The 72,089-nt window shown below is 38.8% G+C and overlaps 2 long non-coding RNA genes across 3 annotated transcripts; one reads left to right on the top strand and one right to left on the bottom strand.

The window, feature by feature from the left end:
• Positions 1-14,995: 14,995 nt before the first annotated feature.
• On the bottom strand, positions 14,996-19,244 carry LOC125754046 (uncharacterized). The gene is made up of 3 exons (XR_007407302.1): positions 19,060-19,244; positions 15,760-15,876; positions 14,996-15,167 (listed from the first exon to the last, which is right to left on the bottom strand). It is a non-coding gene; the product is annotated as an uncharacterized LOC125754046 (long non-coding RNA).
• LOC112675910 (uncharacterized) lies at positions 19,226-67,816 on the top strand. 2 transcript variants are annotated; one of them, XR_004810818.2, is made up of 8 exons: positions 19,226-19,397; positions 22,105-22,250; positions 24,490-24,571; positions 35,639-35,744; positions 46,341-46,513; positions 49,494-49,617; positions 57,224-57,370; positions 66,957-67,816. It is a non-coding gene; the product is annotated as an uncharacterized LOC112675910 (long non-coding RNA). The 2 variants fall into 2 exon arrangements; XR_003146154.3 differs by lacking the exon at positions 24,490-24,571 and having other exon boundaries at positions 19,232-19,397; positions 66,957-67,812.
• Positions 67,817-72,089: the final 4,273 nt, after the last annotated feature.

Below are 72,089 nucleotides of genomic sequence, written 5' to 3'. Positions count from 1 at the left end.
GGTCCTTGGCACAGAGTAGGTGGTGTTCATCGTGCAGGGGGATGTGGGGAGTAGGCAGGCTGCCAGTTAGTAAGCTACTGGCTCTCATCACCCAACCTCCTCTACCCACCTTTGTTTGTGTCCCTATGGGTGGAAGGTGTGCAGTATGTATTTCTGCTTCACCAGTGGCTCCTTGTTAGGTGTGTCGGTAGCCGGTGCCAGGGGGAGGTTGCAAGGCTGTTGTGGGGAGAAGGCACTGGTCCTTCCATCCTGTGGGTTTCCTCCTCTTGGCAGTGGCACCTCAGCCTCATTTCTTCACCCCAGTAAGTTTAGAGTAGTAGCAGCTGAATCCTGTTAGCAGTCATTTTCCTACACTTGAAAAGCCAACACATGACATCTTTCAAACTCCCCAGCTTCAGCTGAGCAGCCACCCCCTCCTCTGAGGTCTGACTCTCAGCAACACAGGGCTCCAAGCTTCTCAGCTGGAATCATTGTAGCCTCTTCCTTGGTTCCCTGGCCCAAAGGGCTTGAAGCTGCTTTTTGCAGTTGCTACCTTTGTAATACCCCAGAGTTCTACTGCCTTTCCAGTTCTTCAAAACCTAATTAACAAATCTTTATATTAAATTCTCCCTGTTAAAATAGCTTGTGCGGCTTCTGCCTCTTGCCTGGAGCCTGAGTGAAGCTGCAGTATGTCCAACCCTCAGCATATCTACACCTGATTCTGCTGTGGCCTTAGATGGGATTTCTTCTCACTCCTGGCTACACAAATAAGTCCTGGGGTAATTAATTCCTCAGGTTCTGCACTACCTGCACAAAATTCTCCATGTATTTTATAGGCTCATGGTGTCACTCTCTGGGTCTCAGCAAAGAGGACCAGACTTCAGCAGTTTCAAGCATGGCTTTTCTTCTCTGCCTGTTGCTATTTTGCTCCATTTCCTATCTCAAAGGACCCATACCCATTTTGTTTTAATTCAAGTGTCCAAAGTACCCTCTGTCTTTGCCCATTTTATCTGTTTCCTTTCCTATGTTCTACAAAATCTTTGTAGTATTTGAAAATTTTCTCTCATATTTAACAAGCAGAGCAGAGGGACAATAGTGATATTAACTAGCATTTATTAATCTTTTATCATAAGAACCATGAAGGTGAGAGATCCTCCTTTAATCCTCAAAGCAGTCTTATTTTTAAGATGAGGAAGCAGAGACACAGAGAGGTATAATCATTTGCTCAGGGTAGTGGACAAAACCAAGATTTGGCCCCAGGCAGACTGCCCTATTGTATCCTTAATAACCATCAGAGTAATATTAACTAAGGAACATTTCAGTTGGTTTTCAAAAGACAATGGGGCTATGAGGTCTTTAGTAGAGTTACATTGTTGTATGTGTGCATGTAGAGTGTATAAAATCTAGATTTTTGAGGGGCATAAATATTTGGAATTTAAGAAAGAAAAAAATCATCATCTGCAGCGTTGTAAAACCAGAGGTCAAGAATGGGGGAAGGGAGGCACTGTCAAAGAAACAAATATATATAACTGCCCATTTCTCTTGGCAGTACTTGGATGATTGCTAGCTCCTTGGCATTAATCACCTGTCAGAAATTACCTTCCCCACACCTGACACCCCTACCTTGACAATTTTTGCCTCCTTGCTCATGAGTGATGGGGTGATGGTTAGGCCCTATCCATCATGCATTTTGATCAGACTGTCATCTCCGGGTGACTCACATCTCCTGGCGGGGAGTAGGCCCCAAAGATGTCAGCCCCAAAAGTGATATCTTGTGATGGTTGGGTAGATGGTTCTTGGAGCAGATTGATGGCAATCAGGGTTTGCTGTATGTCAGCACTAGGTTGCCTGCCATGACACATGAGCTGTGTGCTCTTATAAAAGTACAGCTCGAAGATGATGCTGGCCTGGGCTTACCTCTTTAGCATAAGGATGAGTCTAATTGGACAGGTGCTCAGCTGTGCCTCATCTGGGGTCAAGGAAGGGTCAGAGAAGGACAGAATTCTAAACTAGTAGGAAGGTAGAGTTTCTATGTTGTATAAACAAATGACTCAGAACGCCTATTGATGCACACCTCGGAAATGCAAGAATTGAAAGCTTAAGAGAAGGTTTATAGGACCCTAAAGACCAAAAAACCCAAAGTAAAAATATTGGGAAAGTGAAATCATGAAGATCCAAGAACGGACCCTGCTTTCAGAGGAAATCAGTTTGTAGTTAGTATTATACTCTCTGGGTAATTAATTCCATGAGTCAAAGTCAGTGGAATCTTTCTCCAATGGGGAAGCCCAAAAGTTTATTATTATTATTATTATTATTATTATTATTATTATTATTTAACCATTTTACTGTCCCTGATCTGTTACCAGCATTAAGTACCACTGCTCCCTTTCCTTCTTGAAATGTTTTTTTCCTCCTCCTCATCACGTTGTTTAATAATCTAGACCCACCTAAAATTCTTTCTCTAGTCCTGAAACCTTATTGAGCCATTCTTATCCAAATTTATTTTGTACTTTTGCTCTTATTATATAATTCTGTACTATATTTTCATAGTATGCCTTCCTGGGTATGCCTTAGTGGAACAGAAGTTTTTATAAACCTGTCATCTGAATGTACATTTGTGTTCATGCCATTTCCTCCAGTTGATTGGGAGGTTGAGATTAGGGATTATATCTTGTCCACTTAGCATTAGTATATGCTTTGGGAATGTGTATTGACTGATGATATTTATATTTTTTTGTCCTCTAATAACACCTAACACAGGGCTAGGTACCCAGAAGCTAAGTAAATGCCTATGGACAAGTTCAGGTAGAGACTGATGTCTTGTTTGGAACTGTGTCAGAAAGCCTTCTGCAGGACACATTCTGCACCTCTTTCTAGATACACAGATGCCATTTCTATTCTTGAGGTCACAGAATCCAGTAAATTGAAAACATTTCTTGGGTCTTACTCAGTAAACTCCTTGCAGTTGAAATGGTATCTGTTTCAAATGCCACTTACAGGAGCCAATAATAATACAAGAGCTTGATCTTGACAGCAGAGAAATGTGTTAACTTTCTCAATGCGTCCTATTTACTGTAATCTTGAGTAAATTTCACTCTTTTTTTTCCTTTACTACCTCTACTTCAAACTCTCTCATTTGGAGAGTAATTTCTTTGGAATACTGCCCAGGTTAACAGGGGACCTCTTTTTGCTGTCTTGACTCCTAATGTCGTCCTTAAACTGGATGCATAATTTCTTCTTACTTTTCTAATGCTTACTACCAACTCTTATTCATTCTGTTCACCCCATCACTCATTCACTCACACATTCTTTCAAAATTTATTACATACCAGCTGTTGCCACTTACACTCCTAATTTTACTCTTTACTAGCTATGTGAGTTTGGCTTTCTCTATGACTCAGCACATCCGTAAAATAGAATTAATAACAGCTCTGCCTTATAGTATTATTATGAATACTAAAGAGTGTGTGTGTGTGTGTGTGTGTGCTGTGTTTATCTGAGTATGCAGCAGTTAGAATAATACATGACACATTCTAAGGATCTGCTATTTTTATCTTCAGAGAGAATTGCATCAAATGCATTAGAAAGGAAATTTTAAGCCTCTAGAGCATTATACTCCTCTCAATCTAAAATATATGCCAGCAACAGATTAATACTGCCCAAATACAACTTTTATCACACTGCTCTTCTCACAAAGAGAATTCACAGAGAGAATATTATGGCAGAGGACTGAGTAATATGAAAAATCCAGAGAACTCAGCATAAATTCAGTTTCCATGGAACACTTGTTCATTCACTGATCTGCTAAATTGTCCATATCAGATAATTTACAAGTAGTTTCTGTCTGTGATCATGATTTCCCTGCTAGGCTGAGATGCAGAAAAATGTAAAGTGAGCAAATTAATTTTTTTTAATGAGTAGGTATTGAGCCTGCATCCTAAACTGAGTCCTGAGGAATTCTTGAAATATTATATAAAGAAGAGCCCTATAGTCAAAATATCTGAAAAACTTTAAATTGAGCAGGATAGCATTCCCTACAGTTCACACCCTATTCCAGATTTTGAATCATCTCATGGATTACTCCCATAATCAATTGCTTGGTCTCTCTGCCTCACATTCTTTTGCCTTCTAGTCCAACTCTTCTACTCTTGACAGAAGAATCTTTCTAAGACAGACCTGGTCATACCAATTCCTTGTTTGAAACCATTAGTAGCTCCTCATGACCTGATAGAATCCAAATTTCTTAGCATGGTGCACAAACCCTTTGGGCCACAGACTGTGTCTCCATCTCCTCTCCAATCTTCCTCTTCAAACACCCCAGTACTCTTTTCACAGAGGTTTCCTTTTCCTTGACATTTCATGGACACTCATTGTCTTTGTTGATACTATTTTCTCTGCATGGAATAACATTTTTATGTTCTTATGCACAAATTCAGGAAGTGAATAATCGCTGTGAGGACAGCAACATTATAGGATATATACTATTATCATCCCATTTAACAGTTGAGTAAAACTGAGGTGAAGAATTGTTAAGTAATTTGGCAGAGGTTACATAGTCATAAAGTAATCGGTTTGGTCCCAGGCAATCTAGCTCTGGAGCCAATGCCTTTAAGCCTTAGGCTTCCCTGCATTTGGGAAGCTAAGAGAGAGAGGCAGATAAACTACTGATCCAGTTCAAGTGAAGCTCCTTTTGAACCAAATATCCATTCTAGTCGTCCCTCCAGAAGAAAACATAAATTATTTTATTATGTCTTCTTTTACCATGTGCAAACACATAATGTTATAGGCACAATATTATAGCTTCTTAGCATCCCCAACTGCAATGCCTGTTGAGTTGTTTGCCCCATAAGACCATGAGTTCCTTATGAATAGAAATCTCTTACAAATATTCTGATATCCATTTCTATCTTAACAGCCAGGCACAACACCTTAATTAGGCACTTAAAATCTTTATGGAAGTGAATTAAAATGAATCTGCTTTAAGGTAATAGGAGGCCATGGTGACAGCTTGGTTATGATTTCTCCCCAACAGTTCCCAGACACACAACTGATAAATGCAAACCCCTTGTCAAAAATGACAGTGTCTGGTAAGTATGTCATGCAAGCATTTCTGACCTGTAATTGTTGCAGCAGGGTTTAGAAATGGAACTCGAAGTACTTTTGAGAAAGTCCACCTTAGTCAAGAACTCTTTCCCCTGAAATGGCCTTGGAAAATCAATTTGGCTTCCTGTCTGAGATATCTTGGTTGCTTCTAACACATGTAGGTGTCCTTGGTATGCAGACACTCTTCCACAATCCTTTCAATAACAGACTCAATCCCAGGCCCCTAGATCTGGCTCCCACTCAGTGTTGCATGTCACGTGAAGAGCTCTCCAACAATCTAGAAGGCATGAATCACATACACATTTGACATCTACTGAGCACCTCTTATGCACTGGGTCCTGTTCTCAGGCCAAAGTTATGGAAATGAACAAGAACTAACCATTGTCCTAAAAAAAAAAAAAAAAAAACAGTTCACATTCTTTTTTTTTTAAAAGGTTTTATTTATTTATTAATGAGAGAGAGGGGTTGGGGGTAGAGACACAGGCAGAGGGAGAAGCAGGCTCCACGCAGGGAGCCCAACATGGGACTCCATCCCGGGTCTCCAGGATCAGGCCCTGGGCCGAAGGCGGCGCTAAACTGCTGAGCCACCTGGGCCACCCAACAGTTCACATTCTTATAAAGAGTAGGCAAGGAAGTCAACATTATGGTATGTCACATTGTGGAACCATGTGACAGGCTGCTTAGAGAACAAGAGGGAGTCTCTAACCCTGTAGGATTGAGGGGCTTTCAAGGGAGCTTAGCTTTGTAGGGGATGCAAGCTTTGGGACTTTAAGGCAATAGAAATTAGAAAAGAAGAAAATTCAACTGCATTGCTAACTCTTCCTCCACATATCTCTTGAATGCATCTATCATCTCTTTTTTGGTCTTCCAGAATAGTCTCAGTAACTGTTCTACCCACATTCTCTATTGTTTTTCTTTAATTCATTCATCGCAAAGTCAGAGCAGTCTTTTAAAAACATAAATTGAGCCATGTTACAAATTTGTGTAAATCGAACCAATAGCTTCTAATTGTATTTGGAATAAAATTCCTTGCTATGAGCTGTAAGACCCTGCTTGATCTGACATCCAGCGACCTCTTCATCTTCACTTTATGTTATGTTCCCCATGTCATACATCAGCCACATTGGCCTTTGTTCATTTTTTAAAAAGATTTATTTATATATTTGAAAGAAAGAGTAGACGAAGGGGCAAAGGGAGAGAATATCCCAGCAGACTCCCACTGAGCTCCATGGTGGGCCCAATGCAGGGCTAGACCTCACAACCCATGAGATCAGGACCTGAGCCAAAACTAAGAGTCAGACACTGAACCAACTGATCCACCCAGGTGCCTGAGCCTTTATTCAATTCTTGAACCTGAGAAAGTTTTACATACTTAGAACTTGTGTATGTTGCTTTCTCTGTCTGCTAGTCTTGGTCCAGGTCTTCACCTGGCACATGCTGAATGTCACCACCTCATCCCCCTCAACCTCTTTTGTCTCTATGTCAACATTCTGTGTTTTTTTTCCCCTTCCTACACAATTTTATTTATGTTTATTTACTTATTTCTGGCAAAGGCATGTTATGTTTCTTTGTTATCCCCACTACACCATAAATTACATGAGGCCTTGGATCATGATGTCTTGTTTGCCATTTATTCTTAGCCCTTGGCACAATGTCTAGCACACAATATATACCTCCCAGATATTTATTGAATAAGTAAAGAAAGGCATGGGGAGTTGCAGACATAGTCCACTTAGGGCCTACAATAATTAATTGTCCCACATCTGTGGTGATGGGCGGATGTGTGGGTGTTAGGATATGAGACTGAAGAGGTGGGCAAGGGTTAGGTTGTGAAGAATCTTGTATGCCATTCAGAGTGATGACAATGTCGTCCTCAACTGATGGGGAACTGCTGAGGAATGGTAAAGCAGTGAGTGTCTTGACACATAATGAAGTTGTAGTGTTTTGTCCAAGGTCACCCATGTAAGAAAATATGACCTTGGGGACACAGAATGCTCAGCAATTGCCTACTCTCTTTCTCTGTGTACCTCTGCAGGATTTTGAAAGAAAATGCTTTATTCTACCATTGGCCTAAACACAGCAATTACTTCCTGTTCCTTGCTAATTGCTAACTATATTATTGCTTTTTTTCTTCTTCCAATGAGGGACAACTTTGGGAAAAAGCAGAAAATAGGGCACTTTCTGATCTTATTTGTTAAATGGTACAAACATTTTATCAAAAGTATGACCATTGAATACCATTCTTTGCCTCTATTCCCACTTGAAACATAAGAACAAATTTATATGTAATCATTTGTCATTTTCACACTCTGACAAATTGTTCCCATATTTTTATTACCAAAACACTGTAAAGTGTACTAAATGCACATGATATAGTGAAGATTTTATGTTGCTTTCCAAACCGACTCTATTGCAAAAGGACCAACCTGGCTGTCTCTCAAGATATATCTGTACAAGGGTTGGGATAACATGCAGTATATTCTAGATTCTCCCTCTGCCCAACCCCCAATTATCTGAACAAAATATCCTTTTGATTAATTTGTACAAGTTTCAGCTTTACTTAGAAAAAAGCATCTGCTTTGAGTATTTTCTAGGAAAGCAACACGTTGAGTCTGAAAAAAATTTCACTTGGACAATATTTATCAAAAAGTAAATTATAAGAGAGTCATATATTAATGACCTAAACTGAGTCCTGTTATATCCTTGAAATGTATCTGGTGTAATTGAGCAGTGCTATCTAAGAACTTGCTTATTTAGACTCAGACCACAAGATAACAAATTTTCTACCACCCTTTTATCTAATTCCTGGCAATTACTCTTTTTTTCTTTCCAGGTTTTACTCCAAAATTTTTAGAAATTGTACTAGTAGTTTTTTATTTAAGATTTTATTTATTCATGAGACACACAGAGAGACAGAGGCAGAGGGAGAAGTAGGCTCCATGCAGGGAGCCCGACATGGGACTCTATCCTGGATCTCCAAGATCACGCCCTGGGCTGAAGGTGGCGCTAAACCGCTGGGCCACCCGGGCTGCCCTAATAGTTTTTTGTTTGTTTGTTTTTTTAATATAGTTTTCTTTTCTACCAAATTTAAACAGAAATGAGGGTGCCTGGGAGGCTCAGTTGGTTAAGCATCTGCCTTCAGCCCAGGTCATGATCCTGGAGCCCCAGGGTCAAGCCCTTCCTCTGGCTCCCTGATCAGCAGGGAATCTGCTTCTCCCTCTCCCTCAGTCCCTCCCCTTGCTGATGTGGTCTCTCTCTCTCTCTCTCTCTCTCTCTCTCTCTTGCTTTCTCTCTCAAGTAAATAAATAAAATCTAAAAAAAAAAAAAAAAAAAAAAAACTAAGCAGAAATGAACTCCAAAGTATTAAACAGAAGATTTTATATTTAGCTTTTATTAGCAATAGTTTTTATATCTGAGACAGTTCTAATACCTCTTGCATCCTCAGCAGAATCTAAACAGCCCCAAAGAGTACTACAAATAAACCACCTTCTTCCAACCTGGTCTCCAAAGCAGAGGACCTATGGTAATTCTTTGGGGACAATTTCTTTTCAGGACACCATCTGGATCTATTTGGTGGGGCAGCACAACACACCTTTGCTCTTCTTGATTATTTTATCAGCTCCTCCAGTTGGATTCATGACAAAGAAAACCTTCCTATATGCAAAACTAGAGAAATTTAGGATCAAAATATGGGACTCCATCAGGACCTTTTTTTTTTTTTCCATCAGGACCTTTTGCATATATTTTATTTGAGTCCAAATTCCTGTTAAATTTTACAGGAGATTATATATCTGAACCTACTAGGCTATGCAAAGCTTTTGCTTTTAATGCTATGAATTTCTCCACAAGATTTCATACATTTCTGCTACAGTAAACAATTGGCTGCGCTGAAGTAGTTCCCACAAGGTAGCTCACTATATTTCCACCATTGAGCATGCTCTTCACTCTGGAAGAAGCTGAAAGTCTCTGGCATGGTAAGTGGGAGTGGGGGGTATCCAGACTTCACTTTTCACTTTCATTTTTCAAGAGCAAACCTGTTATTGTCAAGTAACTCTGAAATTCCACTTTGAGATGAAACTGAAATTGAGCTCTGAAAACCTCCATTGAAAAGCACCAAATTACAGATGAATTTATGTTTAAATACCAGACTCACTAGCTTTCTGATAATTCCTTATGGGTGAAGAGAGGAAAATGTGTGCGTGGAATCTGGGATGGCCATTTAGCCCATCCCCCTTTCTCCAGTCATAACCTTATTGATTTCCCCAACATCATAGTATTTTATATGCCACAAGAAGAGTGTGTATCTTCTATTGGCAAGCTGTTGCAGGTCCTACAACAAATAGTAATGTTTAAATGACCTTCCTTACATTTAACCTAGCTAACAAAATTGAATATTTCACTTATCTAAACATGATGATGTTTTATTGAATATGGATATTTAGAATGAAATAAGAAGGTATATCACAGATTTCACATCAAAGACAGTACCAGATGGCTTTGGAAGAAAGAGACAAGAAGCCATGGCTATCTTGAGAGAAAGAGTCATTTGAATTCCAATAAAGCATTTTTGGAAGTGTGAGATTTTTTATAAATCTCCTACTATAAAATCCTTTCTTAAGGGAACCCAATTATTTGGCTGACACTGAAATATATATTGTTAAATACCTAGTTCTCATAATCAGAAGATAGAACATTTCTTTTAAAACAATGACTACTTTTCATCTTATTTTAAGCCATATTTAAGTCTTAGTCAACTAAATGGGCTTTGCTAACAGGTACATTCCAGGCTACAAAGACAGCAGATAAGAAATGGCTACCTAGGTGTGTACTATGAGAGAGGACAGTGCTGAACATTTTCTGCTGACCTCTCCATGTCCATGATGAGCTCCTGTGTATCCTACTCTGTGCCCTATAAGGCTGATCCATGTAGCGAGCACTGACGGGTGCCCTTGACTGGGCTTCCAGTTAGTTCTGCCAATAAGAGGCACTACTAGTAGGGGACAGGGTATGAGAAAATAAGAATGAGGGAGGTCATGGTGGGATGGGTTGGTCTCTCTAGCAGAGATTTATTCCACACAGTAGCCTCAATGGGTTTTGAAACTGTTCTTTCCTGTTGCTTTTTTCAGGGTGATAACTGTGCCCACTACTATTACACTCTGGGCTCTGTACAATTTATTTTCCTGAGCCCCATCCTAGCTTTGAAAATCTCTGTACTACACTCAACTCAGTTATGAAATTTGACTGTGCCATTTTTTTCTTGTTGATAAAAGGACCAGAAGAGCTCATGAATGAGCAGTACAATCACATTCTCAGAAATGTGGCAGGTTCAAGGTCTTTTTTGCACAAACTGTTACTTTTTTTTATTATTATAGACTATGTTTTATAAAAGTTTTAAGTTCATGGCACAATTGAGAGGAAGGTACAAAGATTTTCCATATATCCTCTGCTCCCACCCATGCATAGCCTCCCCTATCATGAACATCCCACACCAGAGTGATACTATGCATTCTATGAAAATAAAAATTATAACAAGAGAGTGCCAGGGACAATGCTCTGTGGACTCTAAAGGTCAGTGCAGACAAACATGTTCCATGAAAGGGGACTGTCCCCAGAGCGAGGACAGCTACAACGGTATATTTATGGATGTGGTCATGGGAGAAGCTCTCTTTTTATTTGATGATATTGCTGACCATACCTAGTCCACGTCCTGAGAGATATTTGTTTTCCTCTAAGTTTACATATACACTAAAAACCTGGTAATGGGGTCAAGATTATTCCACATAATCTTGGGACTTTTTTTTTGCCTTTTAAATGGCCCATTCACATGCAAGAAGAAGCTTGATCATTGGTAAGAAACTAAACCAGAAAAAAATAGTTAAATGTCTAAACTTTCATTTATTTGTAGAGAAACCACCTAAAAGTAAAGTAAGAGAAACCAATCTTCTATTCTTGAGCTAGAGAGATGCATATGGTAATAATCTGGCTACTCTATCAACTGAGTTTACAACCACCCAGAAGGGTCATTTTAAAAACAGGCCTCTTTGTGGGAAGAGGAAGGAATGGAGAGGCATCTTCTTAAGTGTGTTGAATATTAGCACTAGTGCCACATGCTCTTTGAGTCCACCTGGACACAAATTGACAGTGCAGAGCTTTCTAGAAGACATGGGGGAGTATTTGTACCAAGGAGCAGCTCATTGAAACCTTCTCTACTAACTTCTCAATCTGTTTATGAATAACAAGGTTTTTTTTTTTCTTTTTTTAATGTGAGTTTCTGAATTTGATATTTTCTATCTAACTGGGTAAAGAGATCAATGGACTCAGACTAATCTCGATTGATATTTGACAGTTTTCAAGCAAAACTGAACCACATCTTGAGTGCTAAAAGCATTCAGAATGATGCCTGAGTGCTGCCTAGAGTTTTAGTAGTAGCCCAGAAGACCAGAAGATGGTTTCTGCTGTTGTAGTCACAACGGAATTACCACATCAGTTAGACCAGGTTTAAATCAAATGAGCTTATGTTAATTGTCTAGAGAAAAAGAAAAGTTACAGCCATAGTTCCTTTCCTTTCTACACTATCTCATATGATTCTCTGTAGACTTCGTAAGATTTTTGGTATATGAATTACCATCCCAGTCTAGATATGTGTAATCTTAGTTCCAAAGGTATTTGACAGTTGCTAAAGCTCACATGGGGTCTATAATAAATAGGTTTTCAAAAAGTTTTGTTTGAATGATTGAATGAACATATGAATGATTAAATGAGCAGTTAGCAATAGGCACAGGTAGGGCTTGAGGCTTCCCTGACTGGACTCCCAAGTGTCTTTTTCATTATACCACCATTGTTTGAATTTAAAGAATTATATAAGCCATTTGCCAGGAAGGAAATTCCATTGGAACTAAACATTTGATAATGTTATAATGGATAGTATGGCTCTCATATTAACTTTCTAACTTTCGGGATCCCTGGGTGGCGCAGCGGTTTGGCGCCTGCCTTTGGCCCAGGGCGCGATCCTGGAGACTCCGGATCGAATCCCACATCGGGCTCCCGGTGCATGGAGCCTGCTTCTCCCTCTGCCTGTGTCTTTGCCTCTCTCTCTCTCTGTGACTATCATGAATAAATAAATAAAAAAAATCTTAAAAAAAAAAAAAACTTTCTAACTTTCTTCAGTAAGAACTTTGTAAGACCATTGCATATTTTCTTTTGTCATTAATGTTTTACATTGTCTGCTTGTTCTGTGTTCTTTGATTTTGCTTCATGCCATTCTGCACTTCACTTACAGCTTCCTCTTGTTATTGGCTTTTCAGAGCAATTGCAGAGAATTCACAGCCTTCCTTCAGCAATTGTGCCTGGTTCAAATTTTAAATTGATTTTTAGCTATTCACACTCTGACTGCTGGTGTTTCTACCTCCACAATTCATGATACTAGAACAGAGGGACAGGTTCTTTAAAATACCAACTTCAATAACCTTATTTCTGTGTTTGTTCAATGCTACAATCCCATTTTACATCTTTGTATTTTGTGATCCACATAACTGTAGATGTGCTACCCTGTGGAGTGGGGTGTGGAAAACCACACTCTGCTCCTCTAGTAGGGAACACTTAGAACAGGTCTCAGAATAATATAGACCCTTCCTTGAAGCATCTGATACATGATTCCCTTTTTCCTTTTGTCCATAGCAGGGGATGTGGGCATCCCCCTATTTTAGTACTTTTTTATGTAGTTGATGTTGCCATTTCAGATTAAGATGAAATTTGGGGTGTCAGCTCTGAACTGCCTCAATGACTGTGATCAGTTAGCTCTCAGTTTACCAATTTGTGTTCCACTGAGTTGAACAGTAAAAATCCTTGGTAGTTTACCTGAAAGGCCATGAAGATGACTTATGGGCCACAGCACACAATATTTCTTTTCTGTACTTTATCTAGACAAATAAGTGCTTATAACTCTGGATTCAGGAAAGACTGTTTATTCTTCAGAACTGACATCCCATTAAAAAGAAAATAAAGTAAGCATCAGGATTAGTCCCCTAAGCTTCCATCAACAATTTTGCCATGAGTGTCTGTGTGTTTTTCCCCTGTCAGCTCCTGACACCCAAAATGCATTTTTCTATAGAAAATATCATGTTACTCTTTCCTCTACATTTGCCAGTCTTCCCTGACCTCTTACAAAAATCAAGACTTGGATCTTAAAAATAATAATAAAAGAATAAGAATGAAAGCTCTTGTGGAGTAAGAGTGATGGCAACACCTTTAGCAAAGAACTGCCCCCTCTCTCCCAAGAACCATTCATCCATTGCTGTTGGAAAAGAGGAACCTGGTGCAGTCAGGCTGAGCACAATGACTTTAAGGAACCAAGGTGAGACAAGAGTTGAGGGAAACACAAAGCACTATTTCATAGTGCTAAATAAATTTTACTGGAATGGCCAGCTTCTTCCTCACTCTTACTAATCAAATCAGCCTTTTAGTTACCACTTATGTGAAATGAAGTCAAAGAAACAAGAATGTATTTTAGTCAAATAAATATAATGCAATGTGTCTAAGTCCTAGATTGCAGGAGAAAAGAGAATTCGGAAAACCAAAAGGCTTGTTATGGAAGGTAGCTCATCAGCCAGGAACTGGGAGATAGAATGGCTGTTACAGATCTGGATTTCATCTGGAGATTTAATAGCAAATCACCTAAATTTGTTCCTTCCACTGAGCAAGATGAGATTGATGACAAAGTCATTGCCCTTTATAGGCTGCCCCCAGTGCTTGTTTTTAACTAACAGCGATTGTATAAAAATATTTGAAATGGGAGCTTTGCCATCCCCATTTCTGGTCCATAATCCTAAGGAATGGTCCTTATTAGATCCCATCAGGTGATCATAAAGAGAGAAACTGTCTTGTCTTTGACTCCAAGAAGAACTAAGAAAAATAGATGGTAAAACCCTCCTTTTGTTCAGAATGAAGAAACAGATAAAGAAGATATGGAATGTATGTGCAATGGAATTTTACTCAGCCATGAAAAAAGAGTGAAATCTAGCCATTTGTGACAACATGGACAGACCCAGAAAATATTATGTTAAGTGAAATAAGTCAGAGAAAAACAAATACCATATGATTTCACTTACATGTGGAATCTAAAAAACAAAACAAATAAACAGAAAAAATAGGAACAGACTCATAAATACAGAGAACTGGTGGTTGCCAGAGTAGGGGGGATAGGAGATTGGTGAAATAGGTGAAGGAGATTAACAAATACAAACTTCCAGTTATAAAATAATATGTCACAGAAATGAAAAGTATAGCGTAGAGAATGTAGTCAACAATATTATAATACTGTAAGGTGATAGATGGTGATTATACTTAACATGGTGAGCAATGAGTAATGCATAGATTTTTTTAATTACTGTGTTGTAGACCTGAAACTAACATGCCAACTATACTTAAGTAATAATAAAAAATTGAAAAAAAAAAGCCAGATACAGATTTTATTATAGCACAGGATGCTGCAAGAACAGAGGCAGATGTTCTAAGTGAACTGGTATCAAGTGATTTACATGTATTTGTTGTTCCTTTTTTTTTAAAAAAAATTATTTATTAGAGATAGGGTAAGAGCAAGAGACAGAGAGAGCATGTGCAGGGGTGGAGGGGTAGGAAAGAAAGAGAGAGCAGCAGGCTCCTCACTGAGCAGAGAGCCTAATGTGGGGCTCAACTCCAGGACCCTGGGATCATGACCTGAGCCAAAGGCAGATGCTCAATCAACTGAGCTGCCCAGGTGCCCCCCACCCTGCCCTGCCTTTTTAAATGTATTTGTTGTTCCTATTGATCATTTGTACTCCCTAATTCTTATACAGTAAACATGCATTCTTTACATTATTAAAAGGAAGCAAATTTATTTATTTATTTTTAAGATTTTATTTATTTATTTGACAGAGAGAGAAAGCATACACAAGCACGGGGAGCAGCAGAGGGAAAGGGAGAAGTAGGCCTCCTGCTGAATGAGGAACCACGTACAGGGCTCAATCCCAGGGTCCTGGGATCATGATCTGAGCTCATGACCTAAGCTGCAGGCAGACGCTTAACTGACTGAGCCACCCAGGTGCCCCCTGCAAAGAGAAAATTTAAATAGATATTGCAGAATGTGTTTATAATGCTGCAATACTAGTGCCCAATAAAGTAAAATAATTCTGTATGATGATTACCACAATGTCATAAGTCATTCTTACTGCTGAAACAGCAAAAAAATCTTTGAGATTGGCTACGACTCTTTAGGAATTTCACAAACACTGAGCATCTACTACATGGCAGATATTTGAGTGAGTCCTCGATGTATGATGAGCATAGGTAGGTATAGCCTTCAGTGAACTTATGGAGGGTAAAACTAGCATGCATCATTCAGTTAGTTTCCTTTCTTGTAACATGGAAATAACTACATCTTAGTAGGTCATTGTGAAGATTAAATTATTTAACATATGTGAATTCTCCAAGTGCAGAGAAACTATTCAATTAAATGAAGGATCTGAGAGTGTCTGAAAGCAAAGATGAGCTATTAGAGTTTCAGGAGACAAATATTAGCTCACTAATAATAGACATCTGGTATCAAACCCATGTATCTATGTTACTTATTATGAGTTTAAGAGAAAACACATTAACTTGTTCAAATATAAGCTGTTGAATTTAGCTCTCACTTTGATTTACCTTTCCTCTGGACCTGTTGGTACGCAAGATCCAAGTGATAAAATGCCGTTAATGTTCACTTCTTGTCACCTGAGGGGCAAATCAGTTTCTAGGTATCCCAACCTTGCATGGCTCTGTCTTAAAGATCAGATAGATGGCATGGAAAGATTAATAAATCATTCACCAATACATTCTCGTGATTTTAGCCATAGACCCCTCTTTCATGACACTTTACAGAAGTTTGTTACAGCCATTTCAAACATATTTTCCTCAGCACTTATATAGAGTCATGCTAATAGCAGACCACATAGAAATGAATAAAAATTGAAGGCATTTAAAAAAACAAGTCCATGAAAGATGGCTATAAAGAAAGGAGGTTCAGATTTCCCTGTGTAGAAAACACATTTTCATTTCCCCAAATCACTAAGTAATTCTACCCTGGGAAATGCTCTACCATTTTTCCCTCTGAAAATTCTTTTAAAACAAAACAAAACAAACAAAAACTTTAAAAAATCATTTTTCTTGAGTTGATTCAGATAAATTTACCATCCAAACTCTCTTTCTCTGCATCTCCTCTCCAGACTAGGTTTCTGGGGCAGAAAGTTGTTTCCCAGTATCAGGAAGCTCTGCCAGGGGGATAACCACCATGGGGCCACCCTGGGACCTCCGGGCACAGGAGAAGCCTCTTGTGCAGAGTCAGAGCTTCCTTTCCAGAAGTCATAGAGCCTTTAGGAACTCATTAGACACTGAGTCTGAGGTGTGGAAGCAGTCCATAGTGTGGTACAGAGAAAGTGGACCAGGGGTTTTAGGTCAGGAGCCACCAACAGATGTAGGTGTGGTTAAAAAACTTTAAATTCTTGCAACTGCATTTTCCACAATCTGTAAAATAGGGAGAATATTGCCCACTTCCTAGAGCTATGAATAGGACTAAATGAGAAAACACATGTAAGTAGTAAGCCTGGACAAATACTAGATGATTTTTAAAATCTTAATGCTACCTGGTACTATGGACAGAATTATGTCCTTCCCTCAATTCAAATGAGAAAGCTCTAACCACCAATGTGATTATATTTGGAGATTTACTTTTAGGAGTAACTGAGGCTAAATAAGACCCCATAAAGGTAGAATCCTACTCCTATAGGATCGGGAGCCATATAAGAAGAGGAAAGAAACATTTAACACAAGGTCTGTTCTCTTAGCAACTTTTACGCATACAATACGGTATTGTTAACTACAGGCACTACACTGACAGTAGATCTCTAGGACTTACTCATCTTGCATAACTGAAACTTAGTCCCTTTTGACTAACATCTCCTTATTTCCCCCTCCTCCTAGATTCTGACAACTACCATTCTACTCTTTGCTTCTACATTTGACTGTTTTAGTTAAGTGTTCTTATTAAACACACATAATAATAATAACACTAGTCATAAATGGAACAGAAGGAATTTTTGAACGTGATGAATATATTGATGGTACAGATTGTGGTAGTAATTCAATGGATGCACACTTATTTCTAAACCAATCAAGTTGTACACATTTATTGTGTATATGCAGATCTCTTTGTAGGCAATCACACCAAAACAGAGTGGTTAAAAAAAGAAAGAAGAAGAGAGAAATTGCTCTCTCCATGTATAAGCACAAAGGAAAGGGCATGTGAAGACACAGCAAGAAGGTGGTTATCTGTAAGCCAAGAAGAGACCTCTCACCAGAATCTGACCATATTAGCACCCTGATCTCAGGCTTCCAGCCTGCAGAACTGTGAGAAATAAATGTCTGTTATTTAAACCACCTCATTCATCTGTGGTAGTTCGTTATGGTATAATCTTGCAATTACTGACTCCTCACCAGCCCCTCTTGCCAAACATACCATTGAAATTCTCCTCCTTCAGCTCTTGCAACTAGTATAATGAAGTTGTTAAAAGCAACTTTAGACATTTACTAGCTGTGTGACCTTGGGCAATTATGTTTAACTTCCCTGTGCCTCAATTTCCCATCTTAAAAGCAGGTTAATAATAGTAGCAACCTCATGGGGTTGTTGTAGAGATTAATTTAGTTGATGAGCATTGAGACCAAAGGCATATAATAGCAGATTTTCTTCCCTAGAATGTAAATCCTGTAATGGCAGCAATGTTCACGATTTTTCCCCCGATGTATCTCAAGCACTTGGAATGGTGTTTGGCCCAAATAGTCATACTCAGTAAAGATTTCTGGAATGATTGAATAAATGGTCCTCCCACCTTTCTGACTGGCTTTCCAAACTCTCTATAATTTGACCAGACTTAATCTTTCCAGTCTTATTTTGCCTCTATAACCAGCTCAGAAATGTACAGCCATGCTGACTGGATATTTTTTTGTCTAAGTCCAACATTTTCATATTTCATTTTCCTTGCTCCAGCTATTCCTTCTACTTGCAATGTCTGCCTCAGCCTTCTAAGTCCCACCCAGCTTCAAGAGCATCTCACACTCCATGTCAGTAAATGTTTATTAGATTTGATAGACCATCCAAACTTCCAGAGGATTCGTCAGCTCCCCTTTATATACTCAATCTCTTACAAAGGTGAATGTGCAACCCCTCCACTCTCTGCTGCATACACACAGACACACATAGTCACAAACATGCCATCCCAAAGGCTCCTTGCAAGACAGGGAGTGGGATTCTCAGCATCTTATCTCCTAAGACCCTAAGAGCTATCTTTGCTTTCAAATGGAAGCATCTTACGAGCCTGGTTTGAATATCCTGAGCATCCCTTCATAACTGTCCCCAAGGAGTACTACTACCTTACCAAGAGAAAGTAGAAATATCTAGAGAGGGTTACTACTACACATTAGAATTCACCTCTTCAATTTGGAGAGGACTTTTCCAATACATTTTGAAATGACCTTAGGAGAGACCCAGAGTGTTATACGGTTAGAACTGATCCTCAGTGCATCAGAGACCATGCTCACAGATGACGAGGATGCTCCCAACACCTTCCTTCCTTATTCTGCACTCCCCTGCACAAACAAGTTCATGACTTCCTACTGCTTCCCTGGAAAATGAATAGGGCCCTTTCTATTCCCAAAGTCATCAGAGATTATATTGAACTCTAATGAGGAAGGGCAAGAGAACAGAGAACAGACATATCTAAAAGGCTATGATTCCTGCAGCAGCTTGGCCTCCATGGAATTTGGATGGAAAGCCCTATATAAGTTTGATATATTTTTATCTTTAACTCTTGCCTAATTCTTTTGCTCCCTAGTCCCATCCCTGAGATACACCACCCCCCACCTTGCCCTGTCAAAAGTAGGTTTGTTTGATCAAATCCTGAACCTGCTTACACAAACAGAAGTTGGAGGTTAAGCATAGCTGTTTGTTCTTCTGGGGAGACCAGAGGCTCTTCCCTGCCAGTGCCCCACAAGGACAGCAATGACATCATCTCTCAGTTCTTAGAGCCTTTTTAGCTCCTCCCATTTGTGAATGGATGCATTCTGAGGGCACAATTGCTACCTACTGCCGTTACACATGCCTTTTCACCATAGCAAATGGATTGGAATACAGCCTCATAATGTGCAGAGACCTGAGGCTGTGGCTACAAAGTCATCCCAATATCCTCTCTAGGTCTGCCTCTGTTTTACCCTTTTACTTTTGAACTAATTATTGCCTTGCCAGGAGTTTGGTGAGTATCCTAATTAAAGTATCTAAACTTATTTTTCCTGTCCAAATATTCAAATTGACATTCTATTAACTCCCAGAGAAGGCAGACGTCACACATAATTAGAAGCATTACAATAATGCCAACCTACATTGATCTCATATATTCTAGTGTACAGGACACTTTCACACCTATTACTGCAGATTATACTCATAATAACCAACCCCATGAGGAAAGACTAGAGACTATAATTAGTCCTTTTACCAAGAAAGATTCTTAGACAGGTTGGCTAAGTGATTTTGTCTTATAAATGGCAGAAGCAAATCCTCTGTTGAATTAATGGAGGGAAAGATGTTAAAAGGGGAGTAGGAAAATGTAAATAGGCCCCACAGAAGAATTATATGGGGTGTCAGACAAAAAAACAGGATTTGATTTACCTTGTAAGTATCAGATTGATTTTATTTTGGCTAATAAATTTTGATAACCTCACTTTTATCTTTAGAACTAGACAAAGATACTTCATGAGAACAACACTCACTTAAAAGTATTTTTCCAGGGCAGCCCGGATGGCTCAGTGGTTCAGCGCCGCCTTCAGCCCAGGGCCTGATCTTGGAGACCCCAGATCGAGTCCCACATCGGGCTCCCTGCATGGAGCCTACTTCTCCCTCTGCCTGTGTCTCTGCTGCGTTCTCTCTCGCTCTCTGTGTCTCTCATCAATAAATAAATAAAATCTTTTAAAAAAATTTTTAAAAAGTATTTTTCCATGAAAAATAGATACAGATGACAGATTGGTGATTGCCAGAGGCAGGGGGTATGGGTGGGAAAAATAAGTGAAGGGGGATAAAAATGTACAAACTTCCAAGTTTAAAATAAATAACCATGAGATGTACACCATAGTGACTACAGTTAACAATACTGTATTACACTCTTGCAAGTTGCTAGCAGAATAGATCTTAAAATTTCTCACCATAAGAAAAATACATTTTGTAATTATGTATGGTGATAGATGTTAACTTAGGCTTATTGTGATCATTTTGATATATATACAAATATTGTCTCATGTATATTAATATAATTATAAACTAATATAATGTTCTATGCCAGTTATACTCCTCCTAAAAAAGTTACTAGTCATTGCCCCGTACATACATCTCTTAGCAGCAGAATCACTCCCACTGAGAACCACTGCTCTAAAGATAACCAGTCATGCCATTTTCCAGGCCTTCTTCTTCTTCTTTTATTTTTTCAGGAGTAGAATTTAGTGATTCATCACTTACATATAACACCCAATGCTCATCATAGAAGGGCCATCCTTAATATCCATCACTCATTTAACCTATCCCCCCACCCTCCCTCCAATCAACTCTCAGTTTGTTCTCTATCATTAAGAGTCTCTTCTAGTTTGCTTTCCTCTCTCTTTCCCCCCCTTCCTATATGTTCACCTGTTTTGTTTCCTAAATTCCACATATGTGTGAAGTCATATGGTATTTGTCTTTCTCCCATTGACTTATTTTGCTTAGCATAATACATTCTAGCTCCATCCACATTATTGTAAATGGCAAAATTTCATTATTTTTGAATCCTGAGTAATATTCCATTGTGCATAAATGCTACGTCTCCTTTATCCATTCATCAGTCCATGGACACTTGGGCTCTTTTCATAGTTTGGTTCTGTTGATATTGCTGCCATAAACATTGGGGTGCATGTATGTACCCTTTCAAATCCATATGTTTGTATCCTTTGGGTAAACACCTAGTAGTGCATCTGCTGAATCATAGGATAGTTCTATTTTTAACTTTTTGAGGAGCCTCCATACTGTTTTCCAAAGTGGCTGCACCAGTGTGCATTTCCCATCAACAGTGTTAGAAGGTTCCCCTTTTCTGTATCTTTGTCAACATCTTTTGTTTCCTGAGCTGTTAATTTTAGCCATTCTGACAGGTGTGAGGTGATATCTCATCATGGTTTTGATTTATATTTGCTTGATAAGTGATGTGGAGCATCTTTTCATGTGTCTATTAGCCATCTGGCTATCTTCTTTGGAATAATGTCTATTTGTGTCTTCTGCTCATTTCTTAACTGGATTATTTGTTTTGGGGGTATTGAATTTGATAAGTCCTTTACAGATTTTGGATACTAACTTTTCAACAAATATGTCATTTGCAAATATCTTCTCCCATTTTGTAAGCTGCTTTTTAGTTTTGTTGATTGTTTCCTTTATCATGCAGAAGGTTTTCATCCTGATGAAGTCCCAATAGTTCATTTTTGCTTTTGTTTCTCTTGCTTCCAGCAACGTGTCTAGTAAGAAGTTGCTACAGCCATGGTAAAAGAGGTTGCTGCCTGTGTTCTTTTCTTGGATTTTGATGGTTTCCTGTCTCACATTTAGGTCTTTCATCCATTTTGAATTTATTTTTGTGTATGTGTAAGGAAATGGTCCAGTTTCATTCTTCCACATATTGCTGTCCGGTTTTCCTAACACCATTTGTTGACGAGACAGTATCAGATTGATTTAATCAATGTGTAAAGATTTCTAAATGAAATAACCTCTACCAGTCACCTTTCTGGTCCCTTTCTGTCTATTGATAGCTTGCCTGCCCTTCTGTTCTTGCCACCACCAACCTGCTGCAGGCAGAGAAATCCAACCTAATAGTGTTATGTCACGTCATGTCATCTCATATCATATCCTATCATTTCTCGTGTGTAAAACCCTTCAATGCTTTCCATTGCTCTTAGGATAAAACCCAAGCCTTGACACGGCCTTAATGAGTGCCTGCATGATCGTGTGCCTAAAGGTCTGTTTCTGGCCTATCTTACCTCAGTCCATTCTCATTCTTCCCAATCCAGCCATCTCCTCAGCCCCTCAATCAACGCTTCCTCAGGTAAGCATTCCCTGCCTTCTTGACTAGGACAAACAATACTATTATGGGTTTGCATAGTCCCATGTTCCTCTCCTTGGAGGGCTTAGTAATCTTATGTTTATTTGTGTGATTAATTAATTAATGTCTTGTTCTTCACCTATATGGAGAGGTAGAAATGTCTGGTTTGGTTCACTATTGTATCTCCAGTACCTACTACCACACCTGGCATAAGTTGGCACTCAGTAATTAATAGTGACTGATTGTATGAACAAATGGAAAATGAAGGTGATCCTTCAGATGAACTCACCTTCGTTAAACTGATAGTTCAATAGAAAGCTACGTCCCTCTTGGTAAGAGTCCCAGAGATGAGCAGTGAATAGACATGGCCTATTTGTGTTTTGTTGCAAAATTTTATATATAAGATTTTAGTCTTGAAGGACTACTAAGGAATTCTTATATAAATGCCTCCTCTTTTTTCATTTTCATTGGGAATTTTCCTGGTACTTTTCCTCTCCCATCTCTCTCCCCAGGAAGTAATAGCATCATCTTTTTTAAATCGCAGTGAAGTACTGGTGGTGAGTAATTCTCCAGCAGGTAGCACTTGAGGGTCAGAAACAATGCTTAAGTACCTACCTGCATTTGGCTTTAGAATCACACATTCTAATACCTGGCAGTCCCCACTGCAGGCCTCAGTGGGTTGGATGTTGAGCCTCTGTCCGAGGAAATGACCACCTTCTTCTTTCAACTGCCAAGCTCTTTGCTAAGAATCCTACCTTGAACTTATTTATATCGAGAAAAGTTTTTTTTTTGCAGCAGATACATGCCTGTTCCTAAACATCCTGAGGGTGAGCTGTGGGGTTTCCTGATGAAAGGGTTTGTTCATGCAGAGCTCAGTGAGTCTGACTCAGAAAGAAAAATGAGTAAAGGAACTTTAGTAAAAAAAAAAAAAAAACCAAAAACTCTCCAAAGGAACATACTGATAGAAGATAGTTTTAAGGCAAAATATGCAAAGCAAATAAGAAGGAATCATCAAGAAACCACAATGAACAGAGTTCTATTTCCTAAAGTGGAAATGAATATATGTTTTCTTTTCTATCAGGCTGCTTCAGAGAGAGAACTGTAGCTCAGCAGATTAAACTGGCATTTGCACAATGGTCTTTAAGTCACTAATTCTTGGTAAGGGGAGGGAGGCAGTGGAAAAGATTTGAAATTGGTTAATTTGGGACCATTGTTGGTTAACGCCAATATATTTGTGTCAGGAGTCAGGAAAGGATTTAGCTTTCCACTTGATCTGTGGATGTGCCTGAGGGGCAGTGAAGTTTTGAAGGAAACAAACCATTGGAGGATTTGTGTTTCGCTCCATCAGTTTGGACCTAAGAATCTAAGAAGACGCTTGTAGCACTGTCTTTCCTCTTAGCAGATTTTTTGCTCTGAATCATCGCAACATGTAAAGCCCTGACACCTAGGATATCCTAAGGGGGAAAGCAAGAGAGAAGGATGTAATTGTGCCAATTCATCTGGCCAGGAGACTGAGGGCACAATGTCCTTTGGGCAGAATAAATTGTTATTTTGGGACCCTGTGTTGATCATTTTGGCAGTAGTATCCTGGAGGGACAAATCCAGAGTTGCAGAAAGACGTTTGGGTGCCTGGGGCAGGAAGTCAATTAGTTATAAAGCTCTCCTTTTTCCCCACCCATATTTATACAGGGTGAATATCTATTTAATGAACTGGTATCTGATTTATATTCTACAGCCTAACTTAAAAAGCTTAGGATGTTTTTTATTTCATTAATTTGTTATGCATGAAAATAAAATGAATAATTACCTTTTACATCTTGTAGCATTTCATTCTCAGCAAAATGCTGAAATAAAAAATATGCATATGCCTGCTCTGTAGAAGCCCAATGTCTCATGATATTCAAGTCCTGGTTCTCTTGATCCCCAGTTCCCCTTCCCATGTTTGATAAAAATCTTCACCTACTGTGTTTTAGGAAGAAACATTTTGTTGATGTTGTTGTTTTATTTCTATAAGGCCATATGAGCCTTATTTCCAATTACCCTTGTGATGCAACCTTGAATTTCTAGCTGCCGTTTGCCATCACTGTAGAGCTAATACAGTTCTCAGATTTAAGAACTAAGAAATTCACAATGTAAGCACTTTCAACTCTGAAAACAAAGAAACAAATGTTCTACCAATAAAATCTACTTTAGGAAATTTTCTTTTCTGGAAAGTGTTATTTTATTGTTCTAAATCTTTCAGAGCACCACAGCTATATACCTTACTCTCCAGTCCAGCCCACACTAGTACTGTCTGAGCTCTGGCCCTCATACATGGCCCACAGGTAAGAGATGGTAGAGACAGCAGCAATGTGCAAGGTACAAACTGAACAGCAGGGTCATGAACCATTCAAGTTCACCAAGAGGAGGGTGTCTTTGTGTGTAGAGATTGAGGTGTTGGGGCTGTGTGACTCTTCCAACTAGTGATCTTTTTTCTTTATGATTATTGTCTCCCAGCTTATGCTTCTGTTTTCCTCCTCCTCCCCTTCCTCTTATTTTCTAGACCATCTCTCTAATTAATAGAATAAAGGTCCACCACAATAGAAGTGGCTCTAGAGGCCACTGAATAAGCTCTAATCAGAGGCAAAGTGCCCAGGAGACAGGAGAAAGAGAATGATAAATGAAGTTTCTGTCCCCCAAAAATCTGGACAAATGCCACTACAGATAATAAAAGGGAGAATAGAGTTAACCATAGGAAGATGGGGATATTTCTTTTTTGTGTTCTTCAATACATACCTTTTATATGTAATCAACTGATGTTGATTTTCCATTTATAACAGTTAAAATCAACTGATTTTCCATTCATAAGTTTTTTTTTTCTTTACATGTATAAAATGTGTGTCCTTCCTGGTTGGCATAACCTACCTAATGCAATCTCTTTTATCTGTGTTGATATTGACCTTTCACCTGAGATACATTCCTCCTGGTGTGACCCATTCCACATGTCATTAGAGCATCTCAATAGTTAAAATTTTACATGATGGAGAATGTATCATTGAAGAGTAAACATTTTTGAGATTTTTTTGGATCTGTTTTAAAACTGCAGCTTGGATATTATCAGATTCATATGTTTACACACCACTGTGTCCCACGCAACTTGTAAATATTTGATAAATGTTACCTTTTAATTCCTGATAACATTATGAAAGTGTTAAGAAATGTTGTGGCTGATAACCTCTTTCTGAGCCTAAGATTCACATTTACCATGTAGTTATTGATTGACTAGAGCAAAATGATTTTGTTTTCAAGGAAACAGAGTCTCTCAGAGGCCACATTCAAACTTTCCCTTCATTTAATTGTACGTTTTCCAAGGACAGAGATAAGATTTTTCCCCCTTCTGATTCTCAAGCAGGTCAACTTGGGTCTACTAAGACCAAATATTTATGGACATATGTGAGTATGCAGTTCCCTAATGACAAATGTGTGATAATATGTCAGAATGAAAGATTTTTGAGACAGTAATGTTGACTGTCTGAGTTGAGCATTTACTTAAGCTGTGTTGCTGGGAAGCGAGTACCTGGCTCTCCATCAAATAAAGCTTTTTCTAATGAATGAGTTCACATTCTGAAATGTAACCTCCAGGATCAGAACATTCAGATACAAAGACATCATCCTGGGCAGAAAGAGTTGGTGATTCTTATGTAAGCCTGAGAATATTTTATTCCATGCCTATACAGTGAGTCAAACTTTCCTGGTTTTGTTTAATGAAGAAAGCATCAAATAATAAATTGATGTTCAATGGGAAAATGCTCTCAACTTTTCTACTTACATGAGGTACACAGATACAAAAATATATTTCATGCTATTAGGATATAAGATACCAGTTACCCTGAGGGCAGTGACTAGAAAGGACATGATGGGAGGGCTTGAGAGGGTTGGTAGGGTTCTGTTTCTCAATCAGCATATTGTTTACATCAGTGTGTCCACTTTGTGAAAGTTCACTGAGCTTTAGACTTATGATATGTGTGTGTATATACTTGAAAAAATTTTTCATTTTCAATTTTTATATATATTCAACAGAAATTTTCCATACGCATTAAAGTCTGCATATGTCTTGGTAGCTTTTATTTCCAGGTTTTCTCTCTAGAGCCAGCCCTGGTCAGTGGTAGTGGTTGCCTAGAGTTCTGTACTGTAGTGGGCTGTGAAGCACTACAGAGTCCCACTGGAAAGAAGGCTGGGATAAATTAGTCATGCTGCTACACTTTCCTTCTTCCAATCTCAAAGGATCTTTTGAGAAACTTGTACTCTCGTTGAAGTTGGCATATGTACTCAAACATATTTCTTGAAAGAATCTTATTATATCCAACTTACCTTTTGTGTAACTGTTCATATAAGGGAAATTTTATTCTCTCCACATATCACCAGGCTCAGAATTCCCCCAAGGCAGGGGCATGTCCTGTTTATACACTTGGAGCCAGGTGCATGGTAGGCAATCAGTAATTATTGAATCAGAATAAAAAATCAGGTAGAGCAGGATCCCTAATATTCCCCAACTCTGTACCTTCAGTCTCTTTCTGCTTGATAGTTCATAACACTGAGTACAAAAGGGAGTTAAAGCATAACCATCTCTGTTGTGACTAGGTCACATGATCTTCGAGGATCCAGCCTCAAACCAGGAGATATTGCACAAGGGCCAGGAAGCACCCAAGGACGAGAACTGAGTAACTTCATCAGAGTTGGGTAAACAGCAGCTAGCACAATGGTCCCACTAAACAGGACAGGCTCAAAGTGCAGTGTCATGGCCAGATGGCTCCTTTCACTGGAATGCGCATAGGTGCCCCTTAGAGACCTGCCTTGCAGGAATGATTACAAGGAATATTTACTAAGTGATTTATGGCTTATGTGCTTTTGTCTTATTTAATCTCACAGTAGCTTTGTGATATAGGTAATGTTATTCCTGTTTTATAAATAAGGAGATAGATGCTTGGAAGTTCAGCATTATCTCTAGACTCCAAGTAAATGACAGAATTGTAACTCAAACCTAGGTCTGGCTGACTTCAAATTCCATAAACTGATGGCATTACATTTTTAAAAAGGAACAAAAAAATTTGTGAAAACCCCAAAATATTCTGATTAAGCTCAGAAATCAGAAAACAAAAAAGATGGGATATTGGAGTCTCCTCAATCATTATTTTTGATTTCTGGATGACTTTGCAATTAGAAAGAGAAGTTTAAAAATGCATTTTTCCTGCTTTGTTTTCAAGATACTTAATGTCTATTCAGGTCTTATGTTGTATTTCATTTTAACCCTCACAGCAAGTCTGGAAAGAAGGCATTATCATTACCTCTATTTAATAATGATATGATTGAGGATCTTCAAGGTTAAATAACTTGCCCAGGGCCACTCAGCCAATAAGTACCACTTCCAGGGCCGGAAACTAAGTCTCTTCCACTCCATCGTCAACGATGTCAAGTAGGTTTTCTCTCTAGAGCCAGCCCTAGTCAGTGGTAGTGGCTGCCTGGAGTTCTGTACTGAAGTGGGTTGTGAGGCACTACAAGTCCCACTGGAAAGAAGGCTGGGATAGATTAGTCATGCTGCTTATTTGCCATCCCTGTGCTATATGGTTCTCAGAACCCACTTCCTTTTTTCACTTAGGGATCCACAGGCCTTCTTATGCTTCTTAACCTGTAAGGCACAGACATGGAAGCTACATCCTAATGAGCAATCTTTATATTTGCATGTTCAAAAGACACTACATCCATTCCATAAACAAGTAGCAGATACAGAAGCTGGTAATGTTTCTATTTAGGCTTTTATTTTGAGCAAGGGGACATTCAAATTAGTAAAGATAAGCTAAAATTAATATAATGTCAGTTCACTTAAATAAAAAGTATAAAAAATAAAATACCTATACTTTTTTCAGAAAATCAGAAGCAGACTAGGACAACAAAAAAGGAACTACATCTTAGACTCAAATTCCAACTTAACCTTCACTGGTTCTGCAGCCCTTGACTGGTCATTCAAATGCATGGATTATGGAGTCAGACCTGGGTTTGAATTCTGGCCCTGAATTTATAAGTGCTATGACTATAGGCAGTTTGTTATTTTTCCTAAAACTTTGTTTTTCATTTTTAAAATGTGAATAAGAACAACTAACTCATTGGGTTGTGAAATCCATGAAAATGTTGCATGTTCATTGTTTAGCACAGTCCTTGCAACACTGATGTCCTTAATAATTGCTAGCTGTCATCATCATTCCTTATCACTCAGTTTCTTCATCTATAAAGCTTGCCTATAAATATAAATCTTTCTATCTTTCACAGAATCCATTGACAAGTTCAGGCTCTATAGATTTTAAGATTTTTTTTAAATTTTTTTTTATTTTTTTATTTATTTATGATAGTCATAGAGAGAGATAGAGAGAGAGAGAGAGAGAGGCAGAGACACAGGCAGAGGGAAAAGCAGGCTCCATGCACCGGGAACCCGACGTGGGATTCGATCCCGGGTGTCCAGGATCACGCCCTGGGCCAAAGGCAGGCGCCAAACCGCTGCACCACCCAGGGATCCCAGATTTTAAGATTTTATAGATTACATATTGCTCACACCTCAAAAAATGGTCAACCTATTAAGGAAACAGGATGTCCCCCCAAAAGTTAAGAGATAATAAATAACACATAATAGACATTTGCAAAAGCAAATGAGGAATAATACATGGGAATGGGAAATATCTTGGAATAAATGAAATAATTATAACTGAAAAGTTAGTTAAAATGTATATTTTGAAGGAAGAAAAAGGCATGCTTTGTTACTGAGCACAGAAAATGGGGTTAAGTTTCATTCTGCTGGGAAGAATATTCTACTCAGATTCAGAACACTTGATATCAAGTTCTGAGATTCCTTAACTTTTAACTTTTGTGAAACTAAAATATGTGTAGCCTCATGGAATGGGGAAAATAATTTCATCAGCCTTTCTAGGGGCTGAAAGAATAAAATTAGACTATGCATGTGAATTAGCTTCAAAGACCTAAAAACTGGTAAAGAAATAAAAATTGGTATTTTTAGGTGATCACACAAGGCAAAGCCAGAACTACAATAAGACAAGTGAACTGTCTAGGATACAAAATTTAAGAAAGCTGAGTACAACTCTGAGATCTTGCCCTTATAGATTTTGCACCCTTGCCTCCTCACTTGCCTTCCCCTAATCCCGGGCCAGTGACAGAGACAGCAAGCACAGAGTGACGGTGGAAGATAAATAATGAGACATGAGGGCACAGTGATAAATCCAACTAATAACAGTCTGTAAAGCACAAAGCAATGAGTCTGCACCCAATGAGCCAGTGGAGCAACAACAGGTTTTGAAAAAGGGACATGATCCTATTTTCATAGCATGAGCATATAATGCAGCAGTTCAGCTGGATTCTGGATAACATAACAGCTAATCTATAGAAGGGCTCAATATTGCTCTTTTCTATGGGTTTGGAAAGAAAATAAAATTATGTCTAACTCTGAATGTCAGCTATTAAAATTATGAATTAATGTATATAATCCTGCACTTATAAGAATTAATAATGCCTGCCTTCCTACTACAGTACATAAGATAGTAATGGTAGAAATTGCCAAGTAACTGAAGCCAGACAAAGAAACACTAGCTATCTGCCATTGGTACAAACTGGCTTCTAAAAAGGGAAACAGAATTTGGATAAGCTGGTGCTTTTAGCACAGTAGTTCTTGAAACATAGTACCACTTATATGTAACTTTGGAGCAAAGTTGATTTGGAGCCTACAGAGTATCAAAGGACTTGTGGTCTAGATATCTAGATATCTACAAGGTCTTAATTCTGTTCTGTTAAGAACTGAGAAAAAAATATATAGGGTCATGGAGGGTCAGAGACTTAGGAACTCATTTTGGCCTTAATGGAGAAGTTTTATCCATTATATCTAAACTTATTGATTAATGATGGCTTCCAGGAGCACCATCAAATGGATTATGAGGCCTCAGTGTGTGGCTCAGTAAGAAAGAGCCACAACTGATTAGCAATGTCTGTCCCAAGTGTCACATGGGTGAGTGGTAGTATATGTGCCATGTAGAGTCCCCTGATCCAGGTCAATCCTTTTGTTTTACAAGTAATAAAACTAAGGTTCTAAAAGGGAAAGATGTAATCAAAGCCACACACTTAAGAAGTCAAGAATCAAACTTAAGTTATCCTTCACAATCCACTTCCCAATTACATCACAGAGTATTTTCATTTCTTTATAGCTGAGTCTATCTTTGTTTTATATTTTGGTGCACAAAGGAAGATTCAGCACCTCAGAGTAATGCTTTTCTTCAGGATATTTTACTCTAGCTTAAACCACATCTTTTCTAGGCTACTCAATTAGAAATGCAGCATAATGGGAGCCTTTGCTGAATATGAAGCAGATTCCTAGAAAACAAGTGGGCATTGATTTATTTTTATTGATGTGCTTTTACTAACTGACAGGAAGTGTTCTTTGAACACCTCTCTCACAACCATTCCACTCCAATAAGCCACTGATTTTGATCTTTTCCAACACATGGTCCACCCACTGTCTGGAGAGTTGAGATTGAGAGCCTGACCAGCCACAGTGCTAAGTGGGCCAACAGGCACCCAATCTCCTCCATTAGGATGGGTAGCTTCCTGATGTAAAACTTGCATCATGACCTGAAGATAACCCACCCATTTGGGGAAGTGAGAACAGGAAATGGGCCAGGACATGGATACCTAGACACTCTCAGTCTTTAAAAAGAAGAGATTTAGCTAGAAATAAACTTACAGATGAACTATTCACACATTCATTGTATAAGGAAAAGCAGGCGGAGGAAAGGTTATAAAATGAATGAGGGGAAAAAGCTGATTTTTACTACAGATGTTATCTACTTAACTGTCATTATGTAGGCATTGTGTAGATCTGCAAATTTCTTGATATCTCTGGAAATCAGCAGCCAAGAGACATATGATGTTTTGAAGTCTGAGTTAGGAGGGCACTGGGGGCTTTGCTGTTAGGAACAGAATGACATGGCCTCTTTGAGGTTAGAAAGAGCCTGTAGCATCTTTTTATTCCATATAAACAATGGAAAATTCTAATAAAATCTGGAGATAAAATTTCTCTTTTTTGAATGATGTTCTTGCCCACCAAAAAGAGTTTCTTGGGCCATTTTTTCTTTTTCTTTTTTTTTCTGTGTTTTTGTTTTGTTTTTAATCAATACAATATCCAAATCACTAGCAATTGGAATAGAAGGGAAGCATAGTTCACCCATAATACTGTCATTGATATGTTTTAGTACATTTTCCTGAGCATGCATTTTTTTCTGTGGCTATAACTTATCATTTATTTTTTAGTCAGACCTATAGTATATGTTTTCTCATATTTCTTGAAGCATTATTTTTTCCAAAACCAATATTTTTAACAGCTGCAAAATATGTTATCCAACATACGCGCCATACTTTGTCTTTCTAAATCCTTTAGTGCTAGCTATGTAGGTTATTTTCAGTTCTAAATAATATTTCTTCTTTTTAAAAAAAATTTATTTATTTATTTGAGAGAGAAAGCATGAGGAGGAGTGGGGAGGGAGGGCCCAGGGAGAGGAAGAAGCAAACTCCTTGCCCAGCAGGGAACCCAAGGCTCAATCCCAGGATTCTGGGATCATGACCTGAGTTGAAGGCAGACACTTACTGACTGAGTCACCCAGGAGCCCCTTAAATAATCCTTCTAAGAACATCTTTGTGCAGAAACATTTACTATATCCATGAGTTTCTCCTAGCCTAGATTTCGCTGTTTTTCCTCTCATTCTTACTTTCCACTCTCATTTTCATTCCAAAATATGCAGTTGAGTTTTTGTCATTGCTATTGTTTATTTATTTATGATTACTTTTGTTTGTTTGTTTTTAAACAGTTGAATTATTTTAAATATTTGAAATTTTGCCAAAATCTTGTCTGCTGTTTTCTCAGTTATAGTGTTGGCCTGAATTAATGCAGTTTTATCTTCCCATATTCATGTATGGGTCCAACTTTTCTACAAAGAGAGAGAGCTTGGATCTCCTTTGAAGGGTTTCAGTGACATTCTGGGTACAATGCTCCTTTGTGCTGGTGACCACAGCAGGGACATCACTGAGAGACCTGCCTGAAATAAAGATGGCACTTTTATGGCTGTGGATGTGTTTGTCCAAAGAACATTTAATCACTCTGAAGGTTTTCCCCCTCGTCTGTTAGTAAGCAGCATTTTGTAACTGTAGAGTTCTGCTAATGCACACTTCTGCCGGGAAGCTTCCCAGGGTGGGGCACAAAAGATGCTAAGTGGCAGGGGGTGCGATGGGAGAAAGCCATTAACACTCCAGCAGCGAGGTCAGATTTGATGTTTCCTTTTGTTTGCAGGATCCAAATTAAGAAGCCGCTTCTGTACTTTCCCTATTGCCTCCCCTCTAAACACACTCTTGGGTCATCTCGCTCTGGTCACATCTTTTGACAATTAGCCACCCATTAACAGGATGATTGAAAAGGAGCCAGAGTGGTTTACACATAAAGTGCTTACTCTTTTCCAGGAAGAACACATATCTCTACAGTTTCATTAATGCTTTGGCCGATTAGTACACAAAATAAAATACTTACACTCTAGAAAGCACTAGCAAAAGGAAGAAAGTGGAGTGGGAAGGAAGAAAATTAGTGAACAAAAATAACCCTTAGAGGTTTATCTTCTTTTTCTTCTTCTTTCCTTTTTGCAAACATGCTTTAAAAGGGGGGGGGGGGTGTTATCCTGCTTCTATCTTTTGCTACCCTTAAAGCCAGTATTACCAGCCATTTTACTTGTACTTTACTATTATTATCTGGTGATGGCTATGACATGTTGATCATATATGGCAGTGAGAAAATTGATTTCCCTCAACAGAAATGCTTCCAATTTTCCCAGGGCCATAATTTTATGTCCACAACAAAATAAAAGGGTCATTTTCCTTAAGATGAGGGGAATTGAAATCTTTGATAAAAGCTATGGTAAATGTTGTACTTTTGATTGCGGAAACTGCAGTTTTCATAAACATCTGGCCTGTCTGATTTGGGGGTGTGCTTTGGGGGCAGGGAAAAGGGGTTTGAAGGCAAAGAATTGTTGTTATTTTTCTTTAAAGAGCTGAATTTGCCTGAAGAAAGTCCTGCAAGCCCACAGCTTCACTCTCAGTGTTCATATTCCCATTAAAAGGAAGCTACAGGGGTGCTGCTTTGAGCTATGCCAACAAGCAAGTCTACTCGAAGAAGCCCCAGTCACACAGAATGAATGAACACCTGTGCAGTCCACAGTTCATAGTGGGCCTGCCACAAAATGTACGAATAAACTCACTGACATTGCTTTGCAAGCCAAAGACATTTTATACCAGAGAAGGCAGAGGGTGAAAGAATTGAGGCCAGGGACAAAGATGCACATAGGTACAGGAGAAAAGCAGGCTGTTTTCCCACTGAAGTTCTAACTGCTGCTGTGTTTGGTTAGCAGGCTTTACCTAATCTGATGGAAACTGATTTCCAAGTAGCCAGTGGAGCAACATTTACCAACAAATATTTAGAATTAGAGAACTTTGCTTCACCCTGACTCTACGAGCAGGGTTAAACGATAAGCATTCTAGCCAAGTGTTTTATTTGACATTTGATTTGCCAACAGAAAAACTTTTATATAATGGCTATAGACACAAAAAAGATTTTTTTTAAATCTCTTGATTTTAAACACAATCTTTCTTGAACTAGAAGTAATCTGTGCTCTTGTGCATTTTCCATGTAATTTAAAATAAGCAAATAGAGATTTTGTAATCAGAAAAATGTAATCCTTTTCAAGATTTTATTTATTTCTTTGAGAAAGAGACAGAGCATGAGCAGAGGGAGGGGGAGGCTCAAGAGAAGCAGACTCCCCACTCAGCAGGAAGCCCGTTGTAGGACTCGATCCCAGGACTCTGAGATCCTGACCTGAGGTGAAAGCAGACACTCAACCAACAGAGCCACCTAGGTGTCTCAGAAAAAGTAATTTTTATTGGGGGTTTTCTAGGACTATGAATAATGGATAGTCATGGGATGCCTGGGTGGCTCCGTGGTTGAGCATCTGCCTTTGGCTCAGGGTGTGTACCCGGGGCCCCAGGATTGAGTCCCACATTAGGTTCCCCTTGAGGACCTGCTTCTCCCTCTGCCTATGTCTCTGCCTCTCTCTCTGTATCATAAATAAATAAATAAATAAATAAATAAATAAATAAATAAAATCTTTAAAAAAATAATGTATAGTCATTTGTTAGAAAGCAAAATTCACAATCCATCATGAATCTAGGAGTACATTTTTCTAGGAAAAATTTAACCCAAAGAGTAGTAAAAATAAATAAAAATTATAGCAATCTTTCTCAAAGTATATATAGTAATGAAAATTGTTTTGATGTTTCTTGATTTTTTTGTCTTCTGGATGTTTTTCTAACTATAAAAGTAAAATGTGAAATTCCTAATCTTTCTATGCTGCAATAATTATCCTATATGTGTTTTCATAATTCCACGGATCATCTCTCCAGTCAAGGAGATGAGTTCAAACATTAAAATGAAACATAAGCAAAGAAGTTTTATATCTTATTTTCAAAGCTATGGGTTAAGGCAGGGGTTAATAAACTATGAGCTATAGGCCAAATGCAGCCTGCCACCTGTTTTGGTATGATCCTATCAACAAAGAATGTTTTTTACATTGTTAAATTGTTGAAAAAACATTAAGAGTCATATTTTGTGAGGCAAAAAACATATGAAGTTCAAATTTCCGTGTTGCCCATAAAGAAAAATTTCTTGAAAAACAGTTATGCATATTCATTTACACATTGTTTATGGTTGCTTTCATACTATAACAGCAGAGTTGGAAAGTTGCAATAGACCATATGGCCTACAGAGTCTAAAGTATTTACTATCTGGCCCTTCAATCTATGTATTTATTTATCTATTAGGCAAACTTAACTAGATGATTATTCCAAACCACTGTATGTGTATGACTTATAATAAAAACATACCAATAAATGTTCCTTTCTTATAGGCAGGAATTTTACCTTTTCATGTAGATAAAGCTCAGTGATGGGTTTGAAGCTGTGAAGAAATCCTGTCTTCCCAACTCACGATTTGGACAAAGTTGAGATCTATAGATATTACATCTGTGGTATAAATACTGTTCCTATGCTACTGAGGAGTCAGTGTTGAAAAGTGACTGAGACATGTTCAAGGGGATCCTTCAAATAATAGAAATTCTTACAGCACGTAGAAATGTCTGCACCCAGAGGAAATCTAAGTGCTTAGAGCATTCATGTACCTCTATTCAGAGGTGCAGATAATAGAGGAAGAAAACTCACTTCATTTCTTAGAAGCTGTGCTCTTTGTTTTTTTTTTGTTTTTTTTTTTTTAGAAGCTGTGCTCTTTGAATGTCCAGTTCTTTTGGGTGCAGTTTAATGACAATGATTGTGAATGTTTCTAAGGACATTGGCCCAGGCATGATGAGTGACAAGCCACAAGTAAGTAATGCTCATTTGAATCCATGGTCCCGCCCCTTTAATGTGAAAAGGTCTCTGCATTTAGAATAGTAACAATGAATTAGAGTAACTTGCCTGCCTCATTAACATGTGGTCTGATCTAGGTAAATCAATTTGGAGGATGTCAGCGTATTTAATCCTTCCCAAGGGTGAGTTGTGGCTTTTTCCAATTTGTTGACCTTACAGCTACGCCCAGCAGAGTTACCTCATCTACTCTCTAGGCTGCCTTGGATACTAAGCATGTCTGTGCTGAACCAGGGATGTGACTGAGACCCTTTGCATTTATCCTAGCAAACATGCTAGATTACTACATGCTGGAATACTAAAAAAGATAGAGGTGCTTGTGTCAAAAACTCATCACAACATATTGAAACACTGATCCTTATAGTAGTGCTTCTCTTTGCTGATGTAGAATCAGCCTCCTTGTGTGAATTGTACTTCTTAAGGGTCAGCATCTAAGAAATTGCAAACTATGATTATGTTTTTAGGACAGAAAGACTCGCAACTATAGTGTAATCTGGGAGGCCAAATGGATTTTTCAGTATCTCGACAATGCCCCAAATTTGGTTCAGTGAGTATGTGATTTGCCTGGGTGGCCACATCTGCAGATCAAAATCTTTCATACCATCATACATATCTACTCAGCCTTGGCACCCACCTGAGGATAAATATATAATGCCTGCAATAGCCAGTGGGATATGGGGCCTCTGATCTCTTGTTCTCTTAGATGACAGTCCCCCACCCGGTAGCAAAGTGTTTACAAACCATATTTTCTCAAATCAGTGCTATATGATAGGATATGTTGATAAACATTCCACTGGGTGGGGGGAACTGCTCCGTTGACACACAGGTTTGGGAAATGCTGGATTAAATAATATAAATAAATTTCTTTACTATTTTTCAGAGCCTTTAATACAGTTATACACATGAAGCATCTCTAAGAGGACAGTATTGTGTGCATTTCCCAAAATTGTTTATTCTGAAATACTTCTTTCAATCAACCATTAGATTTCCATGGTACAAAATTTAGGAAATGCTGAATTAAGGAGAGTCAGAGGCTCTTGTCTAACCAGTGAATGGAAATTATCTAAACTAATAAGACTAGAGAATGTTAATTGTAGAATGGATCTTAGTGATTTTCAAACCAAAGGATTCTCAAACTATGGACAATTCTCAAGTCTAGAAAATATCACAGTTATTTCAAGTTTATGTGTTCACACATCTTACACATATATATACTCTAATTTTTCAAAAACATGTAAATTGATTCTGTGATTAATAATGAATAAATTTATTTTAAAGAACTAATGAATTCATAAGAGCTTCTTTATCATCTATCAAGCAACAGCACAATACCTATCATGTGAGAGTCTTGGGATATTTTTGCAGGAAAAAGGGAGTTCTCTTACTTGGAAAGTTTTGAGCCCCCCCTCATTCTGTGTTATAAGGGAACTGAACTAGTCTCATTAATGTGTAATCAGAATATTTCCCTCAGAGTTTCTTTGTAACCTCCATTTTCATTGTGGTTGGATAAGTCTGAATCAGTGGGGGTTTTGTTGTTGTTGTTTTATTTGTTTTTGTTTTTGTTTTTGTTTTTAGAACAGTTGAGAGCATTTTGGTCTAGAAAGGTGACTTTCAGCCATTCTGCAGGCAGATTGGTTTCAATCTGACCGAGGAACAATTTGTGAGTTGGTTTCTGGCTTCTCTGAAGGTAAACAGTGATTGATGTTGGTGACAGTGAAATTGGGATATTTCAGGAACCATGCAGATATCTGTGTCATTTGGGCTGCTTGAGCCAGAACAGGATACATAGGAAATCTTTGGGCAGTTGGGGATGGTTTAAAACAGGACCCACAATGAATGGATAGATTAGAACACCATGTCCATAAGCCAGTATGGGCCAGATACAGGTCATGAAAAGCATATTTGCTAGTGTGAACAGACAAAATGAACCACCTAATGAACATGCATCAAGACATCATTTAATCAAGATGTTAAGTTTAGCTCCAATTAGGATAAATATAAGAAGCCTCAAATTATAAAGAAAATAAAAGAGAAATATACCATCTATAGGAACCCAAAAAGATATGTTATATGTAGATATACTATCTATAGGAACACAAATCTACTTAATTTGTTGCTTCAGTAAAAATTACCAATAGACTGTCTGTGTCATGCATTGAGGGTTCAAAAATAAAAAATACATGGTCCTTCCTCAAGTTTATGAATTGGTTTGAGAGAAAACTAAAGAGACAGTTGTTGTAGAGTATGACAAGTGCTAGAACAGATCTAAGTACAGGTTGCTTCATGAAAATGGAGCCTTTTTCAATGATGAGATGAGGGGCAGAATATGAAATAAAGCAAGGCTTTTCAGAAAAAGTAATAGGCTAGCTAAAATCCAAAGGACATATGATGTCATCAGATAAGTAAAGGTGTGAAACAGAGTTACTGCTAGAGAGAATAGTAGGTAGAAAAGCTTGGAAATGATATCGACAGCAAAATTAGTTTGGAAAACTGAAAGTAGTTCAGCACCACTTTGGGATGAGTGTATTTAGGGCGTTAAGGGAGAAAAGGTGGCATGTGGCAGGTATACCAGGTGAAGCCACCTGGGTAAGCAGCAGTTAGCCATTAAAGATATATTAAGATGAACTTTATTGCAAAGGCAATGGGAAAGTCTTGAAAGGTTTCTAAGCATAAAAGTAACATGATTGTACCATATTTCAAAAAGATCAACTAGAATCTGAAAAGAATTGAGTTTGGGGGTTATTAGAGAATCCGTTGGAGAGAGAACAATTAGAAAGCAGCAGTAACTCGGAGGAAAGGTTATTTAGTGTAATGATGTTAGGGCTGGAGAGAAAAGGATAGGCTTCAGAGGTAGAGTTAACCTTGACAGGAGTTTATAGTGGCTTATTCGATGTGGAAATTGGGAAACAGACATAGAAATAAAGACAAGACCCAAGTGTCTGTCTTAGACATGTGTGTGGATGGTGCTACCATTTACTAAACCAGGCATCATGAGAAGAAGAACAGATATTTCCTTTGGGGTGGGGTGTGGTGATATTAGATAATACATTCTGATTATTTTTATATTTAGTTTTTTGACTTGTTTATAGTATATTTGAATACAGGATCTCAGAGGTTGAGAAATTCTAAATGATGGAAAGGCCCAGAGTATGCATTTGGGAATTAACAGCTGGTGTAGAGGTGAAGGTTACTGAAGTATAAGAGATCAAGAAATGGATTGGCTAGGATAGATTGTTCTTAAGAATTCTCAAATCCCCAAGATGACGGCAGAGCTGGGGCAGAGATACAATTCAGTGATCCAGGTTTAAAATCTTCAATAAACAAGGAGGAAGTAACCATGAGGGTAGAAGAGAAGAATGACAAGAAGTCAAGAGGGATGTGGCCAAATATCATGAGTAGTCTATAAGGACCAGGGATTTTTACACAAGAGTAGAAGTGTAATGTTTGAGAAGCTGTATATTTCTGGGAGTGAGATACTTGGGAATGTAAGAAAACTAAAGACATCTTCTTGTGAGAATTTCAGGAATGCTAGTGTCCTCAGGAAAGGGCATTTCACAGTTAAAGCCAATAGTTAGGGAACACATTTGGTGGAGAGCCTGAGAACACAGGGGAATTTATGTGCAACGTAACAGGAAACCAAGAGAACAGTGGATTTGAAAAGATTTGGAAAAAAAAGAGATCAGTGGGAGTTAGATCAGCAGAGGAAGCACAGAGAAATCTGGTGATGAGAGTCTGAAGGAAAATGCATAATAAGAAGGGTGAGTCTTAAGCAATGACCAAGATAATAGAGTGGTGAAGAATGCTGATTTAGGGGATTAGTAGATTCTTACACCTGCTATAACAAATTACCACAAACCTAGAGGCTTAAAACAACAGATTTATTATCTTACAGTTCTGAAATCCAAAAACAGGTCTTATACAGGGCTGCATGTCTTCTATAAGCTCCAGGGGGAAATCTATTCCTTACCTTTTACAGATTCTAGAGGCTTGCCCTCATTCTTTGGTTTGTGGTTCCCTTCCACCAATATCACTCCAATCTCTGCTTCCAATATCCTATCTCCTTTAACTCCTGCGCTTTCCTCTTCCCTTATTAAGACACTTGTGCTTACATTAAGTCCCCTGGTTAATCCAGAATATTCTCTATCACAAAATGTTATCGTATCTGCAAAATCTTTTTGCCATGTAGCCTATCATAGTCACAGATTACTGGGATGAGTCTGTGAACATCTATGGGGGATTGTTTTTATGCCCACCACAGGGGCCACAGAATGCCCTGGTGAAAGGATGAATAGAATTGGAAATGGTAGAAGAGGCTCACACTTCTCAGCAGGAATTAACCAAGACCTGGAAAGTTTGTGCTTTCAAGAGAGTTCTGACATAGATCAGGGAGTTGCTGAAAGAATCACGTGGATTTTAGATTCTCACCACAAATTAGAAACAATGGCCTCCAAAAGCTGTCAGCAAAGACCTGAATTGAAAGAATGAGTTTTCAAAGCTGTTAGTAGCCACTGGAAGTTCACATCAATCTCCTCAGGAAAGGGTGAAAGTGAGATCAATTCATTGCATTTCCTCATTCTTTAAACAAAATTCTACAGCTCTGATGGGTTTTATAGAGAAAAATTAAAAAAAACAACAACAGTTGCTTTTAAAAGTACTTTGGCTAGTTGGGGAAAGGACATAAGGCATGAATAAAATGTGGAATCGAAAGTGACCTACAGCCTATTTCCAGGACACTGAAGAGATACTTAGGGTACTAATAGTTTCTTTATCTTTGAATCATTCCTTCCATCTTACCAGTCATTAAATCCTATATTTATTCCTTGGAAAATCCTTGCAAGTACATTCCTTTCTTCTAATTTTGTCTGCTACCACATCAGTCCACATCCACCTAAAATTTACATCTTAATTTTTTCTCAGAAATGGACAAATCAAAACAAAAACAAAAATTGGGAGAGATAAATAATGGGTTACATTCGGCATGTACTGATCTTAAGAAAACACCAGGATGAAGGCTACAAACTAAGTTGGAGAGGCAGGTTTCAAAGTCATCTACACAGCAATGGTACCAAACTCCAAGACTGTGTAAATACTCTGAGGGTGAGATTTTGGATAAATTAAAGCTGATAATCAAAAACTGAGGTCCCCCAAATGATATCTACACTCATTGTGGTGAACATTGCTCAACAAATAATTGTTGAATCACTATGGTGTACACCTGAAATTAATGTAACATTGTATATCAACTACAGTAATAAAAATTAAAAAGTACAAAAAAAAAAAAACTAGCAGAGATTGATTCTTTCAAAGTTCTGGAGGTCAGAAATCTGAAATTAAGTTATTGGCAGGGCCCATATTCTTTCCAAAGGCTCTAGTGAAGAATCCTGTCTTGCCTTATCCAGATTTTTAGTGGCTCCAGGCAATACTGGGTTTGTGGCAATACTTGGCTCCAGGCAATACATAACTTCAAGCTGCCTCCTTCTTTACAAAGCCTCCTACTCACTCTGTCTCAAAGATCCTCATGATTTTTGCTTATGAGGACATTCATCATTGGATTTAGGCCTACCCACATAATATGGGATGATATTATCTAAAGATGCTTAATGTAATTAAATCTGCAAAAACTCATTTTCCAAATAAGGCTATCTTCACAGGTTCCAGGGGAGCATATTTCAAAGGAGCCACCATTAAACCCAATAAAATCCTCTCACTGGCCATCCCAAATTAAAATCCATCCCACATGCAAAGCACATTCACGCAATACAAAAATCTCCCCAAATCTCCAGCTTTTAAAGCATTAAATTTATTCTCATAAACCATATCTAAGTACCATAGGCTCAAAAACCCCAAGTCTTATCATCTAAATTAAGGCAGGTGATTTTCAGGGTATGGATCATTCTGGAGAAAAAAAAAAAAAAAATCTCTATCCATCTAGATAACAAGCCTTTTAGGGAAAAAAAAAAATTGCTTCCAAAGGGAACAGGTATAAGGTAGATGTTATCATTCCAAAAGGGAAAAATTCATTCCAAAATGAATCCAGGTATCATTGGTCCCAGGCAAACTTAAAAAATCTAGCATGTCAAATTTCATTAGGTATCAAGGCCTAAAAAGAGCCCTCTATGATTTGACATTATGCCCTGGAGGCTCTGTGTTTGAGTCATTATTAAGATAAACAAACAAATAACAAAAGAAACCCAAAACTGGGGTCTCTACATGAGGAGAAAAAAATCAGAGATGATGGAAAAACCAGGACAGAGAAACATGGAGGCATGGTTTGTTAGAAAAAATTTTGTCACAAGATTCAAATGAATGGTGAATCATTAAGAATTGCAAAGAGCAGATGTAGAGTCAAAGGTCAAATGATATTCCTTGGATTTAGTTGGAAAGAAATCATTATAATCTTGAAAAAAATTACTATGACAGATAATTGAGAATAATAGGTATAGAATCTTTAGATTCCTACAAGATAATGGTATTTATGGACAAACCCTGTCTTAGTTCAGGTTGCTATAATGAAATGCCACCAAATGAGTAGTTTATAAACAACACAAATTTATTTCTCACATTTTGGAGGATAGAAGTCCAAGATTATGGTGCCAATATGGTCAGATAAGAGCCCTCTTCTGCATCATAGACTTGTTGCAGTGTTATTACACGGTGAAAGGGGTGAGGGATCTCTGTAGTCTCTTTTGTAAGAACACCAGTCCCATTCATGAAGGCTTCACCCTCATGACCTCACTTCCCAAAGCCATCACCTCCTTATTCCATCATCTTTGGGGATTAGGATTTCAACATATGAATTTTGGGGGACACAAACATTCAGATTCTGGCAGCCCCAGTTTACCACACTCCACACTTATAAAGTTATTTATATAATATGATTACACACAACATGGAATAGCAATAGTTGGAAACCATGGGAACTTTCTGTTTGGGTAAAAAAACAACTTAGAATTTTCAACTTATGTTCCCATTTGTCAGAATTCTTGAAGAGGAGGTGTATTTTAATAATAGAAAAGAAATGAAAATGAAAATTTCTGGAACCAGGTCACAGTTTAAGGTTCAGAAAGGAAAAGTGGAAAGCTATTTGGGCCATAGGTTGGGTGTTTTTTGTTTGTTGTTGTTGTTTCTGTGTGTGAGTGTGTTTGTGTGTGTCATTCTGCAGCAATATTGATTCCTACATACTGTTGAGTCCCTTACTTAGAAAATCAGTCATCATGTGATCCTCAGCACTGTGATGGTTTAGTTGGGCAGAGTATCATAATAGTGAAACTCAAGAAACTGGTCTTGCTCTGTTTAACTTGACACTAAGATCAAGATATCTTATATATAACTTGACATCTCAGGGTCATACTGAGTTAAGTTCCTAGACTCATCTGCTATTTCCCAAAATTTTGGCTTACTGAGGAAGATGGGGACAAAAGACTCTTAGAGAAACTTTCTTAATCAAAATTCTCCACCATTGCCTTTAGCGTCAATGGCAGTGGCTAATGTTCAGGCTGCAGAGGAATCCCTGATGAACTAGCATAGAAAGAGGAGAAAGATCGCATTAAACAAGAAGCCTAATTTCAAGAGACAAGATGTTGAATAAGAAAATTGTGGTTCACTGGTTTGAAAGATGCACAGAAGTCCTCAGCAAGCATTCTGATACATTAGTAATGATAACCAGACAACTGGAAAGTGTGGTTTACACAGGCTGGCCTGTCCAAGTTGGATGATATCCTTGAATGGACAGACACTTAGGTGTTATCAGAATACAGATAGAGAACAGGCCTGAGTGAATGGGCCATGAAAATGGCCTATTCCATCTTATAAAATATAAATCTACTCCAGAGCACATTCCTTCCTGCTTGAAACATCAACTGGTCTGTAACAATGTAATAGGGAGTGGGAGGGAAGCTTTAAGTTTCCAGGAATAAGAGTTTCACTCACATAATGGCTGAATCTTACTGTATAATTTTAAATGCTATTTAGGAAAAAAGAAAAAAAGTCTGTACAGGCCCATGTCTTTCACCCACACTCCATCCCAATCATCTCCAGTTTTCTTCGTGGTATCTGGCACGAGAAACTCTACAGCACTGTGGTTAAATGCTTTGGCATAGTTTCAAAATCCACCTCTTTCACTTACTAGCTTTAGAACTTTGTCCCAAGTTACCCAAACTCTATGAATCTGAGTTTATTCATCTGTAAAATGACACTAGTAACAGTGTTTCCATCAGGAATTTTTGTGAAAACTACATGAGATATGCGAATGAAGTGCTTAGTACAGAGCCTGGAACACAATAAATGCCCAAAACATAGTTATTATTATTTATATTGCTATTGTTATTATTTTGTTGGCTAATAAAAAATAAAAAAAGAGAAATGAATCAGAGAAGGAGCCTAAGATCAAAATGTAATTAATTTCTTCTAGCCTTTTGACTCCTATCTTTTACATGGGAGTGATATCTATGCCAACAGATCCCTGGGCTTGTTCTATGAATGTATAGACTAACGAATATTTATACTTTGTAAATATACTTTAAAGTATAAGGTATGGAAAAGAAATAAATATTTACAACAATAGCTCTATTGCTACTTCCAAAACTAGCATAAGAGCATGTAAAATGTGTTTAAAATATGATATTTAGTTAGTTGAGACCTTACTGGGCTGCCATCATTTATCCATTGGAAACATAATGGTTATTATTCTGCCAGAGATTTTCAAATCAGTTGAATGAGTCTGTTTTAAGTCAGTCTTGGATTTAAAAAGAAAAAGAAAAGCCTTGAAGTTGCATTTTATTTAATTGCCTATTGATAATATAATAAAGTTCGATGGATATTTTCAAATACCTACTATGTACTTTGCATAATCTAGTAGTAAAAGTTAGACGTGGAGAGTTAGGCCCCTTGAATTGGGTCTGTTGTAATAATTTGCAGTGACACTGACCTTTTAATGTATGTATTTCCATCAAGTCATCTATTAAAAAACTATTATGATACTTATCTACTATGCAAAGGAACTATAAATTGGTTTGAATGCTAAGCTTCACTCAGAAAAAACACTATCTAAGCAAAAGCCTCACCATTGTGTCATTCCTGCATTTGGTGCCATGGTTAATAGATGCAAAGTACAAACCACTGAATTATGCATTCACCAGTACAATTCTGCCTCAGAGCAAGGTACTGTTGGAAGCCAGCCCAGCCAAGGGCAGCAGAAAAAGTGCCTGGTTTTGAAAAACTGATAAGAGGACAAAATAAGACGACAAGCAGACCCAGAGCAATACACTTTGAGGCTGCGTCCACTGACACAGCCCCTGCCATTGGTTAGGAGCCAGTATTTTAACCAAACTGATTAACTGGCCAAAAATATTAAGAAAGGTCCTTACACGAAAGGCACACAGACAAAGCACTTCATGGAAAGATGATCTGACCAAAGGTAAGCAATCCATGTGTGGGACAGAGAGCGAAGGAGGATTCAGTTTTGTTTACAGAAGTCCCAGCTATATGAATGGAAATCCCAACACCATAAACAACTTTGACACATGATTTTATACTTTATAGAGCCCTTTCACATACACAATTGCACTTAACTCTTATTATCCAAAGGTCCATAGCTTTGTGCATGTGCCTACATTCTGGGCCAGCAGAGAGTATGACCCCTTTTCAATATGACGTTTTGGATTCATACTGGTGTTCGTCTTTAACATAAACTTCTGTATGAGCCTCCACCTTCCTCACCAGCCTGAACAGTATACTTCTGGACTCTGGCTGAGGTCACAGTTCATTGCTCTTGTTAGAAGACAGAGGCATAGCATTTGGACACAGACTATCCTAGGACTACATTCTTGGCACCTATAACTTATCTATACTGTCCCTTTTCTTATATGCCACAAAGCTATATAGTTGGGCTCCCTGGTGTCTTCAAATTACCTGGGTTCAACTGACCTTCTTGTAGTGTCATAGGATCTGAGAGTTGGAAGAAATAGCAAAGGTCATTTAGTCAAATCTTCTACCCATAGGAGAATCCCCTCTGCTATAGCACTGCTGACTGCTAGTCATTCAGCCTCACTATGAAGGGGCTCAGTACAAGGGAGCCTAGTCCAGCAGACTGCATTTTCCCAAATGACCATCAAACTACTACTCATCTCACCTACTCTTCTTACAGTGTGCTTTTGAAGCTTCCACACTGGGAGTGAAGCCTAAGGCTCCTCCACTTGCATCCAGGAGATCTTCGGATTGCTCCAAAAGGGTGCAGCAGGGTGATATTCTGTGACTTCTGAGACCAGCTCACAAAAAGACAATAGCTTTCAGCTAGCTTATTCTGTAGGAAGTTTGTTCTGGGAAAGCCAACCATCAGGTTATGAGGTAGTCCAAATTCACTAAACAAAGCAACCACAAAATCCTACCTGGAGAGACACTGAGGCCCTCAGTCAACCCAGCATCACCAATTGGACATGTGAGTGAATGACACTTCAGGTGATTCCAGTCTCCAGCCTTAGAGCCATGCTGTCTGTTGCCAAGTGAAGCAGAGATACACTACCCATTCACATGCCGCTATGTCTCTTTGGTCCACAGAACTTCCTATCAAGAGGACCAGTTCTCCAGGAGCTGAAACCAAGAAAATGCCCTGGAGAAGCATTCTCCTTACTGAGATCTGATTTAGATGATGAGATCCTAGACTTCAAAGCTAAGGCCTAAATGGGATGAAACTTGGGAAATTGGAGGGAAAGCATGAGTATATTTAACATGTGTGTGTATTTGAATTATTATGGCTAGAAGGCAGATTATGGCAGATTGTATTTTCCTACATGCAACTATGTCTCCCATTCCATTTGTTTACAATGTAATATTGAGGCTCTTCTCAATGAGAGGTGAGGTCTATATTCTCTCCCTCCCTGCAGGGCCTTATGATTACTTCAACCAAAAAAGCAAGGCATAAGGGATGCTATGTGACTTCCAACACTAAATCTTTGGAGGACACTGGCTCTTCTCTGAGAAAGCCTGCATCATGCTGTGACAAAGTCCAAACTAGCCTGGGTGAAGAGAACATGCAGAGAGGCCCCCATGAAGAAGTAAAGCCCCAGTCAATATCTTGTTCGGGTAAAGGAGCCTCCAGATTATTCAAGACATCCCCAGCAGATGCAATGTGAGACAGAGATGAGCTATAGACATCCAGCTTTGTGCAAATTGCAGATTCATGAACAACAAATAAATTTTGTTTTTGTTTTGAACCTAACTTTAAAGGCAACTTGTTATGTAGCGTTAAATTGCCAGAACAAAGATAGATCCCTGTTGGATGGCACAGTCTTGCACTAGGAGGTAGAATGCTAAATTAGAGTAGAGGCCTGAAATGGGATACAACCTTGTAATAAAGATTAAGCACTAATATCAGGAAGAAGAAACACAGAGTCCCAGTCTACTCTATACCCTTCACTAGGAGACCTTGGGGAAGATGTCTAAATATCTCCAGGTCTTAAGTGCCTCGTCTGAAAAACTGACATGATAACTTTTTCCACCTAAAAAAAGATAATCTTAAGATTAGGTTAGATCCTGCTCCAGACTTTTGATTCTAAATTGCCATTTATTCATCCAAATACTCATTGTGACCTGCCATTGTGATCAAATTCAGGATTTATTTCCAAACTGAAAGTCTCACTGAGAAATGAGATAGAAAAATAGTACCAGTAGTAGTATTTAAAAAAAAAAAAACAAAACTCATCATTTGCCTTTTTTGTAACTTCTAAAATATTCCCTCACCAATCCTGACCCATACCTACTTCATATGTGCATCTTTTAACTGAGGCTATTTTAGAAGGATAAGAGCAAATGCATTTTTTTTCAGCACATACAAAGAAAATAGGGTATATGTGTAGATTTTTCTTTCGAAGTAAAGGAGCAGCAAAGAGCAAGATTAACTCTTCTCCTCTGCCATTAGTCCCTGTGCTATGAAGAAAATACCGTCATTTTTTTTTTGAGTTCTTGTAAATAATATCCTTTGCAAAAGCAATATTCTCAAAAAATGAATTTTCCATCTGCAGATGTTAAGTGTGATGTTATTTCACCTAAAAATCTCAGATAGACTAGAAGTACAGGAGATTTGCTAAGAGGTCTGTACAAATTAAACCAAGGTTACCTTTTCTGAATACGACCCAGTTACCTAAATTCTGAAGCAAAATACTGTAGAATTGCTTTATAGAAAGTGCTCCTGCTGTTGTCCATGAATAAGAGGTTTGGATAAGGATGTGCCTTATCACATACTGAATTTACTCTCCAAATAAGAGAGATTGCACTTCTCTGGGCTATGTGGCCTCAGATTTACGAAGTGAAAGTAGCACCCACATTCCAGAGCATAAGCAGCTCTGGGGCCTGCTCCCCTCCTCTTGACCTGAACCTCCCTTCTCCCATTTTTGGCACATCCTTAACCTTCTCCTCAAAAAGACAGATCTTTAAGATTTTTTTTCCGGAATTGATCATTTTGATGTCAGGTCATTTCGGAACCAGTGATTAGTGAATATGATAAATTACCAGTAGTGGGGTTGCTTTTGCAGGTTTGAAGTTTTGATGCATTAGTTATTTCCAACCAGGAAAATTATAACTCTGAACAACATCAACTTCTAAATCTCCAGATAGAGAACTAGTTTGTTACAAATATTGCTTTGTATTGGGAATGTAGGTCTTTTACATTGATGAGATCTACATTTATAGTGTTATTAGCACCTGCTATCTTTTAAACTATTTTCTCCTCAGTCTATTTCATTGAGCCCAGAGAGATATTTCTTAGAGTTTAAATCAAGTTGATTTTTATAATTCTGTCGTCCATAAAAATCTCAGGGTGCAGAAGATTGTGTCCCTTTGTTTAAGGTGTATGTGTGATACAGGATAATTTCTTAAAGGTTTGCTCCAGAATTGACAGATCTGCTTTCTCTTTGTCCTCATCTATTTGTCCTCCCTGTGATAGGGTCTTCAGACAATGAAGTTAACAAACTGTACATAAAGCAAATGCCTAGATGTTTATATTCCTGAGCTGCTGTTTACACAAATTTTTCAGTGTTTGTGATTATGGGTGTCCCTCCCAGAGATGTGAGACGTTGGGGTAGGCTTGTTTACATGAATTCCTCTCTGGGAATAAACACGGATTCACATTAGAAGCAGCGGGAGGATTTTCAAGGGAGAGAATTTCAGGACAGTGTACAGAATCGGAGCCGGGGGGTCATGACCTTGCCTATTGATCCAGCCTCTCTAATTTCCACAGCTTGCTGAGGCTTGTTCTTCCAGCCTGCTGGTGTACATTAGAGCAGAAATCCATAACATGGCCATGTTCATCCAAGCACAGGAAGAAACTAAATTAAATGTTAAAAAACAATCTGAGGCCAGAGTTGGAGACAATTCATCATGATCCTAGACGCCAGGCAGGTGGGATGACCAAGGATTCCTCAGCCAATAGACCCCCAAACAGAATATGGAAAGGCCTTGGTGCCTCATTTGTCAGGTACACAGCAGAGAGTCTGAAAACGCATGAAGGTCAGCTCTTTTGGCTGCAACATATTTTTCCTCAAGAATGAGATATTACACATCTGAAAAGTGTAACTGAAGTAAATTAGCAGAAAGAATTGGGAGAAATGAATGGAATTCTTTATGAAACGCATATCTGGGGCAGTGTTTGGCAAATTCTCAAAGCCCATGATGCCTGTGTGCCGGCTTCGGCATTTTCATCCCACTGTATTCCAGGGCTGGCTGGTTCCATTTACACCGTAGGAAGAAGAACTCACCAGAGTCCTGACTTTTCTTCTGGGTGACAGAGATTCAGAACAACAGCACCTCTGGCACCTCAAAATGAAGTCAGTGTGTTAAGGTAAAGAATGCCAGACACCCTGATGTTCTAAAACATCTGGATGATGCACTTCACTGTTCACTTTTCATCTGGATATTTCACCTCAAGTAGACAGAGCTGAAGGCAGCATGCTCAAGGCATATTGGACAATGCCCAAACTGCCCTTTTCTGCTTCTTTCGTTGATCTCATTTATATTGGACATGGGGCTCATGCCATTTATTTGCCATTTACTTATTGATTAATCTAAAATGTTTAACCTGACGGAGGCATCACAAATGGCAGGTTGTTCTGCTGGGAGCTGCCTCAAATGCTGGGATGCATTCCTCAAAAGGCATTATCCAGGTAAAATCCCATTCTAATGAATACTCCAGGCAGCATAGCAGGGCCCTGTTTAGGGAAAGCAGACCCTGTTTGGGTAATAGCAAGGATGCAGCAAGGATGATTTAAGGTTAGCAGAATTGTGCTAACAACAACCACAACAACATTTCCCTGCAACAAATTCAGGGGATCCTTGCATAAGCTGCATCCACTCACCCACAAAGGCAATAAAGGGAGTCTGCAGTTGTACTTCAGGTTAAAGTTCTATTTCAATGCTAGTATCTTTTTGGGCAGTAACAGGAGAGTTCTTTTGAGGGGAGCCAGGCAAGAACAAAAGGGGAAGTGGAGAGACACTTGAATCTGTTAGCAAATTGAAATGAAACTAGAGTGTGAGAGCTATAAAAGAGGCAGTGGAGGAACCGGAGGCTGCAGGATGGTAAAGGACTTGCCCCCAGACACACCTGGGTCCTTGACAGAGTGCATCACTTACTGAAGTGCGGTGGTTCAGAGTGTGCACTCTGTAAGCAAAAGTCTGCCTTCTATGACCTGTCTCTATGGCTTACTACCTGCATGGACCTTGGACAAATGTGATTTTCTCATCAGCAAACTGGGGATAATAACAGTATTTTAATAGTGCTGGGAGAATTAAGTGAAATAACGTAACCATACACTTTACCAGTGCCTGGCACATGGTTAACACTCAACAAATAATATTGATGTTATTCTGTGCTATCTTTCCCTTTGAGGGCAACTAGCCCAGCATATCTTTTATTTATAAGTAAACACATCCATACAGAAAGTGTTTAAATATTAAGCATTAAGTATGATGAATTTTCACAATTGAATATCCCTAGCCAGGTAAAGAAGCAGAACTTTACCAAAACCCTGGAAGTCCATCTCCCGCCCCTCCAGTCTGATTCCTCCTAAGGAATGTAACTACTAGTCAAGTTTCTTTCCCAATCTGTTAATTTCACCTGTTTTTAACTTTGTATAAATGGAATCAGGCCATATTTATTCTTTTGTTTCTGGCTTCTTCTCCTTACTGCTGATGAGATTTATTACTTGACACAACAGCATTCTGTTCATCTCATTTCTGAGATTCTGAATTTTCTTACTACAGCCTCACAAAACGCTTATGTCTTCCAAACAATTGAGAGGAATGTAAGAGGTAATTTGTTAAGTGAAATACAGTACCAAAGTACTTTAAAAATTATATTTAATTTTTTTTTTTATGATAGTCATACAGAGAGAGAGAGAGAGAGAGAGAGAGGCAGAGACACAGGCAGAGGGAGAAGCAGGCTCCATGCACCGGGAGCCCGACGTGGGACTTGATCCCGGGTCTCCAGGATCGCGCCCTGGGCCAAAGGCAGGCGCCAAACCGCTGCGCCACCCAGGGATCCCTAAAAATTATATTTAAATTAGAGATCACTCCAAGTTATACCTGAAGGGACTTAATTCTCAGTAATTTGCACAGCAAAAGACTTATTGAATGGGGGAAAAGTAAGTGTTTCAGCCGGCACCTTCTCTTCTCTACAACCCACAATGCATGACTGCCATGATTCACCACCATAGAGTAACCGACAAATTGTTATAATACTCTGAGCTTTGCTAAACCTGGGTATACCAAGGAAAGTGCTCACATGAATAGCAGCCCATAAGGGTGTGTCATCAGAATAAATGTTTGTGAAACACTGAGCAAGCCTGGAATCCTCATTTTGCAGATGGGAAAGTAAGTTCTAGAGAAAACAGATCTCTCCAATTCCAGAATCATACAGCCAGTGAGTAAGAAAATTAGGGCTGAATGGAAAGAAAATAATAGAGGAGTTGGAATGTGGCTTTAGCTGGAGCAAAAACATGGCTTCTGGAATAAGGACAAGACCCCCTCAAATCTAGCCTCTCTTAGCTTGTTCTATGTGAGGACCATTCACCCTGCAACCCCAAATGATCTTTAAATAGCATAGTGTCCCAGAACCTGCTGTTCTTCCCAATTATGGAACATGATGAAACTCATCTTTTTGTTAAAAGGTAAACATTCTGGAGACCATAAATATTAGCTGCCACTTAAATATAATTTGAATTTTCAAAAGAAAATTTGGTTATTTGGTCAAATAAAATAGCATTCCTTCCCATAAAATCAGTATCTGATGATAGCACCAGCATTTGTCATCCCTACAGTGAAACAAAAGGTAAGCATTTCTTCAAGTATAGGAAGTTGATTTCTCTGGTCAAGTTTATTTAATTCAGCAGTTTCATTAAGAAGTGAAAGGTAATTTGGTCACATAATTTGAATCACAAAGTTCTATCAGATCATGTGCATAACATCATAGTTACTACTCTGTTACATTGAGTCTAATTGGCACTATGCTATAGAATCTAGTCTTAGAAAATAGAACAGGGTCATTTTTTTTTTAAGTTTTCAATCCTAGCCAAAAGGTGAAGCAGACTTGAATGGCCATCATTGGGAAAAGTCTTGCATCTCTACCAGTTAAGCAGAAGTAAAAACTTAATATAGAAAAGGATTTTCCTTGCTAAGAGTCAAAGAGAAATGCAGAGTACACCAGAAATGGGGAAGGTGAGCTCTGAATCTGGATTTATCAGTGACATGTCCTTTCATGGGAGAGATTAAATACAAATTTAGTTTGGCTCCTTAGCTTCTATTTCTCCATCCTGCATAATCTGAGCATACTTCTCTACAACCAAAAACCCAAACTAGAAAAGCATATTTTTGTCTGAAGATATATACACTACTGATATAGCACATTCATTTCTTTTTTCCAAGAGGAGAAATAGTTTATGAATTTGCATATCAATGCTTTTAAATATTTTTACTTTGCATGTTTCCATTCTCACATTTCTGTACTTAATTCAGCACTCTTATTCTATAGAAATTGTCCTTTCTCATACAAAATGATTTTGGATACTTTCTCTTATATTTTTATATGTTTAATGTTTCAATGTAATTTCAGGTTTTGAAACTTTTTTAATTCTTAAAAAAAAATGTGTGATTTAGCCCCTACCTACTTCTAAAATTAATATGAAGTATATTTTGGAACCTTTGGTGTAAAACACTTTATTTCCCTCTAAATGGGTAGTGAACCAGACTTGCTCATTTCTATTCAAACAAGAAACAAATGAATACAAACCAGAAAGACCCAAGGAATAGATAGATAAATATGTGTATATGATATATATATATACACACATATATATATACACAGAGAGAGAGAGATAAATAAATATATATATATATATACACACACAGGTAAATAAATATATAAATATATATATATAATACATGTTTCCATATGCATATATGTTTCCTTCCATTTGAAGAAGAATAGAAAGAAAAAAGACCACAGGCAAACATTTTGCATTGGCTCAACTCATTTGTTGCCAATTCAAGATATGTGTTAAAATTATGGACCATTCTAGTTTTCACTCAAAAAAAAAAAAAAAAATCATGGACCATCCCAGATGCCACTGCCAGCTTTTCTGGATTTAAGAAGACAAGAGGGTCTCTCTGAGGAACAAAGTGACTACCATAAATTCACAGTAATTATGAAGATTAAAAAATAGGGCCTTTTTGGTTATGATCACATCACTAATCAAAGAAAAAACTTTATACATGCTCACTGAGAAAAGAATTGTTTGTCTGAAAGTGGCTGGTACCCTTCTTCCCCACTTCTTCCCCTTTATACACAGTACCATTTTCTAATTACAATCACAATGAGGAAGATTTACCTTTTGGAATTAAGGGGGGAAAAAACATCCCCTGGGACCCACTTGGGCCATATCTACATGTCATGCTTATGACTCTATTGATAATTTCCCAATCAAATAAAGGTTTTTTTGGTCATCATAAGGGCTGATTGTCATTAATGGTGAAGCAATCAATGGGATTGATGTTATTTCAGGCACCTTAACAACTGAATTGGATCAACCATGCATGAGTCCATAGATAGCTCATTGACTGGCTGTTATTGTGGCTGATAAAACCAAGTCAGCTGGAAAAGAGCTCTTTCATTCTGGCCTTGTAGACAAACTTTAAGTCTTTACTGTGGAACCATCCAAGATGATTGGCCCTTTGAAGCAGCAACTGGCATGAGCCTAGAGGGATTATGGCCACAAGAGGCTCTGGCACAGAGATTCAAGTCAAAGAGAGGTCTAGTGTTTGCAAATATCACTTCAAAGCATGCAATGATTGGCTTACAAGGGCAAAATTAATTAAATCTATGGACATTTAATACTTTTTTGGTGACATGGAAGTCAAGACAGAAAATGATACATAGATGAGATACTTCAATGAAGCAGTTATGAACCCAAGTTAGTGGAGGAAATCTTGCAAAATGCCCAGGCCCAAGCCTTGTCCTACTGCAGAAGCACCCAGTATAGCCAGCAGTAGGAACTGAGCTATTTAACCTGAAACAGGTAGGGCACACAATGTATCATCCCCAGAATTCGGCCAGACTGCTCAGAAAGAGAAAGAGGAATTAATATATGTGCAAGTCCACCTGCCCATTAGACCCAGATTTTAAGAATGGACTTGTCTATATAAACTGGCTTGAATATCACAGTTATCCAGGGAATTGGGCTGCCTTTGTTTATGGAAATGTCTTTTGTATACAAGGAGACCCAACCTAGAAAGGTCAGGAATGTAAGCGGACCCAAGGAAACTCTCAAAACTGAAGACCTAGTGAGCCTAGAATATCTGGTTTACATGAAGCGGTTTTTGCTTACACCTATTGCCTGGCATGAACATCATTATTTCTAGATAGTATGCTGATTATACAAAACAAGAGATGCCATTGTTAAGTGTTGCTTTCCTCCTAAAATTATGTATCAAAAGCTGACCCCGTTGAGAAGGAGGAAAAGGTGGGAAGGGGATGGGACACAGAAGTTGGCTAAATAAGCTTGTATATGCTTGACTTGATCCAGTGTGTTTTAAGATATCTTAGGAAATCTGAAAACATTCACAATTATTGTAATATGCCAGACAGGCACTGTTCCTCATGTACATTTCTACAGAGTCTTATGTTTCATTTTGCAGACAATGAAATTAAGCTCACAGAGGTTAAACAACTTGTGTGGGCTTACACAGCAAACACACAGTTTGACTCTGGTTCATGTGGTTTCCACCACACCTTACTAAAACACATTGATAGACTCCATATCCCTCCAAGCCTTCTAGGCCTTTCTTTGGCCCTGGAAGCATAGCTGAAAGCTGGCCCTTTTCATTGAAGTTAAGAGTTCTCTCAGCTTTGTTCTTCCAACTATTGAGCTGAAGTCTCTCTGAATTTTGGGAAACTTCTCCCACCCAGGCTTTTAGAATATATCTCCTTATCCCCATTCCAGGACTCCCTGAATCTTTAGCCACGTTAAACAAGAGACAAAAGTCAATTACAGTACTCACCTGGTAATGTAAGCAGAGCCCTCAGCTCCCATACATGTGCACGTGCACACATACATAATAACACATGCACACATAGACATACATACCTGCTAGGATCACCAAACAAAATATAGGAGCCCAACTAAATTTGAATTAAGATAAACAATGAATATTTTTATATAAATACATCCCAAATATTTCATGGGATATTCTTATTCTAAATCCTTATCATGCATATCTAGAATTTACATTTAAATAGGCAACTGGCATTTTTATTTTATGAATCTGGCAACTCTTAATATTGACCCTTCATCTCATATTACATATATCATCGCATATAGGCTAATACACTCATTCACATACAGAGTTACACAAACATATAAGTAGAAGGGGTATTATTTGTTCTACATAATTTGGGTAGAAAAAATAACTTTAAACAAGCTTTCTATGCTCTAAATAAAGCTAGATACAGCTCCGAGCCTCTATTAATAGAATTGTGATATTTTAATTACAGTCATGTTTTAGGAAGCCCCTTCACTTCCCTAGGATTCTATAAGAATCTAGGAAAGAATAGTTAGGTTGCTGTGGAAATACAGGAGGACTCCTGGTCTTTGGTCACATCACCAAAACAAGGTAGCAGCTACATTCACGTAGCTCCAATAGTAGGACAAGGACCCTTCTACTATGGCTCCCAACCACACCCTGGTATCCAGGGCAGTCAGCCCAGCACCATTCCTAATCCAGGCACCTCTGGGCTCAAGGTGAGAATGATACATAGCACCACATTTATTTATAGAAATATGCCCTGTCTTAGGAAGACTGTCTATCTCTTCTAAAAAACCCAGGTTTATGTCTCCTATTAGTTAAAACTTTGCAAAGGAAACCTCTATTTATTCTCTCTGGGCTAAGAAAGGACAATAATCCCCATGATACAGAAACTTGAAGCTTAGCTGTTTTGGTAGGCAGAAGATAGAAAGGTGATACTCTACAGGAGAGAAACAAATACTAATTTATGATTAAATACAATATGAAAACTCCTGAATATATATATATATATATATATAAAAATGCTTTACATGTCATTTACAATGATCCTTCTATTATCCTCACTTTATAAAGAAACTGGGATAGGGATTAAGTAAATTGTCCAAGGTCACTTAGCTAGTAAGTTGCTATGTGGAGGGTGGTGTGTATAATAAGTAGGGCGGGGATTGGAGAGCACCAGGGAGCACTTCTGGGGAGAAGGCTTGAACTGTGGGTTTTGGTGAATGAGCAGGAAAAGAGGATTCTCCTCTGAGGAACCTGCAGGAGTGTCCCATGGAGGTATGGACTCATGTGCTATATGGGGAGCTACAGTCTTGTGACTGCTGGTGTGGCAGATGGGACTAAAGGGAGATGGAGAAGTTTGAGCCTCATCCTAGGAACTAAGGGGAGTCACCGAAGCTTTTTAATCAGGAGAATGACATGATGCAATTCACAATTTGGAAAGGTCACTATGCAGCTGTGCAGCTGTGCAGGGAGGGTTTGGATTGTGGCAAGACCAGCAGCAGGGAGACCGATCACCCAGGCAAGAAGCCCGAAGTCTTGAGCCAAGGTAGAGCTTGTGGAAGCCAAGAGGAGGTACATAGAGGTTAAAGTCAATACAGAAGTATTAAGGACATAGAATCTTCGAGATATGATGACCAGTTGGACCGAGGGAGTGCTGGAGAGGAAAGAGTCTATGCTATTAACTACAAGATTTCTTAGTGTGCCTCTGTTGAGTCAAACATTGAAGAATACAACTGAGTTGTCACCATTTCATTTGAAATATGACATAAAACACTGACTTTGGTGAGATTATAGGCAAGAGTAGATACTATCGTTTTGTATGTCTTTCATTCATTTATTCATTTTAATTCACTCAATTATTTTTTCATCAGATAATTACTGAGCACTTACTGTGCACCAAGCATAATGCTGGACACTGGGATATATTGTGAACCAATGACACCAATTTGGTTTCTGCCCTCACAGTGATGCTGTGGGTCACAGCCATTTGATGTGACAAGGAGAGGGACATAAATAAAGTAAGTACTTGTGCAATTTTCTGAATGATTCCCCAGGGTAAATCTTATATCTAAAATTCATTCTACTTCCTATGTCACATGTTAAAAAAATGCATATTGAGGATCTATGATATGCCAGGATTTGTGGCAAAGATGAAGCAAACATGAATAGTAATGAGTACTAAGATACTTCTGAATAGTAAACCAGATACTTCTGAATAGTAATGAGTACTAAGAAGACAACAAAACAGGGTGAAACAATAGCAAGGTCAGAGCAGGAATAAGGAGATATTCTATGGATGGTCACAGCCTCTCTGAAGAGATGGCATAAAGCAAAGACTTGAGCCAACAACAAGGAATTGGCCAGGTGATATCTGGAGGCAGACTATTGCTGGCAGTGTCCAATAAGTGCCAAGACCCTGAGTAGGAAATGAACATGCTCTTGTGAGGCACTAAAGGTCAGTGTGACCAGATAGCAAGAGTCCATAATTTGTAGTGGGGCTCATTCTTTGTGTTGTTCTGTGGGTTTGGGCAAATGTATGATGACATGTATCCACCATCATACATCACCAGTCTGGGATCAGTGGCAGTGTTGGAGGTATGGGGGAAGTGCCCAAAGAATAAAAATCCCTGGAGCCCCATCAGGAGAGGCATCCTAAAGGAGAATCACTATACCAGCATACTCAATGCTTCCCAGAACTTCAGTCTGAAGAATTTTAATACCAGCTTTAAAAAAAAAGAGTTAAATAAAGATAAACATTTCTATAGGCCAGACCTTTTGGAATCTTTATGGCTAAAGTACAATGAGAATTTTTAAGAAGGAAAATTAGTATGTGGCACTTCACTTCCCATTTGTTATTAAGAAACCCCTATGAGACTAGGGATACCTGGCCAGCTCAGTCAGTTTGGCATATGACTGTTGATATCACGGTTGTGAGTTCAAGCCCTAAGTTGGGCATGAAGCCTACTGAAAGAGAGAGAAAGAGAGATAAAGTGAGAGAGAGAGAGAGATAAAGAAACCCCTGTGAAACTAGGTTAACTAGGTTGTGAAGAACACACCTTAGGAAACAGTATTCTAGACTAAATTCTTCCTAAAGCCAAGATCCATGTGTAATTTAGTATAGTAGTTTCAGGACTTAAAACAGTACTTGGCACATCTAATAAATATTTGTATAATGGATGAAGGAAGAAACAAATGAATAATATATGCATGAACAGAAAGCTTCACTTATATTTCACATCTTTTCAAGGGCAAGCCTGATAAAACACACACATACACATAGGAAAAGATCCCCATCACCGTCCTAGACCAAACTGAGAAGATCCTCTAGTCTCCCAACAAAACTTATTCCCAAATCACTTCTTAGAAACTCTCATGGAGGTGTTTGATTCAAAGCCAGGTGAGGAGCAAACATTAAAAACACACCATTGAAAGAGAGTGCAGCCAAAATCTCCAGGCACAAGCAAGCAAATGGCTATGACAATATTAAGAATAGACTTAGGTTGGCCTCATGACCAGATAACAGGTATTAAAATAATTCCCTAGTGAAACTACTCACATTGCATATACTAAATTATTGGTATATAAATCCAGGGAGAAGGAAGGAAAGATGGAGATGAAAGCAGGGAAGGAGGGATTTGAATTCAGGTTTGTGTTATTGCATGGCCATCACATTCAGACTGCTTCATCCCAGAGGACTCTCTGGGAAACCACTGGAAATGTGTCTTAGAAGTGCCTCCTTAGAGCAGAAAGGGGAAACTGTTCATTCATCAGCTCCTATCCCCTTTTATCAAAGGTTGGGTTATTAACCACCCCCTTACTTGGGGTGTTAACTCCCCTCACTTCTAGGTAGCACATGGGAAGTCAAATGAATGGATTCTTGTGGTGACCCACAAGGTAGCAGACCCAGGGTAAGAAACAAGCCTGAGCACTTTGCTCCCAATTCACATTTGTGCAAAACTGGTGGGAGTCCACAGAGAACTGGTCCCTGCAATGATGCTGGGATAAGAGATAGATAAGGGTGAGAGGATCCGACATGCTTGAGGGCTTCAGGACAACCATTCATGCCAAGATCAACACACTGCCCCTTCCCTGGCAGGCTGTAGAATGTCAACACTTGACCTTCTCTCCACTAAACAGAATGGCATACTGTGTTCAAGAAACTATCTGGACTACACCAGAAATGAGGTTCATATAGTACAAATCCAGGATATAAGGAACAAGTCTATATTTATCCAAAGGTTCTACAACTGTACATGGGCTTATGCTGCCTGAACTCTTATCATATCCTCAGTGGGCTTCTGATGTTTTCTACTCAACCAGGACACCTTCCATGCTGCACCTATCTCTTTTCCTTTCTGCAGTATATTTTCTCCCATTTTTAATGCTCTCTTTTGTGTTGGAACAACAAAGCACAATGCTCCTCTCTCCATGACATTATCTATGGGATCTGAAAAAGAGCCACAATAACTTTTGACAGAAAAAAGCTGTAGCTTAGAATCTACATAAACTGATCTTAGTAATAACTCCTTTTGGAACTGCTAAACAAACTTGTGCATTTTTCAAAGCAATCTCACCAACAGCCCTTTGACCAGATTATGCCCTCAAAAGGAAGCAACTATGACCCAGAGAAATTCCTTGACAGAATTGCTTTGACATTTGTCTCAGGACAGAGAAAATCCAGCAGTAAGCATGCACAAGAGAACATTTAATTGGCAGCATAAAAACTATTGCTAATAGTTCATTATATTCCTTTATGTTTGTAACAATCTTCTATTAAAGGAGGTGTGGGTGGTTGTTTTAGATGTCAAAATTCTTTCAGATTCCAAAATTAACCCATACTATCTGAATTGGTAAAGGGTTCACAAATCAGGGACTCTCTCACTGTTGTTTGAAAACCTTTTATCAAAAGATAGTTTGGTTTCCATATCCACTATATCTTGACTTAAAAAAGAAAGAAAGAAAGCTTAATGTGACACAAAGTGAGACCATTAGATAGACACTAGTCTAAATGAACTTCCTCCACAATGGCTCGCCAGATCTAATAAAATTTTCTAGAATCCAAAGCAAAATCACTAAGAATGTGATGATCTACCTCCTATGATGTAAATTCTTCATTTCCATCTGCTAGAAGCATGTGGACTCAAAGCAACTGTCAGCTCTGTGTTCAAGCCTTGGTTCCATCTTGTGGGATCTTAGACGACTCAGTCTCACTGGTCCTCAAGCTCCTCAACAATACAGATGAATCTAGATTGCCTGCCCTCCCTTCTCAACATGTTCCCTGAACACATTACATGATCCTTTTGATCTCTCTTTTAGAGAACATCCCATACTGAACCATGAGTGTCTGTGCCCTTGTCAGTCTGTCTGATTTGATTCTGAGAAGCAGAGAATGCTTACAGTTCAGGTTAGCTCTGAGTTCCTAATGTCTTGCATAGTAGATGTTTAAGTATTATTTATAAAATAAAAGCTAGGAAAGTAACCATCAAGATATTTAAAATCTGGGCTTCTGGACATCCCTCAGCCTCTTGCCATCCCCATGCTAAAACTTGGAGCTCACAGATATAACTGCATGGACCCTGAAGTGGGTTGAATGGTGGTCCCCAAAGGAGATGCAACCTAGTTCTTACCCCAGTACCTGTGAATGTGATCTTATAGTATAATCCCCTTTATAGATCTTGGAAACTAGCCCTTTATCTGATATGTCATTTGCAAATATCTTCTCCCATTCTGTAGGTTGTCTTTGAGTTTTGTTGACTGTATCCTTTGCTGTGCAAAAGCTTCTTATCTTTATTTGAAGTTTGTTATCCTTACCCACGGTCAACTGCAGTCCAGAAGCAGATAATCCTCCTTCTGACGTATGTCTAACACTACATCACAGTGTCTCTTCACCTCATTTCATCTCAACATTTGGGCATTTTATCATCTCATATCATCATAAGAAGGGTTAGTACAATAAGATATTTTTGAGAGAGAAACCACATACACATAAATTTTATTATAGTTTATTGTTATAATTGCTCTATTTTATTATTAGTTATGTTGTTAAATTCTATGTGCCTAATTTGTAAATTAATATTTTTCATATGTATGTGTGCATAGGAAAATGCATAGTATATATAAGGTTTATTACTATCTGTAATTTCAGGGATCTACTGGGGGTCTTGGAACATTTCCTCCACAGATAAGGGGGGGACTATTGTATTTAAAAAGAGGGTCTTTCCAGAAATAATTAAGAGTCTTGAAACGAGATCATCCTGGATTAACTGAGTGGGCTCTAAATTCAATACCAAGCATCTTTAGAAAAGATAGAAGAGAATCCATGTGAAGACAGAGGCAGAGATCTGAGTTATGCAGCCACAGCCAAGGAACACCTGGAGTCACCAGAAGCAAAAAGAGGCAAGGGCATGTTCCCTCAGTAAAGCCCCCAGGGAGCATAACTCTTCAGAAACTTGATTGTAGACTTCTGGGAAAGGACATATTTCTATTGTTTTAAGGCCCCTAAGTTTGTGGTACTTTGTTATGGAAAATACAAAAAAATGAATATATTTCCAAACCTTCAAGGTTTGTCTCTGCCTGATCTGAGTCCCCCTTTGGAGCCTCCAGAAGCCACGGGCCACCAGAAACTAGGGGCCTTTGGAAGCCCAGTCTCTCTGTTATGAACACAGGTGATCAAAGTTTCTTTTTTTTTTTTTTTTGACCACTGGCCTTGGAGAGAGTTCAAAAGCAATGGGGAATTCAGAGTAATGTGATTTGTCATCCGGAGAGCAACTAGATGCGAAGGCACCAATTATTGGCTTGCTCAGCAGTGGGAAATGAAAAATAATTGTTGGAAGTAACACAAAAGCTCCCAGAAACAGAGGGGCTCTCATCTTTGAGACATCAGCCTCTGAGAAAGCTTCTGGTGTGAAATTGCCTCTCTGAATATTATTCGAAAGGTCTGTGTGCTTTATCATTGAAATGTTGCAAAAAAATTACATGGATTTGTGTGACTGTTGATTTATAATCAAAGTTATCTATACAACTTATGACTGGTCTGACGATTCTAAGACTCAGTTTCCCCACCTATAAAATTAAGATAACAGTAATTCCTATTTCAAAAGCTTTTGATAGCAATTAACAAAATAGTTTTTATAAATGGTAAGGGCAGTAAGAAGAAGATAGTATTCAATAAGCATAGCCATCATTATTATCTTTACTATTGCTGCTATTGTTATGTCAAAAGGTAATGAAGCAAAAGAACTAAGTGGTTAAAGCTCATGCTGTGGATTCAGACAGTCATGGGTTTGAATGCTGGTTTCAGCATACACAAAGAGGGTGATACTGAAAAAAAAATCACTAAGCCTCAATTGTCTCATCTATTAAATGGGGATAACAACAGCTATCTATTCAAATCATAGAATTGTTAAGAATTAAGGTAATAGGTATAAAGCATTTAACATAATTACCAAGCAAATTGTCATTCACGTTCCATGTTGTTCACTTTCAGGGGTTCATTTTATTCATTCATTCATTCATTCATTCATTCAACAAATATTTTAGTGGGTGCTAATGCTTTATATCACTCACACACCAGGGGTTTAGCATTGAACAAGGTAGTCATAGTACCTGCTCACAAGGAGCTTACCCTCAAGCCATCAGCTAATCATGAAATAGATGGAGATGATACTAGGTGTCAGAAACCCATTAGAGACAGAGCTGGGTTTTTTTTAGAGAAATTCATTAACATGCTTGCTATATGTAGAGTATATAATTCCATGAATCTGAATGCTGGTAGAACTATTTTGATCTTTTCTGTCTCCCCACGGAGAAGAAATCATAGATTGCTTTAAACTTTAGTGGCACAAGGGTGCTTGCGTGGCTCAGTCAGTTAAGTGTCTGCCTTCAGCTCAGGTCATGATCTCAGGGTTCTGGGACTGAGCCCCACTTGGAGCATCATGTTGGGCTCCCTGCTCAGTGGGGAGTCTTCTTCTCCCTCTCCATCTGGAAACAGAATACACGTTTCAAGATCTATTATCAATGTCTCTTTTCAATCATATCATGATATGATTCTAAAACCTCACTTTAAGAAAAGACCAGAAATGTACATTTGAGGGCCTTGGACATATGGCCCCCGCATGCAGGACTTCCGCCCCTGTTTCTGGTTTTCTGATGGGATCTGAGGCCTAAAGGTTTGCAGAGATACTGTTTCCTACATAGCCACGACTCTGCCATGCTCATGACTAGGTCTCAGCCAGCCTCTTGCATCGTGCAGAGCTCACAGTAGATGCTCACTAACACTTGGTGAGTAACTTTTCACAAATGACTGGAGGTTGGCACACTTCTTCCCTGTTCAGAAGAACTATACTATAAGACACAATTGACTTCCCTACAGCAAAAAAAAAAAAAGGATAAAACAAAATGAAACTCAGAAACTATAAACAGTTTCGATGCCCCAGACATGTCTTTAAATTAAGTCAGTTTTTCTAACCCTGTTTTCTATCCCATTGCTGCTGTAGTTTGAAGTGGAGAATGTGGTAGACTTTAAGCACCAATAAACAACCACAGAATTCCATTTGGTATCTGCTCCCATGAGCTTTGCTAGCCTGGGACCGCAACCCCAGGCTTCTCACCTTACAGGCAGAGGGTAGCTTTGAAAGAACATAATGTTACTCAGAGCTGTGTTCTCATTTTCACTGTCTGGGAGAGGAAATGAAAAGACTTCAATCTTCAATCTTGGATAATTTATAAGAATATCTCATCTCTGCTCTGAAACTTATTTATAGAAGTTGAATCTTTACTAACTTGCTGTGTGACCTTGAGCAAGTCAGTTAACCTCTCTGAGACTCTTGATAAAGTCTAAATTATATAGAATTTACTTCATGAGACTGTTGTTGGGCTTCCATGAAAAAAGCACTTAGATAATAAATGATAAACTGTAGAGGAAGTTCCAAACTTCCTGAGGAATGAAGGTAATACCATTTTGAGGGTCCTCTTTTAGAAAAAGAATTTAAAATTATTAGGTAAAAGAATTTAGAAGGGGTCTATTTGAGTGAGAGTCTCTGAATCTTAAGCTTTATGGCAAGCCTTCCTTGGAGGAAACCATAATAAGATTATAATTATTATAAGAATTATTAGCACAAATGCCTTTAGTCTTACTAGAAAGGTATAAGCTAAAAAGAATTTCTGACCATGTCACAGGAAAGTTTGCATTTCCTGGGATGGTCTGGGTGACCTTTGCTGCCTGAAGATCCCTTTTTACTTAAGCCGGCTTCAATTTTTTCCTATGTAGGCAAATACCTCAGAGTGTGACTTAATTTGAGTCAATCCAGTGCATGTCTTTAGCATATACTCCAAGAAGACAGTGTTTTTCACTGTGAGAGGAGCAAGATCCAGAAGGAAAATGGGAGGGTTCTTGAACTCAAAAATTTATAGTCTGTCTGGAAGAAAATCTAGACACATATTAAATAAGTAGAGAATATGGATGGTATGGTATCATGGCAAACTGGAATGTGTTCATCAAGTTCTCACCCTCTTTTTTGAACAAGTTTAAATCTTTTATATTATAGAATGGGCTCTGACCATCAAGCCCACAGACTCCCCATCTCTACCCAAAACATACCACACTTACGGTCAAGAGCACTCATTTGACATTTCCTGTAACAACCCTTGCATCATTGTCTTGCCATTTAATTGTGTGTGCGGGGCGGGGGCGGGGGGCGGGGGGGGAGAGATGGTTGTAGTTGTTCATGATTGTCTCCTCAGTGAGATGATCAGCACTTTGAGAGCAAAACCCAGGTTATTTGCTTTCATATGATTCTGTAGGCTCTGTCCTACTAAGTGAATGAATAAGTATCAAATATTGAATTGGACATTCAGACTTGACTCATCACATGCCATCAGGGAGGAAGTTGAGTTCAATCTTCATGAACTCCATTTCTTATAGTTAGCATACTTCTCCCTAGCTATGCAGGTCAGCATCCCCCCTTTTCAGCTTTGTATGCCAATTAGGGCTTCTACAGAGAATTAGGGTAGAGGCAGCAGAGTGATTTGCCATCATAAAAAAGGAAGTTGCTCAAATCAGGGAGTGAATACAGGACAGTGACCTGGGTAGACACTGGAAAAAGATAGTTGCAACTCCATTTTCAGCAATGGGAACAGGCTAGGGACCCAGGAGTCATGAGACATCAGGGGGACTGGTGAAGGCTAGTGAGGAGCCTATGGCTGGGACTTTGAGGGCACACAGCTGTGGTAGTTACCACCACACTGAACTGAGATGAAAGAGCCAACTGCATGGCAGCCGAGTGAGAATGGATTTAGCACAGTAGTTACGTACTAAGAGGAATCCCAGCCATGGCAGCGGCTACAGTGAATGCTATATATGGGACTGCAGGTGCTGGGGAGACTGACTGTCAGTAATCACACCTGCTGGCTCCTGAGAAGACCTTACCCCTCTAAGCAGAGCCACATCCTGCTTATGGATGGACCTGGCTGTGCATGGCCATTGTACTCCTGAAGTCAGTGTTAAGAATGCTTTCTCACCTTTCAGGGTCACTCTTACACGTCCTGAGTCTCAGACTCTGAATCCTCTACCACCAGAGGGCAGGCAGGAAAACATGGTTCCCATAGCACTTCACTTACCTAAGATGACCCTTTGCTCTCCTAGAATGGTACCCTCTTTGACCAATGAGTAATACAAGGAAGAAAGGGTCACCAAGCCAGGGAATTAGACCAGCTGAATAATCAACCCTGGCAAAGATGGCATGACTGACAACTCTATAAGATGAACTCCCTTCCTATCTCAGACCAAGATCATCTGTGTCCCTCATATTTTACACATAGTACTACACTTCTTGGGATTGTTATCAAAAGATCTTGAGGTTTAGGCACATAGCAGGCACTCACCTAATCCTCACTGAAGTAACTAGAAGTAGTGTTCCTCAACTTTTCCCCAACAATCAGACACTGGGGGGTTGGATGCAGGACAGAAGCATCCCTTGTTGTGGGAAAGATTCAATTACTCAGATGGCTGGTTTCTTTCTGGGTATAGAAAAATCCTGCTGCTGGGACAGAGCCTCATACCCTAGGGCTAACTACCACTTCATGGACTTCACCCCATAAGGGCAAAGCTGTTCTTTAGTGAAACCTCATTTGGCATTAGATAGTCTTGGTCATTCCCTTTGCAGTATCTTTTGGTTCTGACTGTCTCTTCCAAAGGGACCACTGGGGACTGCAAGAGAAGACTGTCGACAACTGATAAATGCAGTCTTCAAAGCCACTCATCCATTCTTAATGGACAGCCCGTTAATTTGAGGTCTAGGTCATGAATTTGAATGCTATGCACTGAACACCTCTTCAGCAAGAAAACCTGGTTTTGCCTCAGGGTAAACGGTGATTCATTAATTGTAATTAAATTAGGCTGGTGGCTTAAACTGGATGTGACAAAATGAAAATCCCCATATAAAACCTGAGATGCATATCACAGGCCTTCTGTCAATAACATCTAGTTTTTGTCTAAGTGGATTTAAAAGGAACAAGATGCCTCTTCTTTAAGAAAAAAATAAACTGCCTCAGTTAAATAGGGAAATAAATAACTTCTGAATGTTTCTCTATTTCTTTTTCATTCAGGTCATGGTATAGAAGCCTCAAAAGCCTAATAATAAGGGTTTGAAGTCTCCGCTGCACAGCTGGGAGGAAACCAGCAATGAATTCTAGGTTTCACCCCTTCTGGGTAGGTCATGAAGCTGATCTACCCACATTCATCTACTCTTGAGGTATAATTGGAGTTCTCTTGGCACAATGAACCAATCCCCTCTTGAGGTAGGGAATACATGGCTAAATCCTTAGATGGAAGTTTGGTGTCCTGAGATCTTATTGCACCTCACTCAGCAGCTAGTTGTTAACTCTGCGACCCTTTGTGCCTACATTTCCTCATCTGTGAAATGAGAGGGTCCTTCTTTTACAGAAAAAGAAAGTTCGGTACAAACCCAACATGAAACAAGAAATATGAAGCTTCTCTGGTTGAATAGAATGGAGGAGCTTCACCTGATGAGACCCACAGCCTCATCTCTGAGCCCAGAAGAGTCTCAGAGGAAGTCAGATGATAGCAGAGCAAAGTTTGAAATTATCAACTGGGTATTGTCTCAAGCTCCTTCCACCCCCAAAACTTGCAAAAAGCATAATTCCAATCATACTGTTTGATTGACTTATGTTCTCTGTCTGAGAAAAATACCTGAGCTTGTTCATAGTGAATGAAGTATGGGTATTATTCTATTCTCACCAAGAATGGAAAAATAATTTTAATAAAGAATAAATAATTTTAAAGACTTATTTATTTGAGTGTGGGTGCATGCAAGAGAGAGAGCACAAGCTGGAGGGACAGAGGGAAAGGGAGAGAGAATCTCAAACAGACTCCATGCTCAACACAGAGCCTGACGTGGGGATCTCTCTCATGACCCTGAGATTATGACTTGAGCCAAAACTAAGAGTCGGACACCCACTGACTGAGCCATCCAGGCACCTCAAGAATAAATAATTTTTTAATGTCACTCAGCCAAACTAGAAATGTTGATTGGTCTATGTCGGGCCTTCATACAGAATGTACAGAAATTGGACCAGAGTTATCAAGAATGCTTCCAGTCTAGGAGTCACAAACCCAAATGCTTTTGGGATCAGGCATAAAATATAAATGAGTGCAAAGGGCCAGTTGGGGACTGCAGCAAACTGGACAGTGCATGCATCATTTTGGGGAGCAGCTGGTACTCCCCTCCAGCTAATTGTGGCCACGGTAAGTGTAGTAGAAGTATGATAAAGCCTTCTTTCTCTCATGAAAACTTGTATATTTAGATTATCAAATTTTAACCAAAAAGCAAAAAAAAAAAAAAAATAGTGTATCTGAGTTTGATCCCAGAAGCGAAATCACTCTGGTATAAAAAGTGGGATTTTTAACAGGGATTAGATGGTACACAATTATGGCAGGTGGTAAAGAAGTCTCTGCAGGGTTGTAATTTACCACAGGCCAGCTGTGATAGCATCAGGGGAGAAAAAACTAGACATGAAGGAAGAGAGAGCAAGAGTAGACTGGAACCCATGTCTGGCTCTCAGTTACTCCAACTGTGATTAGGTGGGTGACCTGCAGACAGTGGTACTTCACTCCTGGGACTGAACTCATACTTGGCCCAGGAAGGTGAAGGAGGTAGTCTGCTGGGAGGGAGGAGCTGCAGGCCCGGGTTTGGCCCAGCAGATCAGGAACAAGGTGCACAGGCTGTCCTGGTGTACTACAGCCACTTTCAGAGCACCAGAAAGGCTGCTGCTTAAATTCAACTCCCAAATCTTAGTAAATATCCCGTGTGGCCAACCCTAATCCAAAATCCTACAGGAAAGAAGATTCTGGGAAACAGTTCTAGCCTAGCCAAACTGACAAAATAGAAAGCTACCTTGTCAACTTGGGTTCCATATATACTTCCTTAACCACACATAACTTCCAAATAAAGACAACAGCAAAATCCTATTTACGTCTAACATGATGCAACTATTCCTCCTGCAATCAAAACATGCTAAACCTCTCCACAAAGGGGAAAGAAAGTCATTTTACTCATAATTTGGCTAAGATTATTTCTTCTCCTGAATCACATTCCCATTTTGATAGCCTATAAATTTGTATTCTGAGCTATAAGGTTAGCTACTGTTAACGCATTTTTTTCCAGTCTCACTGAGATACAATTGACATATAACACTGTTCTAGTTTAATGTGTACAACACAGTAATTTAATATATGGAAATATAATGCAATGATTCCCCTAGTTTAGTCAACATCCATCACTTAACATAGTCTCAATTTTTTTTCTTATAATGAGATGATCACATCTTATGTTTGAGAAATAGGGAAGCAGAAGACAGAACTGGCTAATATATATGCAAATACATTTAGATCAAACTATGAAAGAAATGTTCATAACCATTATAGTCCTTGTTTCTGCAACTTCTCACAGGGTTACACTTGGTATTTGGAACTACCTTCTCCTATTATCCTTTTCATGTTCCTTTACCTTTGGTAAATACCTTGGCTAGAGGTGTTCCTTGTCTGGTGGGGTGGCCTAAATCTACATGCCTGAAGAATCTGGGCCTGTCACATTTTTGCCTCTAGTGATTTGACATAACTATGACATATTAAAGTCCATTGACTTTTGTCACAGAAAAGTCCAGGAAGGAGATTTACAGGGTAAATTTTGGCAGCGCTACAAGCTCCTTCCTCGAGGGGACTCAAAACTCTACTTCATTCCCAGGGGCTCTGGGTCTGCACTTTGGTTCAGGTACAGGGTGTAGTGGGGCTGAAACTTCCCACCGTGGTGATTTCATCCAACTTCTACTCACCAGGCCCAGGATGTTTCCTCTTATACATATTAAGTAGACTGCTCATCTAATTCAGTACTAGAGATACCATGATCAATTAGCCAAAGTCAAAGACAGCCTGTGTTCTGCATTTCAAACAAAGTAACAACAAAAAATCCTTATGCATGCATCTTTCATATTTGGGTATTTGTGCAAGTATAGGAGACATTTGCAGACAGGAAGGCATACAACATTTTTGTTTAGGCCCTCCTGGTTTTATTATTTGCTTAGCCATTTGTTCCTCTATCTCAAAGATCATTCTCCTAGGTTTATGGTAATAATGAAAATAATTATTAATCATTGCTATTTTTAGCATTTACTGTTTGCTGAATAAGCTCTTTCTCTATAGTATCTTATTTAATCCTTACAACTAGGCAAGTGTTATTATTCCTAGTTTACAAATGAGGAAATGCTCGCTACTCCTACAGGTATAGGATCTGTGGTATAAATAATACAAGAGACTTGAGCCAGATCTCACAGTCAATGATTGACAGAGCCAGAGTTTAAATTTTCTTCTTCCAAAAACCACTCTTTCTCTATAATATGGTCCAGAGAAAAGATAATACACATCTCTTTTAATAATTTTAAAAGTTAATTTTATGCCTTGTCATGGGCAAAAACCAGACACCAGATAAGCAATGGGAATCTTGAAAGCATGGGACTAAGGGGAACATAACATGGTATAAGAGAAAAATTGCAGCTGTTCACTACTAGTATAATTTTAGCACATCAATAAACCTTCATCGCCTCTGTGAAACAGGGAAAATAATAAAACCTATTTCACAAGGATGTTGAACAGAGTCAACAATATGTACAGGAGCCTAGTAATTATTGCCATAGTATGGCAACAAACCAAAGAGCCCAACCTCAAATCAGTGGTAATTAGGGAGGCCATCCGTGTATGTCCTGGATCAGCTGGGGCATTCCTTATTTATCACTCTTGACACAGCATCCCATTTGGCTTAACACTTCCGAGCTCTCACAAGTAGCCTGGGTTGAACAGTAAGTTATATGAAAATCAAAAACTCAGTATTGGAGCAAGCCAGCCATTCAGCAGGTAAAAGTAGCCCGCTAGCACAATTCCTACTCTTGTCCTCTTCCCCTTGGAGAGAACTAAACCTAAGTGAGCCCACCCAACGATAGGGATTTCAGAAAGCAGGCAAGGCCAAGAGAGAATTCTCTGACAATCTGGCTGATTTCTCACCACTGGTAGATAAAACGGACCTGGCAAACAGCATGCTTCACAAAATAGCAAGTGCTTATGTTGATCTAATTATGTGCAAGGCATAGTTGAAAGTGCTTTATATTATCAACACATTTAATCCTTGCAACAATCCTGTAATATAGGATTCCCATTTTATAGGTAAGAAATTGAGGAATGGATAGTTAAGTATTTTCTCACAGATCACAGAGTGAGTATATGGCAGAGACCGGACTTTGAATACAGGTGAATTAGCTTCAGTCTGTGCTCTGCCGATTCACTCACTTGAATCTAGAGAAGCAGAGCAGCATGGGCAGCATGGGGAAAGCATTTGTAGTAGATCTTCAGCTTTTGAATAGAGAGTTGTGATTTCTTTCCGTGATGGGCTTGGTACTCTGCAGCATGTGCTTGGTGCCCCAATCTGTTATGAGGCACTGAGGTGTCTTGACACATAAGGATTTGGAACTGAGGACCTCGAGTATGGGATTTGTGAAAATTCTTTCTATTGGTAATAGTATGTCAAGGTAAGCTTGAGTATTTCTAATCATGCTGGTTTGAAGAATGCTTTTGTGATCCACTGCTGTTGAAGATCTTATAGAGAGGGATGGGCTAGGAGGCGATGTGTGGCCCCTTGTTCGGTGTCCAGATATTTTGAGTAGGAATTCTCTGGGTAAGATGGACTATAAAAGATATGATAAAGGTATCCCAGTATTGTTAACTTTAGATTCTGAGAGTCAGAGCATTTGGGGCATCTGGGAACATTAGGGACATTTGGGACATTCGGGTGATAATGCCATTCTGAGTTGGCAATGTGATACCAGATACCCTGTGTCATTCTAGCTCTCTGTGTACTTCCTAGCCCACAGGATTTTTTTGAGAAGCAAGGAGAGAATAGATGCAAAAATATTTAGAGACCATTTTAAAATGCTCAGCAATGTAAAGACTCTGGGTAAAAATTCCAAGAAAGAAGTGAGAAAAGATTACTTAGCAAGAGAGTTAAAATGGATCAGAAGGAACTGGGAATTGGGTTAGCACCACTGAAATCTAGATTGTTACAGTTTTCTTTTAAAAAATTTTTACTTTATCAGGCAAGATTGGTTCAAAGAAACAACTTCTGGTAGTCTCATTTAGAGCAATGACTCTTAACAGAGCTCTGTTTACTAAGGTAT

The sequence above is a fragment of the Canis lupus genome, chromosome 30 (genome assembly GCF_003254725.2).
Source record: "Canis lupus dingo isolate Sandy chromosome 30, ASM325472v2, whole genome shotgun sequence".
Lineage (NCBI taxonomy): Eukaryota > Metazoa > Chordata > Mammalia > Carnivora > Canidae > Canis > Canis lupus.
Note: the sequence above shows the minus strand (reverse complement) of the source record. Positions and strands in the feature narration are given on the sequence as shown.